Source organism: Lathyrus oleraceus, chromosome 2, assembly GCF_024323335.1.
Source record: "Lathyrus oleraceus cultivar Zhongwan6 chromosome 2, CAAS_Psat_ZW6_1.0, whole genome shotgun sequence".
NCBI lineage: Eukaryota > Viridiplantae > Streptophyta > Magnoliopsida > Fabales > Fabaceae > Lathyrus > Lathyrus oleraceus.
This window is the reverse complement of record NC_066580.1, coordinates 59,819,711-59,891,799: the sequence shown is the minus strand read 5'-3', so window position 1 is coordinate 59,891,799 and position 72,089 is coordinate 59,819,711.

Below are 72,089 nucleotides of genomic sequence, written 5' to 3'. Positions count from 1 at the left end.
TCTGTTGTTTTAATATGTTGGGTTGAAGAAGTTCAACATCTGGACCAACATGTCATGTAGGATGTCATAACATCGTGACTGTGACATCGCGCCTGTGTATAAAACTGAATTAGTTAATTCTGTTATGTGTTAACTGATTCAATATTCTGGGATTAGTTAGAATCCTATGTGGCGTTATTTGTGGAGGTCTTGAAGACTCAATCAGAATATTTGGTGAATATACAGTTCCTAAATATGGAGATATTTTAGGAACTAAAAGGTTGAAGACCTTGATTGTAGCAGAAGTTTTCTGCTGGCTTTGTAACAGCAAAGGAGAAGTTTGCTGCGATTTCTGAAGGCCCACATCCAGTTGGGTGTTTAGGTTATAAATAACAGATTGTAACCTAGGTTTCATAAGCCTCAAACCATGTAAAATTAGGGGTGTATGTGCGGTAAACCTCCTAACCTGTGGGAAGGTTACCATGTGTTTCTCAGTGCTCCAAGCATGAGATTATTTATAACTCAAAGCCTGTAGGTAAGAGTTGTTATGGTCTTGAACGAAGCTGTGAAGCAAGTTCAAGTTGTTTAGCATTACATTGTAATTGTAGTGATAGGAATGGAAACTGGTGGTTTCTATCTAGGAGTTCCTAGGTATAGATTGCATTGGGTAGGGATTAAGTGAAGAGTTGTAAACGGGGGAGTTTAACTCTGAATTAATACTACTGATAGTGGATCTTCTTCCTGGCTTGGTATACCCCCAGAGTAGGTAATGTTGTACCGAACTGGGTTAACAATTACTTGTGTTTTTACCTTCTGCACGTTATAATCCTGTCTGTTATAACTCAGTATGTTTTTCAGTCTGTTTATTAAGAGAATAACAGACCTGGTACATAGCCTACTGTCTGAATGTCAAACAGAATGTTATGACATTCATCATTAATAACATATACTGAATAATAGACTGGTTGGTCTTTTACAGTAAAGCATTTAGTACAGTCTGTTTTCAGGAGAATAACAGACCTAGCATATGGTCTATGATCTGGACGTCAAACTGAATATTGTGACAGCATATGCTAAATTGTAGGATGGTTAGTTTTTCTGTTTCAGCATTTTTCTCAGGCTATTCTTCAGGAATCCAACAGCTGAGCTAAAATCCAGGAAACTAGCAACTGAGATACAATTAATGAACCTAACAAATAGCCTACTTGTTAGCACCCTAATATGTGGAAATTAGGTTAACTTGCTTAACCTTAATTTTAGGAAATACAAGTACAAGGCCTAAGTGCTGCAATGTAAAAGTTCAGTATTTATTTCAGTCTGTTTTTCAGGAGGATAACAGACCTGGCATCTGGCCCATTATCTAAATGTCTAATTGGATGTTATGACAGTTATCTCTGTCAGCTGATACTGAAGTATAGCCTGGTTGATCTTCTACAGTACAGCAAACTGTAATGCTGTAACAGGTGATGTTCAAATCAATGTTGAGACATCATGCTGAGAACTGTGCAGACTCAATAGAAGTAAGTGCTATGCTTGATCTCTGCTGTGTCTTTGTACCAGATGGACAGAACTGGGTGTTCTTCCATTCTATGGTGATATAGTTGCAGATGTCGTGACATCGGTGAATATGTGCAGATTAGTACTGGGTTTTAATTTGTATAACTGTCTTGCTGTATTAGTAACAATGTTGGATCAGATGTCATGACTTGGAGTAGAACATCTGAACTCTGACTATGCCAGAATTTCATATATTCATCATCAAAGAGTTTACAAATGAAGATCATCCTATATACATACAAAGCTTATGATCATCTACATCTAACCTTGACAAAATGAAGGACTTAGCTACTCATTTTCATGGTAGCTTGGTCAACAAGTTTCGGTTGAAGGTTGATCAACATCCGAGTCGAAGAATCGAGATTGGATGGGAATCCAATCTATTTTTGTAGAATATTGTTAAGAGATGAAGAAATATGAGAAAAATGGGTTTCTAGGTTACCAAAATATGATCCCAAGAAATGTTGAAAAATATCTAAGTTCCAAAATGTTCTGTCCTTTCCAAAAAGTAGCCCCCTGCTACTTATAGTACTAGTTACTGAGCTGTCATGCTCGCTAGGCGAGCAGAATGGTTCGCCTAGCGAGCCCCAAAATAGGCCACCAGAAGTGCCTGCGTCCAGAGAATTCATCCAAGTCCTGTTTGCATGTGTTCGCTAGGCGAAGAATCCTTCGTTAGGCGAAGCCCACGCTTCCTCCTTCGCTCCAGCGAGTCTAGATTGTTTTGCTATTGGAATTGCTCGCTCGATGCTCACCTAGCGAATGTTGATGATTTTTCCACTGGAAGCGTTCGCTACTTCCCTCGCCACAGCGAGTTTGATCATTTTGCTACTGTAAAATTCTGGAAATGTTCGTTGGCAGCTCGCTGGGTGCTCGCCTAGCGAGCACCTCGCTACCTCACTCGCCTAGCGAGCTTGGTGATGTTTGCTTTCTTTCTTGGTTCCTTTGCCATCTTTCTTGTGCCTTAGTTTTCTACTCTTTCATGCCTAATTTCTGCACAATAACACACAAATTAAAGGTACCAAGATCATTTCACATTGTATTGCAAATCATCAAAAGCAAGGGCGATTTCGAACACTTTTTCTACAAAAAGGAGTGAAAGATGCCCACATTTGATAGCTCAAATAAACACACTTTGGCATCTAACAACTCTCCCCAACTAGATCCTTGCTTGCCCTCAAGCAAAGTATGCCTCTTGAAGGACAAGAGGATTTGTTTAAAGAAAAAGATTTCTCCGAAATCGGATTAAATGGCTCAAACACAAGAGAATCAACCAGACACAAGTTCCCAATGGTTAGAATAACATAATACGCAAGAACTAAAGCCTTATAGCAATGCAAAACATGTATCAATCCACAACAATGTTATCCTGAATGAATCACCCTATCTCTCCTCTTCGAATAAGGATTGAAGAAATTACGCGTTTGCAACCGCGGGGACAATTTCACTCTCCAACAAACAATGCAAAAGTCACTTCAATTCATACAATGTCTAACATTTATAAATGAAAATGAGGAAGCACAAAGATCACTAAGGTCTTTACCGGTTGTAGCTTGGTTAGGTTTGTAGGAGAATTGCCATCCAAGACGCAGCGGAATTTAAAATTTTCTCCATTTAGTGATCCTTACGAATAGGCATGATCAGTGATAGAATCGTTACCTCTTGTGGCGATTCAAACCTTTAGTGCAGATCTCTTGTAACGATCAAAACCTTGGATACAGATCCACGGGGCGATCACGAACGTTGAACGATGACAACGTCTCTACTCAGCCCACACGATAGGATTCCTTCAATTGCAGTGCTAGCTGTTATGAATGAAGTCTTTGAGTGAGAGAAAGAGAGATACAAAATTCCAACTCTTCAGTTGTGTTGTATTCCCATACAATGCTTCTGCACAAGAGTTCTATTTATAGAACCACTTGTGTGGGCTTCAAGCCAAAAAGCCCACTTAAGTGTATTTTGGCCCATATCTCATAATATGCCAAAATCACTTAAGTATTTGGTACCTTACCATACTTCGTATTCTACTTAAGTACACCGTACCTTACGATGTTCCTTAGTTACTCTATCTCTCATCAATCCGTCCTTTGTGTGTGACCCTGTAGGTTTTCGCGACGTTGGCAATTACATCAAATCACACATTTAACATAATAAATAGTGAGTGGTATCTAGCAACACATCACTGCTACCCAAGACACGAAAATGTCATATGATCTGACAAAACCTCCTGTGATAATAATTATGTGTATAATTACCCTTTTGCCCTTATGTTTATATTGAACATAAGGTATAGACCGTGTCATCCTTGTCCAGTTCAATATTGGGCCCATAGACATTTATTCTGTTACGCAGGATGGGAAAATTCCATCTAGGACACTCATGTCCCTCAGCATGCTTCGTGGAGTACCCATCAACTGTCTTTATGGTTATCCAGTTACGGACAATGTTGGATTAGCAACAAAGCACTCGACTCTACATCTAGGGTCCATAGTGGTTTCAGGTCGAAGAGTGGTATAAACTATTATCACCATGAGAATGACTTATGACACTTTGCATAACTTTCTATATAGTATTCTCATAGCGGGTCAATCCGGTATAAATATTACTCTTAATATTCATACCTATGTTTAAGACTTGGTAACTCTTTATCCATGATCCATGAGATGTGATCATCTGTCTACAAACATAATAGTCTCAATGCTTTAATGTTATCCCACTTCACAATAAAGCTCGACTACGGATACTTTAAGAATAATGTCCTTATGTTTAATGTGGTCTCATGATCAAGTCACACTTGATGCATTAAACGGACTAACTATTCTAGGGACTTTATTAAACAACCGTAATAAAGAAAAAGCCTTTTATTATTAATAAATAATTCGATACAAGTACCAAAAGTATTGGCCTCTAGGGCTTACACCAACAAGGTTTACAAACAAGGGTCATATCTAAGGCCATTGAAAACGAACTTGCCGATGCAAAAGAGACATTCACTGTACAAGCTATTTACACATCTCAACTTCGTTCCACTTGTTTCTCATTTGAAACCTTCACAACTCTTATTTCACAACTCAATTTTGTTTTTCATTATTTTTCTTCCAAGCAAGCATTCATTTTCATTTTCCTATTTTTTTTCTTTTCACATCGTATTCACAAAACAATGTTTCTCTTTTCTATTTTTTTTTCAATGCTTGCTCGGTTATTCAAGAGTTATGGCACTTACCGATTCTCATTTTCGTTCTCCCCAACTTATCTTTTACTCACCCTAAGTGAATGCTCTTGACTTTTTACGGCAAAAGAACAATTATCAAAAATTTCAGGTTTTCAAGAAAAAAGATCTTGACATCTCGCCTTATTTCAAGCTGAGATTCAACTGTTTAAGCTCAAAGGGGTTCACGAATACTCTCTGCTCACGAGTAAGTTGCATTTGGAACTGGTTGTGCTCGAAAGAAAACAAGCGCCTTGATCATTTCTAATTGCTTCCACAAATTCACAATAATAAAAGACAAAGCATGAATCAAATGAATCACACAGTTTATTAGAATCCAACATTTTAGTGTACAATGGAGGTTTCCTCACAATTTATGGTTTTAAGTCCTAAATGAATCACTCATTCAATTATATTGCAAAAAGAACAATATTCGATTACGAAAAGAGTAAAGTTCTTAATGCATTCTAAAATTCTAACCGGAGGTAACCATGTACCTTAGCATTATTCACTTGTTTATTTTTATCATTGCCATCCAAGCTCGGATGCACCTTCATTGGATACTTCTTTGAGGAGCAACCAATCTAGAAGGTTTGACCCTCAACAACCAAAAATTTATTAAACAAAGAAATTCAAACTAAACACAATAATTTAAAACATAAACACTAATTATAACTTCAAAATGTTAAAAATGTGCGTGGGGGACAAAACACCCCAAAAGTACATAACCAAAACCAACATACTACATATCTGAAAATACAATAAAATAAAACATAACATGAAAAATAAAACTTAGTCCTCATAGGACTCAGAACTCTCTTCACTACCGGCCTCAGAATCGGAACCATCCTCATCATCACCATCATCATCAGCACCACTAGAAGTATCAGCACCACTAGAAGTATCAGCACCAGAAGCACCAACACCCACCCCCTCTCCGAAAATAGGCCTGTCCATAGGCCAGCTAGCGTGCTGCAGGAACTGCTCACGCGTCATCATCGGATGCTCTCCGGAAGGGTCACGTACCTGCAACTGTAACAACTGCATAGAATCGTGAATATCAATCATGGCGCGCCGAGTTGAGAGTGAAAAGTGCGAGAGTAGTTGTGAGTTCGTGAGGTTCAGACTAAAACAATTTAAAATGGTTTTGGGCCCAAATGAGTGGCCTTCTGAAAATTAATTGGGTTTCTGCCACGCTCGCTACTGCATCGCCTAGCGAGCAGCTAGCAAATCAGCTCGCTACTGCTTCGCCTAGCGAGCTTGCTAGCGAACACGACAGTATTTTGTTTTTTCAAAACAGCATGCACAACACATTTCAGGAAGGTTCCATCAGTTTGAACACTAATACCACACAACAGAAAGCTGTAAATACTTACAATGTTGGGGTGCCTCCCAACAAGCGCTTGTTTAACGTCGGATAAGCTCGACGGTTTGACGGTCTTCACGACCCGCCTTTGTTGAGCAACTTCCTCAAGGGCTTTGTTGTCTTCAAGAGGTTCTTGATGAACCTTCGATAAAATATGATACCACCCTTTTTCGGAACTATTTGCACAACACTCACCCATTCACCATCGGAGATAGAACAATTCATCCCGGCCTCTACTAGTTTGACAACTTCCTTCTTTTTCAGCACTCGTATCAATTGATTCTCCTCTTTTATGGACAAAGTATTGCTAATGATTACCGGTTTAGTACAGTTATCACCAAGGAACACATACTTCAAATGTGGCTCTAGTTTTGGCTCATCCACTTTCTTTGTCATATCCAAGCCTTCGCTTGTCTCTTCATGATAAACAAGTTCTCCACAAGACTCTAATTCATGCAACAACGCTTCCATCTCTTTTCCTTTATTTTCGATCGAAACTTTGTAGACTCTGATAAGAGATCTTTCTGATGGATTAGAAACAAGAACCTGGTTTGCGACTTCCACTAGTTTCTCCTTGGTGGCATCAATTAGAAAAGAATCATGCTTCTCATTAGGATGCTTTTTGGCTTTAAAAAGATTGAAGGATACCTCTTCATTTTAGACCCTTACTTTCATCAAACCGTCGTCAACGTCAATCATCATGCGTGCAGTTTTCATGAATGGTCGGCCAAGAATAAGTGAAGCATCGTCGTCCTCTTCCATATCAATCACAATGAAATCATTCGGGAAGAAGAATTTGTCCACCTTTACTAACATGTCTTGAGCAACTCCATATGGTGAAGTGGTAGACTCATCAGCTAGTTGTAAAGTCATCCTTGTAGATTTGATCTCAACATTTCCCAATCTTCTAACAATCGATAGGGGAATTAAATTGATGCTAGATCCCAAGTCAATCAAGCCATTACCCATGTAGGTGTCTCCAATGGTTACCAGTAAAACGACTCGGCCCGGATCGGATTCCTTCCTTGGGAGAGTTTTTTGAATGATGGCACTACATTGTGCATCAAGCAAGATTGTCTCAGGTTCAGTGTACCTCCTCTTTTTAGTAAGTATGTCTTTCATGAATTTCGCACACTTAGGCATTTGCTCCAATGCTTCGGCAAATGGAATGTTCACTTGAAGTTGTTTGAACATATCCATGAACCGGGCGTAATGCCGTTCATTCTCCCTCTTAGATGGAGCATGAGGATACGAAAGGTTTTGGATTGGAGTAGCGCCCACTACCTCCTTTCCTTTAGAAACTCTAGAATTCCTCTCTCTTTTCTTTTTTACTCCCTCCACCATCACTTCATCACTCTTATTTTTTCGACTTCCACACTTTCTTTATTTTCTACTTCACCATTTTTTTCATTTTTTTCAACTTCTTCCTCACTCCACTCCCCAACTTCACCATCAATGTCATCCTCTATTTTTTCTCCTCGTCTTTTTCCTCATCCTCTCTTTTTTCACTCTCATCTCTTTTTTTACTCTGACTAATCAACTCCCTTCCACTTCTCGTTGTTATCGCTTTACAATGCTCTTTTGGATTCGTTTGCGTGTTCGCCGAAAAAGAAGGTCCGGGTTGTTGTTCTGCTAGTTGTTTAGCAAGTTTTTCGACTTGAGTTTCGAGATTTTTGATTGCCGCATCGTTGCTCTTTTGATTAGCCATCGACAATTGCATAAATTGTGTCAATGTCTCTTCTAACTTTGAAGTCACGACCGGCGGTTGTTGAGGTTGGTAGGGATTTTGACGGCTAGAAGTACCACCCCCATAACCTTGGTTATGGTGATAGTTAGCCCTTGGTTGGAACCCTTGATTCCCTTGAAAGTGTTGTTGTTGATTTTGAGGATGTTGTTGATACGGTTATTGTTGTTGTTTCCTCGGTTGGTAGTCTCGTTGGTTCGCCATGTAATTTACCTCTTCGAACCCGGGAGGTGGACAAAACCCGGTGTCATGATCACCCTTGCAAAGCTCACCACAAGCTATTTGTTTAGCTTTTGAAGGCTCTCTCAACTCTTTTATTTGTTGAGTTAAGAGTTCAACTTGTTGTGAAATGAGTTTATTTTGGGCAAGAATAGCATCGTTTGTCCCAAGTTCAAGCACTTCCGGTTTCTTCAAAGTGTTGCCTCTACTTTGACTTTGGAGGCCATTTAGAGCCATACGGTTAATGATATCAGTAGCTTCTTCGGCTCTTTTAGACAACAAGAACCACCCGAGGTAGCATCCAATAAAGTCTTGCAATTAGGTTGAAGGCCATTCTTGAAAATGTGGATTTGCGTCAATTCGTCAAAACCATGCCCTTTTCACTTTCGAAGTATGGATTTAAATCTTTCCCATGCCTCATTCAATGATTCGTTGGTTCCTTGCGAAAACACGGAGATAGCCGTTTTGGATTCCATGAACCGGTTGTGGGAGAAAAATCGTTCAATGAACTTCTCTTCCAACACGTTCCAATCCGTCATGACTGCAGGTGTTTGATCCAAGTACCAATCTTTGGCTTTGCCGAGCATAGCATGAGGAAATAGTCTTTTGAACAACGGTAGCTCTTGAGCTTTATCAACTCCGGCCGCCAATGCTATCTCGTAAAATTTGGTGAGAAAAGCAAAGGGGTCTTCATGGTCCATTCCGGTGAATGGACTTCCGTATAACAAGTTAAGAGTTCCCGTCTTCATCTCGGCTTGCCTTCCCGTGTGGTTGGCAAACTGAGCTGTATTCCTCGGACTGTTGACACATGGCGTGGAAACGGGCGGTGGTTGTGGTGGATCCATGATAGGTATGAAAGGTGGTGTGTGTGTTGTAGAAGAACCTTCTCATTGTTCTTGTTGTTGTCTAGCTTGTTGCCTCCTTCGTCTCGTTCTGCTATTCAGTCTCCTTGCGGTTCTTTCGATCTCGGAATCAAAAAGAAGTTGGTCATCAGGAACCTGCCCTCGCATAAAACGAAAGCTGCACACTAAACCAAACAAATTAACAAGCACAAGTCAAAAATTCGAGAGTTAAAAAAAATTAAGCAACTATTGCGATGCTCGCAATATCAATTCACAATCCCCGGCAACGGCGCCATTTTGTTGGTATAGGGGTTAGAGTATCGGGTTTTTGTTATCGTCTCCACAGGGATTGTGTGATATTGCCGCCGTTCGACAGTTGTTAAGTTCTTAACTTATCATAACAAGGGGGTTTTTGTTTTAGGTCACGGTAGCTTGCATAAAAAAGTAAGAAATTGCGGTAAAAGTTTTGGTTTTTCGATTTGAGAAAGATTGTCAAAGTTAGGGTTCGACGATCACTTTGCATGCATATGTTCGATCAACAAAACTCATAAACTCCATTAGATGTTAAACACATTCACAAAGTCCTCCCAATGTGTTTATCTCTAAGACACATTGTGGGTTTTCCCATTTTGATCCATTGTTGATCTCTCACACATTCTATCAAAATGACAACTTTTAGGTTTAACTTTTTTAGTGAACAAACTCATTCATTACTATCTCTAGCTAAAGAACAAGTATGGATGAAAACCTAGGTAAAGAGTTGGAAAACATCTCTCGATCATAAACCAACACAAAGAGTTATCAATAAAACAAGGTTTTCACCATATATTCATCATCAAAGAGTTTACAAATGAAGATCATCCCATATACATACAAATCTTATGATCATCTACATTTAACCTTGACAAAATGAAGGACTTAGCTACTCATTTTCATGGTAGCTTGGTCAACAAGTTTCGATTGAAGGTTGATCAACATCCGAGTCGAAGAATCGAGATTGGATGGGAATCCAATCTCTTTTTGTAGAATATTGTTAAGAGATGAAGAAATATGAGAAAAATGGGTTTCTAGGTTACCAAAATATGATCCCAAGAAATGCTGAAAAATATCTAAGTTCCAAAATGTTCTGTCCTTTCCAAAAAGTAGCCCCTGCTACTTATAGTACTGGTTACTGAGTTGTCATGCTCGCTAGGCGAGCAGAATGGTTCGCCTAGCGAGCCCCAAAATAGGCCACCAGAAGTGCCTGCACCCAGAGAAGTCATCCAAGTCCTGTTTGCATGTGTTCGCTAGGCGAAGCCCACGCTTCCTCCTTCGCTCTAGCGAGTCTAGATAGTTTTGCTACTGGAATTGCTCGCTGGAAGCTCGTTGGATGCTCGCCTAGCGAATGTTGATGATTTTTCCACTGGAAGCGTTCGCTACTTCCCTCGCCACAGCGAGTTCGATCATTTTGCTACTTTAAAATTCTGGGAATATTCGCTGGCAGCTCGCTGGGTGCTCGCCTAGCGAGCACCTCGCTACCTCACTCGCCTAGCGAGCTTGCTGATGTTTGCTTTCTTTCTTGGTTCCTTTTCCATCTTTCTTGTGCCTTAGTTTTTTACTCTTTCATGCCTAATTCCTGCACAATAACACACAAATTAAAGGTACCAAGATCATTTCACATTGTATTGCAAATCATCAAAAGCAAGGGTGGTTTCGAACACTTTTTCTACAAAAAGGAGTGAAAGATGCCCACATTTGATAGCTCAAATAAACACACTTTGGCATCTAACATATGTCTCATATCGAAGACTCAGAAATTTCTCGGACAACCATCTACCATATTAACAGACGAATTACCATGAGCGGGAAATGGGTTGGCTTTCACGTTCGGCGCACGGTCCTCATAGGACACCATCCCACTTTTCACTAGCTTTTGTACCTCATACTTCAATGGGTAACAATTCTCGATATCATGGGTGGGAGCTCCTTGATGAAAGGCACATCGGAGTTCAGGCTTATACCACCATGGAAGTGGTTCAGGAATTTGAGGTGGATCTCTTGGTTGAAGTAGGTTCTTGAGAACCAAAGATGGGTAGAGTTAGGTGTATGACATAGGAATAGGGTCAAAAGAGACCTTCTTCCTCTCGAAGTTTGGTTGTTGTTGATTATTATTGTTGTTGTAGTTGTTGGTTATTTGTGGCGGCTGTTGTTGACGTTGTTGTTGAATTGGCACTCATTGATTGTTTGAAAATACCAGAATAACTGATGAAACTTGATGTTGATGTTGACGCGGTTGTGGATTTCTTCTGACATGAGGCCTCATCTGCCTCCCTACAAATACTGCATTGGTTTCCCCTTCCTTCTTTCTGGAAAAACCATTCCCATACTTCTTACTAGATGATACCTCTTCTTTAGACAACCGTCTCTCTCAGACTCCTTCCTCTAATCTCATCCCCATGTTTACCATTTCGATAAAGTCACTAGGGGCACTGACAATCATGCGTTCGTAATAAAACGAACTCAGGGTCTTTAGGAAAATCTTCATCATCTCTCTCTTCCAACGGAGGATTAATATGAGCGACAAGCTCTCTCCACCTCTGGGCATACTCTTTGAATGTCTCATTGTCCTTCTGAGACATAGACCTCAGCTGGTCTCTATCAGGCGCCATGTCCACATTGTACTTATACTGCTTCATAAAAAGCTTCACCCAAATCGTTGAACGTGCGAATACTTGCACTGTCTAGTCCCATGTACCATCTCAAAGTGGCACCATCCAGACTATCTTGGAAGTAGTGAATCAATAACTGATCATTATCAGTTTGAGTTGACGTTCTCCTGGCATACTGATCGCGACTTTGGTAAGTCTATGTGAATCGTGACTGCGAGTGCATAGTCCTATCGCGTAGTTTTAAAGATTATCGAACCCACAAGGACTAATAATCGAACGTATCATGGTCTAATGTTACTATGTAAATCTAAGGCGACTGATTGTTCTATGATTGGAGGGATGGAGAGAAATAACTATAAGATAGAATAAAGATAAAGATATAAGATATAGGGGATATTGGTATGTAATACATCAAACCTCAGGGATTCGATGGATAGTTAGTGTAATCTTATTGGTTAAAATATTCTTTAGTAGAAATTATTTATAGAAAGGACTTAGCCTCACACTCTCGTTTTATTGACTCCGACCATACTCCTAAACCAGAATGCTTGGCTCTCGCGGTCTCATTTTGAATTTAAAAGTACTTTTTGAATATAGATAAAGTCTAATTAATCCTAAAGTGCTCTCGCTGTATTTAGGATCAATGCCTAGTTTCAGCTATCTGGTTAAAATCTCAAACTCTCGTTTTTATTGACCGTAACCTTGGTTTGTTTTGTACTCTCGTACGAAAAACAGTTTGATTAAAATAAGAAACTAAAACCGGAAAAATAAGTTTTATAAAAACTAACACCAATTATTTATTGAATCTCGTTGTTTCGACGGTCTTTACATACCGGTCCCTAAGGGTTTAGCCGGACATAGATCCAGTGACAAACATGGCAATTGGGGAATTAAATATACAGTAAGGCATAAATAAATAAAATAGTAAACAATAGTAAACCTAGATTGCAATTTAAGAACTGGAATTGAATCTTGAATCTTCGATTAAATAATTCCGGCAGGCTTTGGCAATGAATACCTCTTACAATTGAATCCCAAATGTGTAAAAATAATAAACCGTAATAGTCCCCGATGTGGAGAAACTATCACTTTTACAATGGTAAGAAACTGCCTAGAAACTAAAAGAAAAATAAAACAGAACAAAAATTAATCGTAAACTGAAAACTGGAAGAAGAGAGATGCCTCGTGCGAGTCTGAGAGGTCCTTTTTATATCCATTTCATATTCCTCATTTGTAGCAGAAGTTAGTGGAAACCGTGGCTAAAAGAGTGGAAGAAAAGTAGGAACACTAGGTTGTGGCGGTTGCTACAACCCTAATTCTATGATGAGTGGCGCGCGCCACTCTTGTAGTAACCGCCCACCACTTTTCAAGGGTAGGTGGTGGGCACCATCTCCCTCTTGGCCCAATGTGACGGGCGCCACATCCTTTGGGTAATGGGCGCCACAAGCCCATTTGCTTTGGTGGTCCATTATCCCATTGGAAACCTCATTTTCTTCTATTTTCTTGCCTTTTTCTTTCCTTTTTGCTATTTTCCATTTTTCTTGCGGTAAACCTTTTAATCGATAAATACCTGCAAATAAACATAAAATACTGTGTAATAAATAGTGTTAATCAAGTAAAAAGCAGTGTATATAGAGCCAAAAAAACGATACGTTTTTGCGTTATTAAACTCCCTCATACTTAAACCTTTGCTTGTCCTCAAGCGAACGCCGCGTACATGAATAAAAAGTTTTGTAAAATACTTGCAGCATACATTACCAAGACTCGTAGAAAACATAGTTGCATTCGGATACTCATTCTAGTCTATAAACTTTACTTTGGTTCAAATTTGTATTAACAGGTACTCACTTCCATACTAATGGTATCGTTAGAACACACAGTCGCAATGTTACAAATAGAAGTCCCCGTCCTATATAAACCAATTCGAATCATGTTGTCATGCCTAAGCCTACCTTACTAAACCTTCTTTTTATCCTTTTTCATTCTGGCGCAATCACATTAAGCCCGTTATCCTTTCACATTCATAGCAAGATAGTTTGTTAATGACTATGATCTCATCATTATTTATTTATTTCTTTTTCGGACTTTGGCTCAAATAACATTTGAAGATGGTTATACCGTTGGGCTAAATGACCGAGTGAGGGTCACCTAACTTAGAGGGAACAACGTGTTTCATATATTTTGTAATCTTTTCTTCTTTTAAGCCTAAAATCATACACTTATTTGCATCGACTTCTCGCGTAGTGTGTGCTTAGGATGGTGCTGACTTCTAGATAAACTACTTAAGGAAATATTAAAGGATAGAATTTAAGGTTATGGCATGACAAGTACTCAAATCGATCTAATACTTGGGAGATTTAAGGTGTTAAAGCGATACCGATCTTATAAAGCTTTTCCAAATCTCTACAATTCAACCTCAGTTTGATTTATAGTTCAAAAATTTCAAAAGATGCACTGTATTTCTAAGTCTAGATTTTTGCAAAATTTTTGTATGGCTCACGTAAACAGGAGAATCAGTAAATAACGAAAACCACACATAAAGACTTGATAACACATTGATATTTAACTCGACTGACACTTTAACAAAAATTAAAATAACCATAAAAATTATAAAATAACAAAAAGAAAGAACAATAATTTAAATCTAACTAGAAAGCGATAAATAAAAAGCGGTAAAGCTTCCTCCCCCATACTTAAATCTTGCATTGTCCCCAATGCAACGACATAAGATAGGAGATAAAGGTAGAACCTGGTTATGCTGCTATTGACGCCTTCTGCCACGTGTACGTGGACGTCCACCATTCCCTAGCTGGTGAGGTGGCGTATAGTTCTAGAGATCTTCCACACGCATTGTCAGTGTTGCCATTTCATCGATCAAGCCAGACATGTTATGTTCCGTCCTGAAGGCATAGTCATGGTGATCATGCTGCATTTGGCGAAGGATTTGCATCATTTCAGTTTTATGAGCTCCCATGGTTTGGATCTGTAGGTCTCTCTGAGCGTCTAATTCTCTACGCCGCAGCAGTTCAGCATAGATCTCATCAAGAGTGGTTGTTGCCACATTTCTTCTTGGTCTTTGACTGGAAGATGTACCTGCAACATTTTCAAATGAAGTGTGGGTCAGTAGCGGGAGAAGTTTGCTCCGGAATGTGATCCTCGTCGGTGTCCCCACCAGTAGCTACATTCTCAGGAATGTGCGTGGGGACTTGGTTAGGCACCAGATCATTTGTATCACAATAATTATCCGGGTCGCACACATCTGTGCGATTTGGATTTGGGAGGATAAATTCTTGTAACACATTATTAGAAATTATTAAATTAAATTTACTGTCACTCCTTCATTTTACTAGTTTCATGCTCCTTGCCATGTTAATGTCAATGGCATGATGCGGGAGCGGGGTTAGTTTGGAGAATTTTTCTTCGAGTCCTAGGACTCTGGCTATGGAGGTTATTAAACCTCCAAAAATAATCGGGCCTCGCTTCACATTGACAATGGCCTGCATGTGAGATAGCATAAACGGGACGGTATTCACCTTTTGTGACAAAAATGTGGCGAACAAATAAAAGAGTTCTTTTTCGTTCACCTTGTTAGAATTTGCTCGGTCAAAAATGGTGCACGCCAATATTTGGCGGAAATATCGAATAGCCGGATTTTGAATTAAAGTGGCTCTATTTCCCTCAAAACTATGGGTGACTGTACCGGTTATTTCCCTCCAAAATGGTTGGAAGGCACGTTGTCAACCCTCAGTATCTGGGACCTCACTTACTACACCATCCACATGGGGAAAATGTAGCAGGTCCGCTAATTGGAAAAATGTAAGGGCGTATTCGACATTAAATAAACGAAACTGGACAGTCCCACTGGAGCAGTTTGTGTTGGGTGTGGGACTAAAGATTAATGAGCTTAGGAATTCTAATGTTAGTTGAGCATAGACAATGTCTTTGAGAGATAGAAAATAATTCAAATTTAAAATGTCTAGCATATGGTTAACAACATCTTGAATTCCTAAGGCATATCAACAGTGTTCATCGGCATACCTTGTTGATTCGATCTTTCTAGCGCTTAGAGACGTGTACGTCTCCTCTTGTAATTCGCCTGGCTCGCAGTTTCTGAACACTATTTCGTATTCCCTCATCTGTGCCATAATGGATTTCACACTCCTTGTGTAATATAGTGAGAATAGAGCAAGAGAGGAGAGAAATATGTGAATGAGAGTTGTGAATTGTTGAGGTAATGTTGGTGGTTTATATAGAGGTGAAGGTGGTTGGAAAATTAATTGGTAAATAAATAGCATTTACCATAGTCAATGCCTTGGTCCAAGAGTTTTGAAATTGGTTGAATGACATTAAGACATTGTCTGCATGCAAGGAACATTACAATAAAGGTGAGTTGAATGGACCAAAGTACACAGCCTGCGCGTGCAGGCTTGTGTAGTGGCCTGCGCCACTTTTGGTGTAAGTGGCGGGCGCCACTAGAGCCCTGTGGAAGGCGCCACATCCCTCACATGGGCGCCACAACTGTGTGTGGCAGGAACCACATGAAGTGTGGTTTCCCATGCGTGTGCTTTTATTTTGCTTTGACCATGCAATTTTTAATTTACCAATAATATAGTGTATTGGAATAGTAAACATGATACATTGGAATGAAATTTAATCACAAAATTGACGAATGAAAGAATCGAGTAGACGGGAAAAGATGAAATAATTTGTCTACTGGAATAAAAGGTAATAAAGTAATTAAATAAATTACAATGTGTAAAAGTAAATAACAATAAAATCCCAACAAGAAAGTAAAATAAAATAAAAGTCAGTAAATCGGTAATACTATAATAAATTATCCATTACAGCGACTACTGGTAGGAGGAACGAACGAGTAGAAGTGTTGGTAAATGTGATTCAGGTTCTCTATAATTACATCCATAAAGCCGTGGAATTCCACGCGGAGGGTGCTAAGCTCGTCTCTCAGATTGGCGACATCTGTCTGAACAACTTCGATGGCAGCAACATGATCGGTAAGAGGTGCAACAGGTATAACTGGGGCATGTGATTCAACATCAGAGAGATAATTTTTATAGTGTTCATAGATTTGGGGTGTCTCTGATGGAGAGGGTAGTGCATCTGGTAAGCCATCCGAATCTTAGAGCCAATTGTTTATATCATGTACACTCGTCCTACGGCCTGGCAGGGTAAATAGGTGTACTACTTCACGGTTGATTAGAAACTCAAACACGTCTGGACCTAGGTTCCTAATGATACCGGTGTTGAAGCAAAAGTCAATATTCATTGGTCGTATTCCACCAAAAGGAGTGAGCCTAATAAGTGGTTGTCTCATTCCCATGGCATTTGCTATCATGGTCACTAAGCCTCCCACTAAAATTGGTCCAAAGTCCTCTTTTTCCGTACGGTACATATTAGCTATCATAAATGTAGCAACGCTAATAGGTCGGGCTTGTGATGCACATTTCATTGTGAAGAGTTCGTCTTTGGACACAAAGGTTTGTTCTGTTCCTTTCCAAACAAGGTGTGAGCTAGGATCTTATGGAAGTAACGAATCGTAGGGTTATGGATATTCTTCGAATGTATAAGGTCTAGCTCGAGATGGTCATTTCCTGTGATGCTACCCTAGAAGAGATCTAATTGATGGTCTACTAGCCTGTCTTCCTGGGTGATGGTAAAGGTATCAGGTCCATGAGGGCATCCTAGGAGTTCAGCCATTTCTCTGTGGGTGTAGCAGTAATCCATATCAAACAACCTAAAGGTGATTAGGCCTTTGTTAAGTCCAATACTATGGTTTGGCAGGTGCACTAGGGAGCTTAGGAATTCTAAGGTCAACCTACTGTAGGAACTAAATTTTCTCTTCATAGCAAAGGTGTCCCAGCCTAGTTGGTTAATTAGGAACGTAACACTGCCTCTTATACCTAACTTGGTCATGGAGCGTCCATCTGGGTACAAGGTTAGTGTCATTTCTCTCTGAGCTAGAGCCTCAAAACGTCTCCTTTGAGCTCTGCCTCTGAAGACTATATCCATGTAATATACTTGTTGCATTGTGATAGTCAGTAGCTAGATAAAATCAAGTAGTATAGAGCATTAAGTTAGTAATGGTCAATAATACAGAAATTTACCGATTAACTTTATGGGAAATAAATAAAGAAGATAACAAAGAAATGAAAATTAAGCAATAGTAATAATTATAGATTTGTGATGAAATTAAATAGTTAAAGACGGAGTGTAGGTTGTCTCCCACCAAGCGCTTTGTTTATTACCTTAACCTCGACAGAAATAGGATAGGTGCTATTCTTTCGAATAAGCGTGAGGTTCTGCAAGCTTAAGATTTGCAATGAAATCATTGTTATCACTGTTGTGCTAATGTTTCAAACGTTGGCCATTTACTATGAATGGTTCGCTCATTTTTCCTTTTATCTCTATTGCTCCATTCGGAAAGATATTGGTAATTTCGAAGGGACCGACCATCTAGAACGAAGTTTTCCGGGAAAGAGTCTGAGGCGGGAGTTAAATAAGAGTACTTTGTCGCCTTCCTTAAAACTCTTTCCTTAATATGCGATTGTCATGCCGTTTTTTTGTTCTTTCTTTATAGATTCGGGCATTCTCATATGCATCTAGTCTAAGTTCTTCTAGTTCGTGGATATCTATTATTCTTTTTTCGCCTGCGGCAGTATAATTGAGATTAAGGGTCTTAATGGCCCAATATGCTTTATTTTCTAATTCTACCGGCAGATTGTCGCAACCTGAAAAATACAGTGTGCGAAAAATGGAATGCGCAACCTGAAAAATGGAATGATAAAAAAAACAACCGGCGAAAAAAATGACAGAAGAGTCGCCATCGTGCGTTATTCATCCCAAAGGAGGGAAAGGAAACGCTCGAAGTAAACCTGAAAAAGGAAAGGACAAGACGGGGTCTCGCAACCAAATCTTGGGTTCGGGAGTCGGTTATGCGAAGGGAAGGTATTAGCACCCCTACGCATCCGTAGTACTCTACGGGATCCACTTTTGTAGTTCTTGTCTAAAGGGTGTGAGTTTATCTTGTGTTGTTTACCAAAAAAAAAGGGTTAAATGAAAATGACTTGCGCGGATGTCGCATCCACTGCATACGTATCTCATGTGAATATGAGAATCAGAGTCTTCGTAGCTCGGCTGACCTATGGGTTGGGGGGATGTGTGCTCGCTAAGACATCGCGTCTTATGCCTACGTATCTCATCTGGAATGAGAATCAGAGCAAGTCGTAGTTCGGCTAACTATGGGGTTATGGATTGGGTTTTGGACGAACGACGTTACTACGTAATCTACCGGATGCTCGACCTTTGGAGACTTACTCACCTGTAGTAGAAGGAGTAAACGTGTGTTTAGGAGAAGAAAAATCAATGAAGGGTTAGGGTTTGGTGAACTCATGCAAAAAGGCAGTCCTTGACGAAGGAACCTGTAAAAAAAAACACACAAAAACATTGCCTCCTATCGAGGTCTTCCAGCTAGGAAAGCAGTAAAATGCGGGAAAAATGTAAAAGTACCACGCGGATAAAGATCCGAAGTAACAATAGTTAGAGGAATGGGAAACCAAGGGATCCTTCCAAGCTAAACACCATCAAAGAAAGTGAGTCAGTATAGCTAATCGGAATGAAACCTCCAGGGGGTATCCCACAAATAAAGTGGAAAACCACGCAAGTTATCCCTGCAAAAGTCATGTGAGCCCTCACAAAAACTCAACAAACAGGTTAGAGACAAAAAAATAGGGTAATCATGGGTTGTCCCCAAATCAAAATGTAACCACATGAATCATGCCATTAAAATTCACAAAAAAGACATGCATCAAAAGGGTATCAAATTCACCCATAATACCTCATACATTTAGAGCATTCAAATTAAAGGCATAAAGATGATGGATATAGGGCAAACCTAATTGGAGAGCTTGATTGAAATTGAGTTGCACCCGTGAGGTTTACAAAACAATCTTTAGGATTTATGTGAGGCAAAGGTTATTCTGTGTAGTTGAGTTCCCTTCAGGGTTTGGAGGCTGCTCTGAACTCTGTTAGCTCTTCTCTCACTATCTTTTTCCTCAGGGTAATAGGAATAGAATAATATATCTCTGAAACTCTAGTATTTATAGCCTAATATTGGTAGCTTAGTGGGCTTTTGAGAGAGGTCCAAGTCTGAGATTTTTTATTTATTTTTATTTATTTATTTATTTATTTATTTATTATTATTTTTATTTATTTATTTTATTTTATTTATTTTATTATTTTTTTTCGTTTTTTTTTATTATTATTATTATTTTTTATTTTATTTTTAAATAAAACTTCTTGGATCTTATTCTGATTGACATGATGAAATGCAATGTATCTAATGTTAAATGACCTAAAAATGAATGCATGCATGAGGTGTAAAGCGTATGCTTCCAGGAAGAATGAAGGGTAAATTTTGGGGTATTACAGCTGCCCCTATTCAATCAACTGGATACCTGGAAAGAAGATAGCAGCGGCTTTCGTGCTTTCGAGGTATCAAGGGATTGAATACAATAAAAGCCCAAAAATTTGCACTGAAGTGAAGTAAAGTAACAATGCATGTCAGAATCAGCGAAGAGGTGGTCTTGAAGGAAGAATCCGTCTGGTACAGTGAGAGTCAGTCTGAATACCGAAAAAGAATGTTAACTTGGATACCAAAATAAATGGTAACACAGAAATAACCATGGCCTGAATGCCGCTCATCAGTCTGAATACTGGAAATGACTTCGATCTGAACATCGAGAGATATGAGATTATTAATATCGGTCTGAACACCGAGAGGCTGGCCTGAATGCCACAAGTTACGTCGACCTGAACGTCGGAAACTTCTTCGATCTGAACATCGGAAAATTGGCCTGAATGCCACAAGTTGCGTCGACCTGAACGTCGGAAACTTCTTCGATCTGAACATTGGAAAATTGGCCTGAATGCCACAAGTTGCGTCGACCTGAACGTCGGAAACTTCTTCGATTTGAACATCGGAAAATTGGCCTGAATGCCATAAGTTGCGTTGACCTGAACGTCGGAAACTTCTTCGATCTGAACATCGGAAAATTGGCCTGAATGCCACAAGTTGCGTCGACCTGAACGTCGGAAACTTCTTCGATATGAGCATCGGAAAACTGGCCTGAATGCCACAAGTTGCATCAACCTGAACGTCGGAAACTTCTTCGATCTGAACATCGGAAAACTGGCCTGAATGCCACAAGTTGCATCGACCTGAACGTCGGAAACTTCTTCGATCTGAACATCGGAAAACTGGCCTGAACGCCACTTCGGTCTGAATACCGGAAACTGACCTGAATGCCACTTCGGTTTGAATACCGGAAATTGGCCTGAATGCCACTTCGGTCTGAATACCGGAAACTTCATGCCTGTCAGCATCGGCAGAAATAGGGAATGATAATAGAGGCGGCGCATGGGCCAATGACACTTGCTGGGGATAACAAAGGTAAGTCATGAACAATCTTTAGTCTGAGTACTTGGAAACAACTTTTAGCTTATCACTTGGTATCACTTGGGATACCGAGAATGTTTTTCAATGGCGTAATGCTCCATGAAAATGAAAATGCTACGCGATTTGGAAGGATGCAATGAAATATGATTCTACATGCAGGGATGCGAAATGCTAGGTAGAATGCCAAGCTGAGGCAAGGGGATCTGCTGGGAAAATGATCACCATCTTCTGGACCCTGGCCAGGTTGCTGGAGATGCACAGCACAAAGAATTATGTGGGGAAATGACCCGTCACACGGTGTTCTAGCAATGACGAAATGTCGAGATTCAGACTGGGGAGAGAACGACACTGAAAACCTGTTGTTGGGGAAAGCGATAGTGGTTTTGGCAACCACGATCTGCGAGAGATGACTCAGCAGGGGAAGCAAACACTGATACGGTACCGAGGTTCTGCTTCAAGGAAAGGAACCATGGATCTGGCATTGGGATTATCGATCTGGCATCCAACTCTGAGGAGCAGCCGCTTCTGCTGGGAAGATACAGTCTGGCACTGTCAACTCCGCTGGGGATATATAGTTTGGCACTGTCAACTCTACTGGGGAGTGTATGTCCTGAAACAAACGCTTGGGGAAGTACAGTGGTGAGAACCTGCTGGGGATTGAAGAATCCAACACTCTGATCAGCTCTGCAGGGATAAGACACTGAATTCGTCTGTTGGCGACTTCACTAGGGAAGATATTCACGATCATCTGCAGGGGATTTTAAGGAAATGCCCCGGGGGTATCTGTTCTGAATAGACGATCCAAAGCACTTAAAATTTACAGTAATTTTAAATGTTTATTAAGCATGTACCTGTAAAGCCCTTATGTGTCATGATGCAATGTTTATCAAAAATTCGGACGTCATTTTTGCAAACAAAACAGTAAAATGAAAATGAAAACAGAGATATACTAAATAACATGATTTTATTGATTGAATGGCCTCTGAATAGGCATTTACATCAGGAAGCAATCCCTGGAAAGAGGTAATCGCACAAAAGATAAAAACAGAAATTAATCTAATGGCAATGTGAAATGGATTTCTATTGGGTTCCAATTCTGCTATGACTTGCTCGTCTTCAAGATCCTCCAGATGATCAGCTTTCTGAAAAGAGTGATTGGACTGTTTCCTATCCTTCAAAAGTTTCCAGTCATTGACACGAGATGAGATTCAGAACTAACTCAGAACGCAGTCATTCGCTTAATCCCTAACATTTGCCTGGATCGCCCTTTTTGGGTTTTCAATCCATCGGGATACCCATTTTTTGCCTAAGTTGCCTTTTCAGGTTTTCAACTTACCGGGTGTACGATCTTTTCATTTTTAAGCCCTAATTTTTGCCCGAACCTTTTCATTTTCTTGGTTCGTCGAGATGCCCATTTTTGCCTGAACTATTCTTTTTACTGTCCAGCGGGTCTATTTTATGCGAAGTATTTTTTAACTGCGTCTGAGTTCACCGGGGAAGTGAAGTTTTCACCATCCATCGTTGCAAGCATTAAGGCCCCACCATCAAAAACCTTGGTGACAATATACGGTCCATCATAGTTAGGAGTCCACTTGCCCCTGTGATCTGTCTGAGGAGGAAGGATCCTTTTCAACACTAAATCTCCGACTTGGAAACAACGAGGACGCACTTTCTGATCAAAGGCTCTCTTCATCCGACTCTGATACAACTGCCCATGACAAATGGCTGCCATTCGCTTCTCTTTGATAAGACTCAACTCATTGAACCTTGTCCGAATCCATTCGGCTTCGTCTAACTTGACATCCAACAGGACTCTTAGAGAAGGAATCTCCACTTCAACAGGTAGGACTGCTTCCATACCATACACCAGGGAGTAAGGGGTTGCCCCAATCGACGTACGTACTGAAGTACGGTACCCATGCAAGGCGAAGGGTAGCATCTCATGCCAATCTCTGTACGTGACGACCATCTTCTGCACAATCTTCTTTATGTTCTTATTTGCCGCCTCAACAGCGCCGTTCATCTTAGGGCGGTAAGGGGAAGAATTGTGATGTTGGATGTTGAAGTTCTGACACAACTCCTTCATCATTTTGTTATTGAGATTAGAACCATTATCAGTAATGATTCTTTCTGGAATCCCATAGCGACAAATGATTTCTTTCTTGATGAAACCGGCAACTACATGTCTGGTGACATTCGCGAACGACGCTGCTTCGACCCACTTGGTGAAATAGTCGATGGCAACAAGGATGAAGCGATGCCCATTAGAAGCAGTCGGCTCAATCTTTCCAATCATGTCAATACCCCACATAGCAAACGGCCACGCCGAAGACATCACATTCAGAGGATTCGGCGGTACATGCACCTTATCGGCATAAATCTGGCATTTATGACACTTCCGAGCATACTTGAAACAATCTGATTCCATGGTCATCCAATAATAACCCGCTCTAAACAATTTCTTAGCCATTGCATGTCCGCCGGCATGAGTACCGAAGGAACCTTCATGAACTTCCTGCATTAACATGTCCGCCTCGTGTCTGTCCACACATCTGAGCAAAACCATGTCGAAGTTCCTCTTATACAGCACATCATCTTTGTTCAAGAAGAAACTGCCTGCCAATCTTCTCAAAGTCTTTCTGTCATTGTTGGATGCCCCTTCAGGGTACTCTTGATTCTTCAGAAAGCACTTGATATCGTGATACCAGGGCTTGTCATCGACTACCAGTTCAGCAGCAAACACATACGCGGCCCTGTCAAGGCGCATCACATCGATCCTGGGAGCATGGTTCCAACGAATTACCTTGATCATGGAGGATAGAGTAGCAAGTGCGTCTGCCATCTGGTTCTCATCACGAGGTATATGATACAATTTTACTGTTGTGAAGAAAGTCAACAGCCTTCTCGTGTAATCTCTGTAGGGGACCAGAGTGGGCTGGAGAGTATTCCAATCACCATTCACTTGATTGATCACCAGAGCTGAATCTCCGAAGATGTCCAGAGTCTTGATTCTCAGATTAATGGCTTGCTCAATACCCAAAATACAGGCCTCGTACTCAGCTTCATTATTTGTGCACTCAAAAGTCAAACGAGCGGTGAAAGGCATGTGGGCACCTTTCGGAGTAGTAATGACAACGCCAATTCCACTTCCTCTAGCATTGACAGCCCCATCAAACAACAAAGTCCACTTTTCGTTTGGATCAGGTCCCTCCTCAACAACTGGCTCTTCACAGTCTTTCATCTTGAGGAACATGATGTCTTCATCTGGAAAATCAAACTTCATCGGCTCATAATCATCAATCGGCTGCTGAGCAAGATAGTCTGACAGAATACTCCCTTTGATGGCTTTTTGGGATGTATACTGGATATCGTACTCTGTCAGTACCATTTGCCAACGAGCCACCCTTTCGGTGAGAGTTGGCTTCTCGAATATGTATTTGACTGGATCCATCTTGGAGATTAGTAGGGTTGTGTGAGACAGCATGTATTGTCTCAATCGCTTAGCAGCCCATGCAAGTGCACAACATGTCTTCTCAAGCATTGAGTATCTCGACTCGCAATCTGTGAACTTCTTACTCAAGTAGTAGATGGCATGTTCTTTCCTACCTGTCTCGTCATGTTGACCAAGAACACAACCCATAGAATTGTTAAGTACTGTCAAGTACATAACCAACGGTCTCCCTGGGACTGGAGGCATAAGGATAGGAGGATTCTGCAAATACTCTTTTATCTTCTCGAAAGCCCTTTGACAATCTTCATTCCACCTGATAGCCTGATCTTTCCTTAGCAATTTGAAAATTGGCTCACACGTGGTTGTTAGGTGAGAGATGAACCTTGCAATGTAGTTCAACCTCCCTAAGAAACTACGGACTTGCTTCTCTGTTCTTGGCTCAGCCATTTCCTGTATTGCTTTCACTTTGTCAGGATCCACCTCAATCCCTTTTCCGCTAACAATAAAACCCAGCAATTTTCCCGATCTCACCCTAAAAGTACACTTGTTCGGATTAAGTCTCAGTTTGAATTTCCTTAACCGTTCAAACAATTTCTGCAGATTCACCAAATGTTCTTATCGTCCACATAAACTCGTTGATATGTTGCTCCGGCATTTTTCAGACCAAACGGCATCACCTTGTAGCAGAAGGTGCCCCATGGGGTTATGAAAGTTGTCTTTTCCATGTCCTCAGGTGCCATCTTGATTTGGTTATAGCCAGAAAAGCCATCCATGAAGGAGAATACCGAGAACTGAGCTGTATTATCCACCAAAACGTCGATGTGAGGTAATGGGAAATCATCTTTAGGACTAGCTCTGTTCAGATCCCGGTAGTCAACACACATCCGTACCTTTCCATCCTTCTTAGGTACTGGAACGATATTTGCAACCCATGGCGGATAATTTGTGACTGCTAGAAACCCTGCATCCAACTGTTTTTGCACTTCTTCCTTTATCTTGACACCCATCTCTGGTCTTGTTTTTCTGAGCTTCTGCTTGACCGGAGGACAACCTTCTTTGAGAGGCAAATGGTGTACCACAATATCTGTGTCAAGCCCTGGCATGTCCTGATAAGACCAAGTGAAGATGTCAACATATTCTTGCAGCAGTTCAATCAGCCCTTTCTTCACATTATCTTCCAAAGCAACCCCTATCTTGATTTCTCTCTTGGCGTCCTCAGTGCCGAGATTAATCACTTCAACAGACTCTTGATACGGTTAAATGACCCTTTCTTCCTGTTTTAAGAACCTGGCAAGTTCTTCAGGGAGTTCACAGTCTTCATCACCCTCTTTTTCGGCTTGAAAGATTGGATTTTCAAAGTCGAAGCGAGCCATAGCAGAACCGTTATCAATAGGATCCGGTGATGTGCATCTGCATGAGTGATGGTACGTGCTTATGAGTGTAAAAAAAAGTGGAAACTAAACAAAACATTGCCATTTTTTTTTTGAAAAACTGCAAAAATAGAAAGACAGGGAACGAAATATTTGAATGCAAAATACGTCCTTTATTTATGATAAAAAATGCAAGTGTCACATAGATGAGCCCTACAATGAGTCATTACGCCCTGGGAGGAACGTAAGACTTGAACATGCATGAATAAACAAAGAAAATTACTCCTTCAGAAAAGTGACTTGGACAATCTCCTCAAAAGACCAATTGTTGATGACTTCACCCGGGATCCTCGGACGCACCCAGTTATCGATGTCACAATCACTATCCCCATCTTCATTGTTGATTCCTTCGGGTACCATATCAGTGAATTCCTGAGTCATCTATCCCGCTAGAAACACCAAACAAACTAAGAACACTGCGGCGGTACCTGTTATGCAAGACATGCTGATGGATATGCAAATGCAATGACATGTTTATCAAATCCAAAAGGTATTCCACCCCCTTGATTCCAGTCTCACATCAGGTGAATAGTGCAAGAAGATTGAGTCATGGATAAACTTCTGAGATCAAGATACCATAAAGGGAAACCATCATACAAATGAGTTCCAGGAAAGGGGCCTTAGCCAAAAATACATCAAAAGAGGATCTCCACAACAAGCCTGTGGATCATAGCAACAAAGAAATAAGTAAAGAGAGTAACATAAATCAGGAATCAGCCTCCTGTATACAACCCATAAGGACTGCTCCTCACTTCATCCAGTAATGCCACCGTGTCGGGATGATCTGGAGATTCTGTCAAACGCCGGATAAGCAGATTCCTCTTGTGAATGATCCCATCTAGTTTGTTGATGTGCTCTCTGTAGTAATTCCCATCATCTTCTCCGAATACCTCTTCAAGTCTGGATTTCTTCAAACCTGCCAGCACCTTGAGTTCTTCAATCTGTCCTCGAGCCTCATTGAGTTGATTTATGATGTAACCATTAGTAGAACGGGCGCACAGAAGCTCATTGTTCTTCCCCTTCAGCAAAGTCTTCAATTTCTCCATCTGACCAGTCAGTTCGGCTACCGTCTCCTCCTCCTTTGTCTTCCGAGAAGTTGAAAATGCATCCCATTGCTCTTGCCACCCAACTAATTTACCATGAGCATCCATTAACTGCTGCTTGACTCGCCTCAACTCAGAACTGGATGATCTCAAGGCTTCGTCTGTCTTCCTGAAGAAGTCCACCTCCACAGCAAATTTCCTTTCTGCTTCCTTTTGTAATCTAACGGCTTCCCCCTTCTGATATTCTGCCTCATGGAATTGATGCATATAGTCTTGCAACTTCTCCCTTAACTCCGAGTTCTCGGTTTGAAGTCCCTCCATGGCGTTCTTCAACTTGTCATACTCCTCTCTACTCACCATTGTTGACTGCTCAGGAGTAGGTGGATACACAGGTTCTTCAATAGGAAACGGCAGACCAAACTCTTCGACTCTTCCTTGAAGCCACTCTCCATACTGAGGGTAAATTCTACAATCTCCTTTTCCAAGCACAGTTCTTCCTCTCTTGATCACCTTGAGCCAGGCCTCAGCTGCCTTACGGGATACAGTCAGATCAGGCGAAGAATGGAAAAATAGAGATTCTTCCACATCCTTTTCCAAAGGCGGAGTTCTTAAAGCATATCCAAACTGTCTAACTGCTAGAGAAGGATTGTAGTTGATTCCTCCTCTTCTTCCTACAAACGGTACATTTGGGAAATTCCCACAACTGTGAATAATATCCGCCCGAAGCAAGCTCCGGTCAGACCACCAAGAAATATCTTCAGCTCTCAACCCCATCAATCTCTTCGACCAACTCAACGAGTCCTCGACATCAATGAACGCTCCTGATTTGGGTAGGTGGGAACTGAACCACTTATAAAACAAAGGCGCGCAACAATTCAACAACCCTCCTTTTCTATTTTCATTCATGTGGTGCACTGAATGAAAGAAATCTCCTAGCAAGGTCGGCACTGGATTTCTCAACACGAAGAGGCGTATTGCATCCCTGTCCACAAATTTGGCAACATTAGGGAACAGGACAATTCCATACACACAAAGAGCCAACACAGCATTGAAACCCCTCTGGTCACCATCTTCAAGTTTCTTCTTTGCTTCTCCCAGTAAGAAACTCAAATGAAAACCACTGACTCCTCCCTTCTAACACATATTAGCCTTCAAGACTGATTCCCCCAATATGTGGTCGAAGCAACCAGGCTGAGATCGGGCAGAAACTCAGAACTGTAGAATAACAACTGTGACTTGATAGGAACTCTGAGAAAACTGGAAATCTCCTCCAAAGTAGGGACCAAGATATAATCCGGGAATGTGAAACACCTCAATAGAGGATCGTAGAACTGCAGTAGTGTGAATAGAGCATCATGTTAGTCCTTGGAAAGAATCGTGACGAAACTTAGAATTAAACCGTAATCCTTTCGGAATCCTTCTAGAGAATCAGGATCCATTAACTTCATTAACTGTTGAATGGGCTCCAGACAGACCACCGGAAACTTGTAGGCGACATGTCTCTTTCTGCATATATCCATCTTAAGAGAACCAGAAAAACCCCGACCAGAATCAAGAAGAAGATGTAAACCCCCTAGAAATGGATAAACATGTGTTAAATGATATGAATGCAGAATGATGTGATGCAATGATGTGAATGCAATGCAGTGGCATGGAAATCAAGATTGTTGTATCTGCTTGAACATCTGTCGGGTTGCACTATCTGAAGAGAAAACCCACTGAAGAATATAATATAAGATCAGATCTTTGCTCCAGAAAACCGGGTTGGTTGGAGGTTAAGGTTTCCTGAATTTAGCCCGCCCCTCACTGGTAGGTTCTAAGAACAGAAGTTCGTCAGCTTCAGCCCTTCAGTCGCGAATAATACGTTTACCACTGGAGGTTTGGCATTATTACGGGACAAAAGACCTCCATTGACTCCCCTCAACAGGACATCCAAAAGCAAGTTCCCAGTCTCGGGGTCCTCGGATTGAGCAGCGAGAATGCGTCCACCAGAGCTAACATAATCACATCTCGGAGGAGAGGCCTCGACTGGGTTCTCGGGAAATGGTCACCAGAGTCGACGATTTCTAGAGGAACATCCTGCCGTTACGGAACACCCGTAGGACATAATATATCCAAAAGAAACCTAGTCTGGGTGTGGTTCTTCACGAACGACTTAACGTAGCAACACGCCACGCAAGCCTCATGATTATCCATTCTAAAACCTGTGTGTACACTCAAGCCTAGGTAATGGGCTTATCTCTCATAGAACACCCCATCCCAACAAACAAACAAACAGATCCAACAAATACAGCAGATGAATGCAAGCAGGTAAGTAAATAAATGTACAAAAGCATGAACATCCAATAAACAAGAAATCACACAAGCTAGGAGGGACTCGCTTAGGGAAGATGGACCAGCAATAGGTCAACTTCTATATGTCCCCAGCAGAGTCGCCAGCTGTCGCAACCTGAAAAATACAGTGTGCGAAAAATGGAATGTGCAACCTGAAAAATGGAATGCGAAAAAAAACAACCGGCGAAAGAAAATGACAGAAGAGTCGCCACCGTGCGTTATTCATCCCAAAGAAGGGAAAGGAAACGCTCGAAGTAAACCTGAAAAAGCAAAGGACAATACAGGGTCTCGCAACCAAATCTTGGGTTCGGGAGTCGGTTATGCGAAGGGAAGGTATTAGCACCCCTACGCATCCGTAGTACTCTACGGGATCCACTTTTGTAGTTCTTGTCTAAAGGGTGTGAGTTTATCTTGTGCTGTTTACCCAAAAAAAAGGGTTAAATGAAAATGACTCGCGCGGATGTCGCATCCACTGCATACGTATCTCATATGAATATGAGAATCAGAGTCTTCGTAGCTCGGCTGACCTATGGGTTGGGGGGATGTGTGCTCGCTAAGACATCGCGTCTTATGCCTACGTATCTCATCTGGAATGAGAATCAGAGCAAGATGTAGTTCGGCTAACTACGGGGTTATGGATTGGGTTTTGGACGAACGACGTTACTACGCAATCTACCGGATGCTCGACCTTTGGAGACTTACTCACCTGTAGTAGAAGGAGTAAACGTGTGTTTAGGAGAAGAAAAATCAATGAAGGGTTAGGGTTTGGTGAACTCATGCAAAAAGGCAGTCCTTGACGAAGGAACCTGTAAAAAAAAACACACAAAAACATTGCCTCCTATCGAGGTCTTCCTGCTAGGAAAGCAGTAAAATGCGGGAAAAATGTAAAAGTACCACGCGGATAAAGATCCGATGTAACAACAGTTAGAGAAATGGGAAACCCAAGGATCCTTCCAAGCTAAACACCATCAAAGAAAGTGAGTCAGTATAGGTAATCGGAATGAAACCTCCAGGGGGTATCCCACAAATAAAGTGGAAAACCACGCAAGTTATCCCTGCAAAAGTCATGTGAGCCCTCACAAAAACTCAACAAACAGGTTAGAGACAAAAAAATAGGGTAATCAAGGGTTGTCCCCAAATCAAAATGTAACCACATGAATCATGCCATTAAAATTCACAAAAAAGACATGTATCAAAAGGGTATCAAATTCACCCATAATACCTCATACATTTAGAGCATTCAAATTAAAGGCATAAAGATGATGGATATAGGGAAAACCTAATTGGAGAGCTTGATTGAAATTGAGTTGCACCCGTGAGGCTTACAAAACAATCTTTAGGGTTTATGTGAGGCAAAGGTTATTCTGTGCAGTTGAGTTCCCTTCAGGGTTTGGAGGCTGCTCTGAACTCTGTTAGCTCTTCTCTCACTATCTTTTTCCTCAGGGTAATAGGAATAGAATAATATATCTCTGAAACTCTAGTATTTATAGCCTAATATTGGTAGCTTAGTGGGCTTTTGAGAGAGGTCCAAGTCTGAGATTTTTTATTTAATTTTTTTTTATTTATTTATTTATTATTATTTTTATTTATTTATTTTATTTTATTTTATTTTATTTTATTTTATTTTATTTTCGTTTTTTTTTCTTTTTAATTTTAAATAAAGCTTCTTGGATCTTATTCTGATTGACATGATGAAATGCAATGTATCTAATGTTAAATGACCTAAAAATGAATGCATGCATGAGGTGTAAAACGTATGCTTCCAAGAAGAATGAAGGGTAAATTTTGGGGTATTACACAGATGACATGATTTTCCATAAACTAGCTTAAAAGGTGTGGTTCCTATTGGGGTCTTATAAGCTGTCCTATATGCCCATAGGGCTTCTGGTAATTTTGAGGACCAATCTTTCCTAGAGGTGGCAACTGTCTTTTCTATGATTTGTTTAATTTCTCGGTTCGAGACTTCTACTTGCCCACTCATTTATGGGTGGTAGGGTGTTGCTACGTGGTGCCGGGCTCCATATTTCAGTAATAACTTTTCAAAGATCCTTGAAATAAAATGGGAACCACCATCACTGATGACAAGTCTCAGCACTCTGAATCTAGGGAAGATTATTAGCTTAAAGAGTCTAATTACCACTCATGTGTCATTCGTTGGAGAGGCTATGGCCTCAATCCATTTGGATATGTAATCGACTGCAACAAGGATATACTTGTTACCAAAAGAGGATGGGAAAGGTCCCATAAAATCGATTCTCCAAACATCGAAGACTTCTACTTCCAAAATGCCTTTAAGAGGCATTTCGTCGCGTCTAGATATGTTGCCAGTGCATTGACACCGGTCACAATTTGTGATCGCGATGTGGACATCTTTCCACAGAGTGGGCCAAAAGAGGCTGACTTGCAGGATCTTAGTGCAAGTCTTCGAGGTGCTTGCATGTCCTCCATAGGGAGTAGAATGATAGTGGGAAATTACGTTTTCTACCTCATCTTCTAGGACACATCGATGGAAAATGCCGTCGGAGCCTCTCTTGAAAAGCAGAGGCTCATCCCAATAGTAATGTTTAAGATCGTGGAAGAATTTTTTCTTTTGTTGGTAGGTCAAGTCTGGCGGAAGCACCCTAGCTGCTAAGTAGTTGACGAAGTCAGCGTACCATGGTAATATGGTTTGGGTGTAAATTGCTTCCACTACTTCGTTTATTTTAGTATCCTTATGGGTTAACGCATCTTTAGCTGTATTGCTTTCCAATTGGGCTATGAGTCTTTCGTATGGAAAATCATCGTTTATAGGCACTCGTTCAGGTTCAATACCTTCCATTCTTGACAAGTGATCGGCCACGACATTTTCCGTGCCTCTTTTATCCTTGATTTCTAGGTCAAACTCTTGTAATAGTAAGATCCACCTTAAGAGTCTTGGTTTGGCGTCTTTCTTGTTCAACAGGTACCTAATTGCAGCATGATCGATATAGATAATTATCTTTGCTCCTACTAGTTAGGAACATAATTTATCCAGAGCGAACACTACGGCTAAAAATTCATTTTCTGTGGTGGCATAGTTAATCTGTGCAGGGTCTAGGGTTCTACTTGTATAGTATATTGCATGAAGTTTCTTGTCCCTTCTTTGTCCTAAGACTACGCCTACAACATAGTCACTAGTGTCACACATGATTTCAAACGGTAGTCTCCAATCGGGTGGTTGCATGATAGGTGTGGTAATAAGAGTTGTTTTCAGTTGTTCAAACGCCGCTAGGCATTTGTCGTTGAAGATGAATTCAGCGTCTTTCATCAATAAAACAGTAAGTGGTTTTGTGATTTTTGAGAAATCATTAATGAATCGTTTGTAGAAACCGGCGTGTCCTAAAAAGCTTCGTATTTCTCTTACGGTTTTCGGAGGCTGGAGGTTTTCTATAACTTCTATTTTGGCCTTGTCGACTTCAATCCCCTTGTTGGATACTATGTGTCCGAGCACGATTCCTTGTCGGACCATGAAATGGCATTTTTCCCAATTTAGCACTAAGTTCACTTTTACGCATCTTTCGAGGATGAATCCTTGGTCAAACTTTTCACTTTTCCTTGATTTCCATGGCCACTTATCAATCCATCTCTCATATCCAACACCTTTTCTTCTTTTTCTTCTGCGAGGTAGTTTATCCTTCTGAACTTGTGGTGGTGGTTCTGGCTCTATCCTGAGAGCTACCTTTTCAGGTTAAGGTTCACTTTTTGCATCCTCCACCTCAAAGTCTGGTTTGCCCCTTTTAATACTAATGAGTTCCCTAGTTTCATGGTCTTCTAATTTTCTCTTCTTGTTCAGGGTCTCAAATAAAGGTGCATTGGTGTGGATATTTTCCGATAGCTCTTCATATCTTTCGGATTTGGGGTCTACCTTGACTTCCACATACCTTTGCGGGAAAGGAATTGGTGATTTATAGGGAGGAGGAACAACACATAGTTCTTCCTTCTCTACCTCTTTGACAACCTCCCTCTTGGGCGGTGTCGAGGGTTCTTTCTCAATCTCTACTCTTTTCTCACCTGAACCCTCCTCATTATCACTCTCCTTAGGATTTTCGGTAAATTTTTCACTGGTGATTGTTACAACATCCGCATGTTTCTCTGGGAATGGTCCTAGAGATGTCTGCACAAGCAGGGAGATTTGAGTCTCCAATGCCTTGTTGTGAGTGACGAGGGACTCAACCACAATGTTCAGTTGCGTAAGGGTTTCATTGGTATAGAGACTTTATTTTCTAAATTCTTCATTCTGAAGAGTTTGTGTAGCCACAAAGTGTTCCATCATAGATTCTATCCTAGATTGAGTTTGCGTCTCAATGAAATCCTCCATTAATATTTCCAGGTTGGATTTATAGGAATCTTGCGATTCTTCAAAATACTGGGAGTAATAATCGTAGAGAAAATTTGGGTGATACATAATAATAGAGAAAAGAGTTCCTTAGTCTATACTGGGCAACACTGGAGTTACGATATCGACTAAATTAGTCCCATACAACGGCGCCAAAAACTTAATCGCGACTTTGGTAAGTCTATGTGAATCGTGACTGCAAGTGCACAGTCCTATCGCGCAGTTTTAAAGATTATCGAACCCACAAGGACTAATAATCAAACGTATCGTGGTCTAATGTTACTATGTAAATCTAAGGTGAATGATTGTTCTAAGATTGGAGGGATGAAGAGAAATAACTATAAAATAGAATAAAGATAAAGATATAAGATATAGGGGATATCGGTATGTAATACATCAAACCTCGGGGATTCGATAGATAGTTGGTGTAATCTTATTGGTTAAAATATTCTTCAGTAGAAATTATTTATAGAAAGGACATAGCCTCACACTCTCGTTTTATTGACTCCGACCATACTTCTAAACCAGAATGCTTGGCTCTCGCGGTCTCATTTTGAATTTAAAAGTACTTTTTGAACATAGATAAAGTCTAATTAATCCTAAAGCGCTCTCGCTGTATTTAGGATCAATGCCTAGTTTCAAGTATCTGGTTAAAATCTCAAACTCTCGTTTTTATTGACCGTAACCTTGGTTTGTTTTGTACTCTCGTACGAAAAACAGTTTGATTAAAATAAGAAACTAAAACCGAAAAAATAAGTTTTATAAAAACTAACACCAATTATTTATTGAATCCCGTCGTTTCGACGGTCTTTACATACTGATCCCTAAGGGTTTAGCCAGACATAGATCCAGTGACAAACATGGCAATTGGGGAATTAAACATACAGTAAGGCATAAATAAATAAAACAATAAACAATAATAAACCTGGATTGCAATTTAAGAACTGGAATTGAATCTTGAATCTTCGATTAAATAATTCCGGCAGGCTTTGGCAATGAATACCTCTTACAATTGAATCCCAAATGCGTAAAAATAATAAACCGTAATAGTCCCCGATGTGGAGAAACTGTCACTTTTACAATGGTAAGAAACTTCCTAGAAACTAAAAGAAAAATAAAGCACAACAAAAATTAATCGTAAACTGAAAACTGGAAAAAGAGAGATGCCTCATGGGATTCTGAGAGGTCCTTTTTATATCCATTTTATATTCCTCATTTGTAGCAGAAGTTAGTGGAAACCGTGGCTAAAAGAGTGGAGGAAAAATAGGAAAAGTAGGAAGACTTGGTTGTGGCGGTTTCCACAACTCTAATTCCATGATGAGTGGTGCGCGCCACTCTTGTAGTAACCGCCCACAACTTTTCAAGGATTGGTGGCGGGCGACACCTCCCTCTTGGCCTAATGTGGCGGGTGCCACATCCTTTGGGTAATGGGCGCCACAAGCCCATTTGCTTTGGTGGCCCATTATCCCATTGGAAACCTCATTTTCTTCTCTTTTCTTGCCTTTTTCTTTCCTTTTTGCTATTTTCCATTTTTCTTGCGGTAAACCTTTTAATCGATAAATACCTGCAAATAAACATAAAATAATGTGTAATAAATAGTGTTAATCGAGTAAAAAGCAATGCGTATAGAGCCAAAAATACGATACGTTTTCGCGTTATCACATACATGATAAGGTGACTAAGCGGACAAGTATTTCCCTTATACTTTTCAAAGTCAGGGACTTTGAACTTCATCGGGATCTTAACGTTTGACACTAAGCAAAGTTTAGCAGCACTCTTACCCAACATGTCTTTTCCTCTCAATGTCTTCAATTCCTTATGTAGCTCAAGGAACTGATCCTTCATTTCATCCATTTTCTCATAAACATCAGGGCCCTCAGACGACTCAGAATGGTAGATGGTGTCCTCGATCCAAGGCAGGGTAAGAATAACTGGAGGAGGCACATACATAACCAGGTTAGATATCGGCATAGAAGCAAATGTAGGTGCAAACCCTTCAGGCATAAAATTCGGTGGCATTCCCCATGGGAATCCAGCAGGCATAGATGGACCAGATTGAGTAGCAGCAACAGGCACAATTGAGTTAGCAACCTCTGAGATAACGGTCCTCTGAGGAGGAGGAGTTACGGGAGTTGGAGAAGATTGATTATGAGCAGTTAGAACAGACTCCATCATAGTAGTTAGACGAGCAATCTCATCCTTCAGTTCTCGGTTCTCTTGCTCTAAGTGTTCCATGATTCTCGGTTGATTGACACGAGTGTTGTATCGGTGAGTCAGCTTGGCTGAAGCACAAAAGAATAACCAATAAGACATCTGGCAGAAGAAACCTGTTTATGCAAATGATGCATGAAATGCAATGCTTTTGTTTTATTATCAAGGAACATACTATTTTATTTGCAAATGTATAATAACAATGGTAATAACTTTACTGACCATAAAATCCCTTTTATTCATAAAGTTTGGAAGTATTACACTAAGTACAATTTCAGAAATCAAAATACAAATATAAGAGAAAAGGAAACTAATCATCCTAAGGATCCCTAGAAATGGTGTCAGACGATCTAGCTACAGGTGCGTACTACCTTCGGATGCGTCGGATCTGAGACTCAAAAGAAGTCTTCATCTGAGCCTTCTCGAGGACAAGCTGATCAACAATCTTCTTCCAAGCATTAGAAGGCTGAGGCATACTAGAGGAAGATGGACCCTCTGGCTCTTTATGTCTCTTCACTGCTCGATCTTCAAGAAGTTCAATAAGTGCATCCTTATCCTTTGACTCAAGCTGCAATTCTTCATGCTTTTGGCTCAAAGCACGGAACCATTCTTCCCACACATCTCTCTATTGCTTCATCTTGGCGAGTGTGTCTTCCAACTCCTCTACATCTTGGTTAGGGAGAGTTGATGGCTCAGCCACAACCAAAGACATAGGTCTCTCACAAGCATACGACATCTTCAATTCCAAAGCTCTCTTCTTCACCCAAGTAGTGTAAGCTTCCAAAGCTACACAGTTGCACATACCAAGCCCGGATCTTACTTTCCTATGCACATTATGCCAAGCATGTATCATCTTTTGCTTCAAATGTTGGGGATCTTTACCCTCTTTATAGAAAAGACCTTCTAACTGAGTGTTATTAGGTTTGTCTCTCAAGGGGAACCCAAGTTGACGACGAGCCAAAGCAGGGTTATAGTTGATTCCTCCTTGTGTACCAATGAGAGGTACATTAGAGAATTCACCACAACTATCAATAATATCCAAGCCACTCAATGTGGAGTCATACCAAACTATATCATCATTAATGAGGGACATACGTCTCTGAGACCACCGTAGACATTGTTTGTTCTCCATAAAAGCAGGCGCCTGAGGTAAGTGCAAAATAAACCACTTGTACAGAAGAGGAACATAGCATACAATAGTTCCACCACCTTTAGAATTCCTCAAATGAAAATAGAAGTACACATCACCCAACAGAGTAGGCACAAGATTCCTAATCAAGAAGATTCTAATGACGTTAACATCGACAAAACCGTCAATGTTAGGGAACAAAGCTAAATAATAGATGAGCAACATAAATATGGCTTCAAAAGCATCCACACTACCCGCTTGAGCAAAGGCAGTAACTTTCCGAATAAGGAACTCATAAGTCAACCTAAACATTCCTCCTTTCTTCACCCAATGAGCCTCAATCTCAGACTTCTTCAAATGAAGCGCTTCAGCTATAATATGAGATATGTGAATCTCCTCCAATCCACTAAAGGGCACTTTATCAGAAACAAGTATTCCTAGTAGATGGGCATACTCCTCTAACATAGGCATAAGCTGATAATCGGGAAAAGTGAAGCAACGGTAGAGAGGGTCATAGAACTGAACCAACACACTCAAGAGTCCTTCCACTACATCAGCAGATAACACAGGAAAAAGCTTCCCATGGCGTTGCTTGAATTCCAAGGGATCTAATACAAAGGATGATAGCTTCCTTAACTCTTTCAAATCAGGACATCTGAAATTGTACTTCTTAGTGTTCCTTCGTCCACAATCAATGGTCTGAAAATATTTGCAAATAAGACCTTAGTTCCTTGAAGTTATTTTTTGTGTGATGAATGTCATGATGCTCATGTATGCATGAATGCAACAATCACAAATAAGGGATCACACACAAGGTAAACAAAATAAAGCTCAAGGGATGAATCAAGTCATTGTCAAGATCAATCATCTGTTTTGATGGATTATGGTTTTCACCTTATCAACACCCAAGATCCATTGATATTGACAAGACTTGATTGGATCAACCAAGAATCAAGGGTTTATTGTGAGTCACGAGCATGGAGTCAGGTTAACAACCATCCCAAAGGAGTGTACTAAGGATAAAAACATGTAGATCATGTTCTAAAAAGTTCCCAGAGTCTTAATTCCATCTATCGAATATTACAAATTAGGATGACTGACTCATCAACCCATAATATTCTCAAGAGAAACTAGTCTGAGTGTAGTATCATGTAATAACTGTTATCAAGTCTACACCTGAACAGTCTCCGCACTACATCCTAAATAGGCCAAATTGGGTTAGATATTCTACGGTCCTCAGCTTCTCAGACCATAAATCAGAGAAAGTAACGTCTAACCATAAATAACTTGTGTAACATCAATAGCTCCAAAAGGGTCTCCACTGAGTAGATGGGTCTCAAGCCAACTTGTTAAGGACTACTCCACACAAGTCGAACATGACTATACCATCCTCATATCTTAATTGCACTCAAGTTCATGGTATCAATTTCAAAATGAGTGGATTGCTTTTAATCAAAATTTAAATCTAAATGAGGCACAAAGGGCCTAAAAGAGTTTGAATGAGTGTTAGTTCTTTTTGTCTTTTGAAATTTTAATTCAATATGGTTAGATTCATTTACAAGTTTGATATAAGAATAGAGTTTAAAAATGCAATGGCATAAGGCCAAAGTTTCTAATTTGCAATAAAGTCTAAGTTTAGAAATCACAAGCAAAGAAGATTATTGAAAAGGGGGAGAGATTTTGAAATTTAAGAAGATATGAGGAGATGAAGAGATTAATCCTAAGAAAAAATTAAAATTTGAGAGTTGAAAAGATCTGACCAATGGGATGCCATCCAATAGACAAGAATGTCATATTGAAACCCACTTTTCCTCTGGACTTTAAATCAATCAATATCAATAAGCAAGTAGCAATATGAAGAGCAAGGCATCAAATAAAGATAGCCATATACAAGCAAGCAACTTCACAGTCTTCTTCTTAATCTTCCAATGTATCATATTACATACTCCTTGATTGGCTCAGAATAAGGCATTAGACACAGGTTCAAAGTAACAATTGCATCAACACAAAGTAGCAGATGAATTCAAATAAATCCCAAGACTTGCATCAGATGAAGGCCCAGTTCACAATAACTTGGTCTCAGAAATGTTAGCATTGGCCAAGTCATTTTGCATAGGGAATGTTGCCTAATTCTAAGTCCGAAGCTCAGATCAACTCAACAGTCCACACAAACAATTTTTTAGGGTTTTTGTTGTTTATTAAGTATTTTAAGGTCCTAAGACCACAAACACAAACAAGATACATAAACAAATATATACAATCACAATATATGGCTTAAGTGAGCAAAGTGAAAATGGCATAAACATAAACACGTTAAATGATATGTAAATGGCAAATGAAATGGTAAATGACTTGAATTTAAATGACATAAGGTAAATGACTTGAAATTAAAAGCAATAATAATAGAAGTTAGTCAAATGTTAGTTGATTAGATGTTAGTGGTGTTTTGCTTTTCAATTGATTAAGTCATTCTTTGGAGAACACTCAACCCTCTATTCACAAGCATGGATCCTTGAAGCAAGACATCTTCCAAAGGAAGGAAAAAAGGGCCAATTTTCCTCATAATACCATGAAAGTGGGGAGACTTACAATCTGACTTACTAGAATGCTATGCCTTTAGGTCAAAATTTAGCGCTATGTTCAGCAATCGTAATTGGACTTATGTAGAAGTCACAACTATCTGAGGCCAGACAATAAATTTTTTGGTGTTAAATCATGTTAGAGATATGGTATAATGAACCATACTCCTAAAACATACCACACTCAAAAAGAAAATGATCAAAGGATGGACCTAATCTCATCCATACTTGTATTGGTTCATCTAACACAAAGTTATTGATGAACCAATTAGCCTTAGAATATTGAGACTTTATTGGTCAATGAAAGGGATGGGATAGAATGGGATTAAAGATGAATAGGGAGGGGAGATGAGAGAAACACAAATTGATCATGGGAGGAATTTTATCAAATTAAAATCATTCATTTATTTTGGGAGATGAAATTTACATTTCATTAATCCCCTAAATCCAATGATTTTAATCCAACAAAAGTCAAATCAACCTTGATCAAGGCCCAAACACATAGTCAAACTTCACAAGTTAATAAAAATGGCTCAACATAATTTATGCATAATTAATCAATTAAAAAATCAAATTAAAATGCATTTAAATTAAATTATGTTTGATCAAAAACCTAAAACCTCTTTAAAACACCAAATAAATGGCCAATAGACTTATCCTAGGTCAAACAAGGTCAAAGTACCTTAGATAGAATTTTTTCATAATTTTTGAAAAGTCAGAAGTATTTTTAGACAATTAAAAATATGGACAAAAACAATTAAATCATGAAAAATATTAAAATTAGTCCAAAAAGTAATTTTAATTCAGAAAATGAAAGAGGAAAATATTTGAATTTTTTTGGTGAAAGTCCCATATTTTTTGGATTAAAAATGAAATTAATATGAATTAATTAAAAATAAGGGATTAAATGAAATAAATAGAAAATCAAAAAAATAAGGGTGATCTGATCTCCCTCATTAATTAAGGTGGCAGATCAGATGGCCAAGAGCGCGTGTTCCACATGCACATGAGTCAAACACGCTGCAGGCATGGTAATTACAATGAACACATGAGATTAGAAGATGAGACTCAGATCAGATGGTCCTAGACAAGCCAACACACCACCGGAGCCCTAGCTCTGGTCATCTTCTTCGGTGAGAGCCACCGGTCTGGTTCAAGCTCAACTCAAAGGAAAATGAAAAGTGAATACACTAATTTGAAAAAAAAATGCCCAGGAGCATAAATATGGCCTCAATTTTCTCAAATTCCAAGTATATAAAAAGATACAGGGATTTGAATTTTGAGGATCATGAACTGAGTTGCTTCGATTTAACCTCAAAGCAACTCAATCTTCTTGCCTACATTGATAAGACTTCAGACAACCAAAAATCAACAAGAATGGTGAAGAATTGAGGGAGAATCGAAGAGATGAAAATTCTGAAAATTCACCTTCAATGGAACTTCAGATTGGCACGATCTTGCTTTCAATTATGCTTGGCCTTGCTTTAGATGCTTGTTGAAAGTGAAATGGATCAAGGAAATGTATGGACTCTTGGAGTTTCAATCTCAAAACAGATGGAGAATTGAAACTCGATTTTCAAAGAAAATCTTCAAGCTTAACCTTCAATGGTGAGGGTTTAGGGTTGCAGGTTCAAAGCTTGTCCATCAGGTCCCTAATTTTGAGCAATGAGGGTCTTATTTATAGGCCATGAGATTGATTTCCACACACTTCCAATTTTGGAAAATTTTGAGTAATTCCTTTGCATGCTTGCATGGGCGTGTGATAGGCCCATCAAGTGATGTAATCTTATCCAAAATTGAGTGAAAGTCATGCTGAATTCATGTTGGAGGGCCATGCAATTGTGTATGAAAAATGGAAGTGGAAAACATCCAAATGGTCCTTCAACTTACACCCATGCGCAAGTCCTTCATTCTTTAGCCAAATTAGGTGATCTTGGACTTTTTGGAAAGGTGAGATCAAGGGAAACAACATTAATGTTGAACACTTTTTCATTTTAAGCTTGGATCATGATGAATTTTGAGGTGGAAGTTTGGGAAATCAAACATATTTGAAAATTTTCTAAGTCCCAAGTCAAATGTTCACTTCTTCCACCTTGAATAACTTTTTCTATGTACTTCAAATGAGAAAGGTTCCTTCATCAAAGTTGTAGAGCTTTTAAAACTATTCAGTGTGGTCACAAACTTGACCTTATTTGGATTTGGCATGAATGAGTTATTCATTTTAAAAGTTGAGGAAAATCACTTGTTCAATGGTATTGGCCCAAAATGACCTATAATGTTTCCTCTTGGTTCCATATATGATTTTTAGAGCCAATGTGAACCATTTCCTTATTACACTCCTTGCACTTAGGGTCTTAAACCCTATACATGAGCTTCATGGAGCATAGGTGAGTATACACACTACCTACAAAAGCAACAAATTATACATTGACATATTTTTGGTATTTTGGTTAGTAAATAAAAAATGAAGTATGATACAATCAAATGTGCTTGGTGATCTCTCCCAATGCAAACCCAATGAATGAGGGGTAAGGAGGATGCCAAGGTGTGATCCTAATGCCAATTCATATGATGAGATAGCATGAGGGATCTTAGGGTCAAAATTGGGGTCTTACAGAGAGCATCAAAGCTAGCACGCTCGCGGTAACAGTCTTTGACCGTCATAGGCAAAATTTCAGCATTCAGGAAACAATGGACCACAATGAGGGGAGACCAAATTTAGCCTATGTTGTCAAACTAAACAGAAGTTGGTGCGACTGTGAAAAATTTCAGGCCTTCCACATTCCTTGCTCCCATGTCATTGCAGCATGCGCACATACTCGCCAGGACGCTTACAACCATCTATCTGATGTTTACAAGGCCATTACCGTCATGAATGTCTATAACAAAAGCTTCTCGGTGCTACCAATGGAGGAATACTGGCCTCCATATGAAGGTGACATAGTTTGGCACAACGACGAGATGCGTAGAGAGAAAAAAGGACGGCCAAGCAACACACGTATCAGAACAGAAATGGATACGAAAAATAAAATGATAAGATTATGAAGTATCTATCGTCAACTAGGACACAATAAGAACAATTGTCCCAATCAAGGAGCATCATATGAGTCATAATCTTTTTGTAACATTGGATTTTTGTAACCTTCAATTTTTATATATCATTAAGTTTTTGTTACAACAAGGTTCACAACAAACATCACTACAACATAAGAAACTGAAAACAGAATATTTCTAACTGATTACAACAATCAAAGTGATGTCATCTCATCCAAATATCATTTCCCTAGCATGCTTATCTATTTTCATTCGCACCCAACCAAATATACTGTCAATTCTCTCAATACTTCTAATTTTTCCCCTTTTGGTATTTTTCCATCTAACCAACGAACCAACTCCCTCTTCAGTTGATCGAAAGTAGTGATGTTCCAGAAGAGCATCAACATTTGAGGTTTGTCTCTCGAATAAATCACCTTTCCATAGCAGCGATGAACACCAAACATGTTTGCAAAATGATGAAATGAGATATGGAAAAATGATTCACACAACACCTCTATTTATAACAAAAAAATTATATTTTGCATTGAGGTGCCAGACCAATTGGCGCCTGCTCTCAAAAGTAACACATGGGCGCCAATTGAATTGGCTGCACCAGGTGCCCTAGCCAATCCAATTGGCGCCTCCTCTCTAATTTTAAGAGGAGGCGCCAATTGGATTGGCGTCTCCTTCTCCTAAAAGTGAGGTAGTTTGGGATTTTTTTTGAAATCAGGGTTATTTTGGGTTTTTTTTTTTGAAAATTAGGGGTATTTGGGTAAAATTTTCATGTAATTAGTATTAGGGACGGACAGGGAACCGAAGACCGGCCCAAACCGCATCAACCGAAACAAAAAACCTAAATTGGGTCAGTTTAACGGTTTTGCGGGTCCAAAAAACGGTTTCGTCTAGGCTCAAATGGGCGGGTGCAGTTCAAGAAATTGAAACCGCATGTAACCGTATCTGCCCATATAAGTTCATATGCAAACCTGTTTTTATCATTAGGTTACTTTCATTCACCTCAACACATAGAAAGAATATGTTCTCTCTCTTCATCCACCTTCACCTCCCTTCATCTAAAAACCCTAGCCACCGCTCCTCACCACCTCCACCACGATCAACACCAACACAACGACCAACACTCCAACCAAATTCATTGTCACCGGTCACTACCACTACTCATCATCTCATATTTTTTGGTCACTCACCCTCAACAAAACACAAATCCAACATATCTCTCACAAACCAAAAAAGAAATTATTCATCATCTTGACAATCTATCATTCCTGGATTATTTCTAGTTATTTGTAAGGTTAGCATCTATTTTTGTTTTGGAGTTATAAAATTCTAGCTTTTCTTATATAGGGTTTCAAACATGGTTATTGTGTTTTGATTTTTCTGATTTTAATTTTGTTTTCTGATTTGTTTCCTAATGTTGTTTCTTGATTTTTTTGAAATTTGTTGAATGTCTCCAACCAACTTCAAGATGCTGCATAGAGTATGCTTACTTGTAGGGTTTGATTCCTTATAATATTTAATTTATTTATACTAGATTTGGGTTTTTTATTGTTTAAATGCAAAAATAAATATGCCAGGGTTGCTGATTAGGTGGTGTTGAATTCAAATCCTATGTTAGTTTAGATGAGATCATGATACTGGTGTTTTTCTCTTTCAAGCAGAAACAAGAAGAATCGCGGGTCACGCCAACTTCTAGAAATGGCTCTGGTATGAATTTATTTATCTCAATTTATTTGCTCATTCTAGGAAACTGGTCCGTAGTTAAATTATGTGTTGGTTGTTAAATTGTACTGGTTCAATATCTAACAAGAGATTTAAGTTATGTGGGTAAGAATTTTTCAAATATTCTATATACTACGTGATGTAAAACTATGTAGTATGTTTTCCACACATGCACTTATTTTATTGAATTGAAATGTATGACAAGAAAGATGTTATGTATCAAGCTTAAGTAAACAACCTCCTGAAAAAACAAGACCATTTTGTGAAGACTATGATTTGCTTAGTTATGAGGCATGTCAAACTGCTATGAAGTGTGTATCATGGAAATCACCTTGTCTTTTTGTCTACATAACTGTGAATATTATAAGATTGATGTAGAATATTCACATATGAGTAACTTTTAATGAGATTTTAAGCATTATCTCTAGAAACTAATTTTTGGACAAATTGAATTGATTATTCTCTATTAACATTTTTGCATTATTTTATTTTTCAGATTGATCTAGAAAAGCCATTAATGAAAAGTTGATGAAGATCAACTGTTATATAAAATTGATCTAGGTGGAATGAGAAACACTTATAATTCAAGGACCAAAACTTGACAACGGGTATTCCGAGTCCTATCATCCAAACACTAACAATTTGCAACTGTTTGATGCCATACTTTCAAAATTTCTCTTGTTACTTATGTATTTTGAGTTTTTGTAAATGATACAGTGATTGTAATTTATTCATTACTTTTTACAGTCTGTGTGGAATTAGCATAGCATCATAGATTGTTATTTTGGATGGAAGATCTTGATAATTTTGATTTATTTTGAATCCAAGTTATAGTAATTTGTAGCTCAAAATATGTATTATCAAAATGTAGTATTGGGCTCAAAATAATATCAGCCCGATAAACCGATTGCATTAACCCGCAACCCGTCCTAACCCAACCCGTCCAAATCGATTATGAAATTGGGCGAAAATGGGCTTATATAACTCAACCGCGGGTTGGGATGGGTAAGGCTTTTGGGCCCGAAACCTCCCAATCCGGCCCTAAGTAGTATAGTTCCATTATTTTACAAAAGTGTTTTGAGTTCAACTGTGTGTGATTAGGGACCACGATCCTCTACAGTTAAAAAGTTGGTCAAATTACTGCAGTCATGGTTCAATCACCATTGAAAGTGTATTGTCTCTAGTTAATTCAGCATCCAGTGAAATCTACACCATATAATAAAATATTAAAATCTAAAAAACATGAAAAATTGGAATTTGAAGGGGGAGTCTTTTACTGCTCCCTCTCTAGTGAAATGTCCACGGGATGGAATCTTTTCCATCACCATTGAATCTGTTTTGCATGCTTTGTTCACTCTTGGATGATTTTATTCTAAAAAATAATAAAATAAAGTTTATAGAGAGATAATTTTATTCTAAAAATAATTAGTGACACATCAATTATAAATGAGTAAAAAAGTTGAATATTGTTAATCAAGAAAATTCATTTTTGTGGAAGAGGACTCTATAAGTTAATAAAAATTCAAGATTCCTAAACAAAATTTGTAATAATCTTATGACATTAGTAAAATTGGAGCATTTAACTTTTCACACTCTAGTTGTACCTGACACCCCATCAAACTTAATAAATTGACTATTTAACCTTATAAATTTTTCAACCATTTTCAAAATCCACTCAAAATTTGTGCAAATTTAAAAAAAGCCACAGCGATAGAAATTTCAAAATCTCTACCGAAAGTTCTGAAAACAGTAAGTTTTTTTCTGGAAATTTCAAAATTTTCAGGAAAATCCTTTGAATTGGTACTGAGGATTTCAGAAATTCCGATATTTTTAAATGCCTTTTTACTAGAAATTTCAGAATTCCCGATATTTTCATATGCGTGTTTTCCATAAATTTCTGAATTTCCGGTTGTTCAAAAAAATAGATTTTTCCCAAAAATTTCTGAATTTCCAGTGAAATGTGAGAAATTTCAAATTTCCTGGAATTTTATTGATATTTTGGTTTTTTTTCTTCGTTTATGCAGTGAAATGCAGGAGAAAGGATGAAACGGTTGCAGGTAAGCCCACACATAGAGCGACAACCCATGCTAGGGCTGCTGAGGCCGAGTCTTCCCGCCTATGGGATGGACGAGTAAGGAAGTTCCACCGAAAATAGTTGGCTAAGGAAGGGAAGTTCCACGCACCCAGTAGTACCTGACGTCAAGCGATGAAACCAGACGAGCATGCGAAAGATAATATTGAGATTGTTCATGCTCTGGAGGCGCATGTTCAAGATGTTCATGACCCAGTAATTGAGACATATGTGATACATGTGGCTACTGAGGTGGCTGATGAGGTGGTACAACCAGATGCCCTTGTTGCAGATGAGGTTGTCCAGCTAGATGTCCCTGTTGCTGATGAGGTGGCTGCCATAAATATGGTACCTTTTATTACTACTGATATATAGGTTATGACTCCTTCTTTGAAGGAGCCGTCTGTGCACACTCATAGAGAGTTCCCGAGAAGAACCATTGACCGATCGGTGTTTACTAAGTATGTTGACCATGTGGCATGCCGTTTATGAAAGGAAGAGGTATATATGTTTCATGCTTAACTTTAATTTATTTATTAGTGTTCCATGATGTGTTGAAATCTAACTTATTATTTTTAAAATTTGGTTGTTATTAGACCATCCCCCACTGAAGGTGACATCCGACGGGTCGAATATGAAGAACTTCCATAAGACTCTGATGCCTTAGCAGGTCATGCGAATTGTACATGATTTTGGCCTCCTCTCATTTGTCGACTTCTCCCTCACCATCACTACTATAGAAAACATAAATAATATCCGTTGTGAAACACATATAATAGTGGTTTCACGTCCTTTGTTAGGTAGCGTGTGATTGTATGTATGTTGGTTTCCACAATGGACAAATGACCGTGGTGTTATGCTAGGTAGCACATTACTTATAACAATGATTAAAGAAACCAACCGTTGTGAAATAACTTAAAGGTCCTGGGTTTGAATCCCAACAACTCATTCTTTAAATAACTTTTCACAATTGTTGTTTGTTCCAACTGTGATGGTATGTGTAATACTTTATTATGAAATACAGGATTACTTATTTTTTCCTGCCCCTTATTAACCATATATAACCATTCAAATAGATTTTTGAGATACCAATAAGAAAAATTAAATTATTCTTGAAAAACAACTCAAACGGTCCAATGTTTTTTTTTTAATTTCATGCATCTTCTAATTCATGATTTCTTCATTAACCCATATAATTTGATTCAATCCCAAATTCTTCAAAGTGATGATAATGAATGGATGTCATCTATGTCTTTCACACAAAATTTGATTTCCTCTTTTTTTCTAGTTTATTTTGAAAACATATAATTTTGTGTGAAAGACTCAGACTAACATCCATTTATCATTATTGTTTTGAAGAATTTGTGTCATTGAATCAAATTCTATGGGCTAAAGAGGAAATCATGAATTACAAGATGCATGCAATTCGAAAAACATTCAATCGTCTAAGTTGTTTTTCAAAAATAATTTAATGTTTTTGATTATTATCTCAAAAATATATTTAAATGAATGTAAGTTCAATGAGGGGTTAGTGAAACAGGCAATCCCATATGATATAACAAACTCACTAACAACATTTATCAACAAAAACATCAATTAATTAACATATATTGGTAGAACTTGATAACTAACCGTTCCTGGATAATTAAGACAAACTTGTAAAATGAAAGGAGAATAAAACTGAGGAGAAAGCTGCAAACTTGTGTGATAAATTTGAATGAATGTCATTGTAGGTCTATCACACAAGCTTTCATCTTTCACTTCAACTTCATCCTCTCTTGTATTTTTTTCTTCAAAGCAACACAAGTCAATTATAATCCTACAAAAACTATGAAAAAAGTAGCATGTTAAACAAAAGTTTATCAACATACACAACAACATTAACAGAACAACAACAGCCAAAAACAAATCATGTGAAACATAACAAAGTCTTCAGTCTGCATGCCTAGTTGAATTTGTGCAGTTCTCATGGTCTTCATTCTCAAGTTCATCATAGTTCTCAAGGTCTTTATCTGATTCAGAATCAGTTGCATCCAAACTCATTAGATACTAGACAATAGCTTTTACCTTCTTTATCTTTTCAGGATTAAGATTCTTGAAAAGAATCTTCTTATAGCTTGTTCCACCAGACGGTTCAACAACACTAATGTGATCCCAAACAGCTTCAGCCTCCTTGGCTTTGTTCAACCATAACTCCACCATATTAATAACCTCCTTTGAAGCCCCATTCTCGTGGATAAGTTTGTTCCCACTATTCATGTTGAGAGAAGGATATGAAATCTGAACAAGAAGAGAAACCCTATTTCAAAATAACATACAACAACAACATACAACAAAAATACCCATAAACACAAGAACAAGAAAAAAACCATGTGAAAATCATGTGAAGCATTACAACAACATACACGAAAACGAGAGAATAAGGACGAAGAAGAACACATTTATGTATGAAAAACAATATTAAGGATATACTGTAGAATATGAAAGATAATGACGAAGAAGAAGGGAGAAAATGTGTGTTAGTGTTTTGGTGTGAGTGTTACAACGATACTGTCAAGAAGCGAGAGTTAATTCACTTATATATGGGTAAAAAATTTTACCACAATCGTATTCAAAAATCATGATGAAATGTAACTCCTTTCACAACGGTTGACATAAATAACCATGGTGATATGTATTTTAACGAAAAAAATAGAAAATTGTTGGAGCTAGGATTCGAACCCTGTCACTTCATGAGTGTATAATCTGTTGGTGTAAGCCCTAGATGCCAATACTTTTGGTACTTATATCGAATTATTTATTAATAATAAAAGGTTTTTTCTTTATTATGTTTATTTAATAAAGTTCCTAGAATAGCTAGTCCGTTTAATATATCAAGTGTGACTTAATCATGAGATCACATTAAACATAAGGACAATATTCTTAAAGTATCCGTAGTCGAGCTTCATTGTGAAATGGGATAACATTAAAGCATTAAGACTCTTATGTATATAGACTGATGATCACATATCATGAATCATGGATAATGAGTTATCAAGTCTTAAACATAGGTATGAATATTAAGAGTAATATTTATACTGGATTGACCCGCTACGAGAATACTATATAGAATGTTATGCAAAATATCATAAGTTATTCTCATGGTGATAATGGTGTATACCACCCTTCGACCTGAAACTACTATGGACCCTAGATGTAGAGTCGAGTGCCTTATTGCTGATCAAACATTGTCCATAACTGGATGACCATAAAGATAGTTGATGGGTAATCCATGAAGCATGCTAAGGGACATGAGTGACCTAGATGACATTTTCCCATCCCGCGTAACAGGATAAATGTCTATGGGCCGAATATTGAACTGTACAAGGATGACACGGTCTATGCCTTGTGTTCAATATAGACATAAGGGCAAAAGGGTAATTGTACACATAAGTATTATCACAAAAGGATTTGTCAGATCACATGACATTTTCGTGTCTTGGGTAGCAGTGATGTGTTGCTAGATATCGCTCACTGATTATTATGTTAAATATGTGATTTAATATAATTGTCAATGCCGCGAAAACCTATAGGGTCACACACAAAAGGACGAATTGATGAGAGATAGAGTAACTAAGGAACACCGTAAGGTACGGTGCACTTAAGTGAATTGTAGAACATCATAAGGTACGATGTACTTAAGTAGAATACAAAATATGGTAAGGTACCACGCGCTTAAGTGATTTTGGCATATTATAAGATATGGGTCACATACACTTAAGTGGGCTTTTTAGCTTTCAGCCCACACAAGTGGTTATATAAATAGAACCCTTGTGCAGAAGCATTTGTGCAGTTGCAATTTCATTTCTCTCTTTCTCTCTCTCTCACTCAAAGCCTTCATTCGTAGCAACTAGCACTGAGATTGAAGGAATTCGTTCGTATGGACTGAGTAGAGGCGTTGCCATCGCTTCGTAGATCTGCATCAAAGGTTTCAATCATCACAAGAGGTAACGATTCTATCACTGATCATGCCCATTCGTAAAGATCACTAAATGAGAAATTTTTTAAATTCCGCTACGTTTTGGATCGCTCTTCTCCTTCATAATCACGGTTAAATACTTTGACTATAATGCAATGTTTTTTTCATAAATATAAAAAACAAAGTGCGTACAAGAATGAGGTATTACCATGGTTAACATTAAGAGCGTTGTAATTTAGTGTTACAAAAGGTCTATTTTGTAGTAGCGCATGCTCGACGTTCTACTTCTTACTGCTTTTCTTGAGAGATGGCACAAGGAGACATCTTCCTTTCATCTTCCGTTTGGGGAGGTGACTATCACTCTAGATGATGTCTCATCCTTGTTGCATTTCCCCATCACCGGTAAATTAGTCACGGCTCTTGTTATTAGTCAGTCACTTGCATGTATGGTGGTTATATGAGATTTGGGAGTTATTGATGAGGCAGTGCTAGAGGAGTTTGAGTTTAATACGGGAGTTCACCTTCATATGTCTTGGCTTCAGGATAGATACGACGAGCTTGTTGGGACACATATGTATGAGGCTTCTGCTAGGGTGTACATGCTACATCTAGTAGTATGAATCCTCTTTGCAGATAAGTCTCATGTTTATATTGAAGCTCGGTACATGTGGTTATTCAGTAGCCTTGACGGTATCAGTTGAGCTTGGGGTGCATTGTGTTGACCATCCTATATACAACACTTAGAGTTATGACTGCCTTCGAGACCAGACAACTTGCTGGTTATTTGAGTTTATTCCAGATATACTTGAAATTATTATTTGTAGTTTAACTCTTATTTAATTGTTACAAATAACATTTCTTAATTATTATTAGTTGTGTTTGTTTTCTTTTATCAGTGCTGGATATATGAGCATTTCCCCATCATCTGTGACAAGAGGGTGCAGCATTCCCCTGTGGGCGCCCTACGAGCGATGAAATGGAAGGCCAGACAGTCACATCTCGGTGGTGTTGCGGAGTACAAGAGGAGGCTTGATGTACTGACTATAAATGATGTCATCTAGACACCATACACATGTCACAGAGTCCACCGTGAGTTTGATGATTATATGTGGTGGGAGACCTTATCCACTAGACACGTTCATGAGAGGTATTTGCGAAGATTATGTCTAGGGCATCCCACGACCAGTTCCGGATGTTCCATCTATGGGAATTTGATAAGTGGTTTCAGGGTAACATCATCAACTCTAGTCATGCCATTAGAGAGAGCGTAATAATGGTTCAACACGACTCATAGTGTGAGGAGGGTTACCTGGAGTGGTACATCACCGTATCACACCCTCACATCATCTCACACGTGGAACATACAGATGATGTTGGGCCTTTCAATGTTGGGGTACTTGCCAATGACGTGCCGCCACCACCTCCAACTGACGCCGATGACCAGCAACGCCTGTAGATGATTGTAATTATTATGGATAACCTCATGGGTTTGGTAAACCTAGATGGTGAGATTTTTACTGGATTATCACGTGCAACACATATCGCCTGTGGGGGAACCTATTTAGACATTATTATTAAGTATTATTTGTATATTATTTGTATACTATGTGTAACATTACTCAGACATCTGCATAACACTTTTTATTAGATAACGTTTTGGATCTTCCTTTGATGAATGATGAACATAATTTAACATTTGATCAATGGTTACATAACTTAGACAGACGATTACATAACTTAAGAAAACAATAATAAATAAGAAAACTTAAATACTACCAGATGATTCTGGAAGTTTCAGTATCTTAATTATGTCGTCGATAGATATTGAAATCTTCACATCTAACTCAGTCGACCTATTAGTTATCCTACGGCAAAAAGATCTCCACATAACCATCAAATCTTCATTGGTCTTCAACTCAATAAGGTTGTATTTCACCCTTCCATTAGTGTCAATCCAATCTTCACGAAATTCGATCTTTCTCACCTTTCTGTTATCGGTATCAAGCAACAATTCATTCAACTTGGATGTCAAGACGGCGAGAGATGTGGTGTCAACCAGAAGCCGCTACTGTATGGGAGGTGCAGCTCGGTTGAAGTACACTTCTGCCTTAATTAAAAATTGAGGAAGAGACATTTTGAGATATTTTTCTCAATAATAGGTGACCCCTATTTATAAAACTTTCAATTCATTATGGGTCATACAAAACGATTAGTGCAATCACAGACATCCAAAACTATCGATAAAATCCTAACGTTTGAAATCTTATAAAATTGAACTATCGGAAATTTTCACTTTTGTTGAAATTTCTGATAAAACATGGTAATTTTTAAAATACCAATAAAATTTGCACATGTTCCGGATTTTTTAAAAAAATCGATATACTAAAAATTCCGAATACACTACCGAAAATTTTGGTTGTATTGAAATTTTTGAATTGTCTATCAAAAATTTTCTATGCAAAATTCGATTCAAATTTTTAACAGAGACACTTTTAAAATTATGAAATTATATGGAGGTATTAGATATAAAAGAGGAGTGACAAGTTAAATAGTCATAAAATTGACGGAGGGATGACTTGCTAGGCCCAATATTATATGAAACAACAAATGTCAGCATGCATCCAAGTAGTATTGTTAGTGGGAAAAGTGAGTCTTTCTAACAAATACTACATTTTGATCAATATTCCATAAACTATCAACCAACAGCATAAATTCAACTAGATATCAAAAAATAAACAGTAGTTTTATAGCACGTGTCAATCTTCAATCGATGATCTGTTGAGACTACCTCAACGAAATAACTACCACAATCGTATTATGTCAATGAAGTATAATTTACCTAATTTCCTTTCTCTATAACTAAATGTTCTCACGAATAATAACACAATCAAATACTTAAACTTAAGCTATCCACAACCTTAATTATGTCTTTCAAAACCTTTAAATTCATATTTTCCAACAAAATCATTTTTCAAATCATTCTTATAATTTCCTTTGCTTTACACTCTCTTCAAATTTCAAGTCATTCAGGCTTCCCAATCATTTACAATTATAAGCGATTCACATGCATATGAATAAAGGTTCCAAGAAATGGTGCACCTCGGGAAGAAATTTTCATTTTTTGGGTCCAATAATCGTCAAAATGCAACAAGGCCTAACTACGTAATGTCGTTCAGTTATATTAATCCATTGAGATGTCTACGTAACGTCTTGGATGTTAGAATTTACAGGACGTCTACAACATTGACAATTACTTACGCGGTTACGCCTATATTAGCATGAATATGTAATCAAAACATGAATATTATATTATATCTATTTTATTACATTTTGTTCTAAAAGTTAATACATAAATCAATGTGAACGAAAAATATGCAAAACTTCAAATAAATCAGTAAACTGCGGATCTTCCTCTTCGATATTAACCTGTCTCAGATAACGATGAATCAATGTAGATAGACGAGCCCAATTAGGATCAGATGGTCCTGCGTCGTAAACAAGAACTGTCACCTCTCTTGGTTCGTCACGATGGGGCGAGACCAAATGTGGATGCGAAACACAATAATACCACTCCAGATATCCATCTTCTATATCAGATGGAGTGGTGGCCAAGGTCGTTGGACGAGTCACAACAAGAACGCTCTGATGGTAACCAGTCCAATCAATATCAATATCATTAGCCATCACACAATCAAGAGGTGGGAATGGAACATACTGCTTGTACCCGAATTGATGTAAACATCTGTCAGACAAGTATGGAACAACTGTGTCACCCCACTTCAAACACCCCCTGTACAGACATAACTCATCAAACTGATGTCATCCTCTATGATCCTCAAATGGACGCCATATGACGTCGGCAGGTCTCAGCTCGTCCAAAATAGGTCGCAAATCATCCACCTCCAGGACTCCTTTCCTATAAGATCATCTCATCGCTCGATGAATACCACAATTATCAGTTGATTTCCAATTCTCTCCTCTTTTTCCAACAGTTGGAAAGTACTCGTGAATCCAACAGTGTTACAATATAAAAACATAATAAACAAAATAAATTAACATATTTTATAAAATGAATCCAACACTTAATAAACAAAATTAAATTATATACCTGTCAAAGAGTAGGATATCCACCGAGCTGCTTGCAACTGAACATGGACGCATCTCCAAGGTATCTGTATAGGGTAACCAATGCAGCTGCTCCCTAACTATATCCCGAATATCTATCTAAGTCCGTAAACAGTAAGAGATATCGTGCCTCGACAAGTGTATAGGTCTTGTCGGCAAAAATTATGGAACCCGCTGTCGCATCACGCGAAAAACCGGCGGGAAAACAAGAACAACAGAGCCGCCACCGTGCGTTATTTATCCCAAAAGAGGGAAAGGAAACGCTCAGAGTAAACCTGGGAAAGAACATGGTCTCGCGACCAAAGAGAATGGGTTCGGGAGTCGGTTATGTGAAGGGAAGGTATTAGCACCCCTACGCATCCGTAGTACTCTACGGGATCCACGCACAAAAGGAAGGAAAATTGGTTGCTAAAACGCTGCTCACACTCACACACACTGGCTGAGAGAGACACAAGAAAACAGACAGGAAACTGACTCGGCAGGATGTCGCATCCTGGGCCTACTTAGTCTATCAGGCAAAGACATCAGAGTCGAAGTAGTTCGGACTGGGGAAACGACACATGCTCGCTAGGATATCGCATCCTATGCATACGTATCTTCTCGGACGAGAGAAGAATCAGAGCATTCGTAGCTCGGCAGACACGCACACAAACAAACACAACAAAGGCAAACGTGGAGCCTGAATGCCAATCACTGGGCTTACATCAGCATCCGAACCAAACACACGCACACTGGAACCTAACTGCCACTCGATGGACTTACATCAGCTTCCAAGCACACAACAAGACAAAACAAAGACACAAGCGCCCGGAGAGATCAGCTCATCTCCTGCCTACGTACCTCATCTGGTATGAGGATCAGGGCGACGTAGTTCCCCTACGGAGGGATAAAGGACTAGCCTAACCAGATAACAGAGGGAGACACAACACTAGGGAGACTTCGACTCGAGCCTAGATGTTATCATGTAAAATCATCCCTAAGTTAAGGTTTCTAGCTAACTGGCACAGGGAGCCAGCCTATCCTAATCATGACTTGCACAGGAAGCAAGCCACACACACACTTAACTTGCACAGGAAGCAAGCCAAGCAAAATCTAACTTGCACAGGAAGCAAGTCTAAACTAACCCCAACTTGCACAGGAAGCAAGTCAAACAAACATACAAGCACAGATATCACACACTATACACGAGCAAGTGGCTCAAACAAGGTTAGGTTTTAGTCGAGGGGTCATATCAACCTCAACAAACAAACCTCTGGAACTGGGTGAATGTGCTCTTAACCTTGACATTGAGAGCCAAGGTGAAGCAGATGATAGGTGAGTGAAGATAAGACTTCACAGCTCTTATCCCTGGCCTGGGAGAGCTCAAGACAAGAATGTGTGGGTTCAGAAAGTGGGAACCCTTCTACACATTTGATACTGACTCAACTGTACAATTGTACAAGATCTTGGGTTTGTATCTGCAATGCATCAACACAGTGGTGTGAGCAGAGCAGATGACACACAGAATAGCGGGGGATAGGTTGCTTATCCCTTGGGTTCTGCCAATTGCCTCTTCACTTAGGAGGTCTTTGACTCTACGCAAGGACAAAAGTAAACAGTCACAAACATTGCCTCTTAAGGAGGGCTTCAGACAGTTGCCTGGCCAAGTAACAGGCCAGGTCTTCCAGACTACATGAAGATTAGAAATATACCTCAATGCAAATTGCTTATCAAGCAAAGCAAAGCAAAGTTCACAAGGAACTAAAAGCAACTAAAGTACCTGAAATCAGTCAAGCACAATTAGTACACAAGTCAAAGTTAAATCAGAATGAAACAAAGGTTAACAGTCAGCACAAGCAGATAAATGTGCAAGGCACAAGGTTCAGGGCATGTGAGCCAAGCAACCTACAAAACAAGCATGTTAGTCATGATAAACAAGCACACTCAATCAATTTGTATTGGTCTCATTGAAGCATTTGTGGCTTAACCTGAAAACATGAGCTCAAAGGTGAGTAACAGGACCACTAGGGCAAGCCTAGGGTCAAAAGAGAATGAAAAAGTCAAAACAGCAAATGACAAGTGTCTAAAATCATGTTCAAACAATCAAGAAACACAACCAATTGGGTTCACATTCATATCAATCATCATCATCATTTCATGAACAAAAGAAGTCAAAGCATGGCAAATGAGAGCTCATAGAAGTCAACAGCAAGACTTGCATCAAAAGTCAACTCAAATATTTCCAAAAATCACCAAATAAATCATGATCAATCCTAACACCTAGCATGGTAAGCATGTAAAATTTCATCCCATTTGGACAAGTGGAAGGCAGTCAATGAAAATCAGAAAGTCAAAACAATTTTGAACATGCTCAAAGAAGTCAACCAATCATGCATCAACTTGAAAAATTCATAAATCAGTGATAGCATATGAGAAATGAATGGGATCAAAACCATGGCAAAGCTTAGGGTGTCTAGTTATCTCATGTAAAATTTCAAGTCCATCTAATAAAGTATGAGAATTTCACAAATGAAATGGGAACATGTGTCACAAAAAGTCAACATATGACTAAACAGGGGAGAAAATCTCAAACAATTAGGAAATGCCACAAATAATTCCAAGCAAATTCACATGTAAACTAGACATACAAGAGTAGGTTCATGCAAAAAATCAGATCAATTGGAGGTCAAGAAGCATGGTATCAAAAATCAACAAGTTGCACATCAATGGTGTGACACAAATTGTCACACCCTAATTCAAAAAATCATATCTCACAAACCGGCAATGATAAATTCACAAACTCTACACCAAAATCACCATGAGTGTGTCTAGTTTGAGCACAAAAAATTTGGGAGCCATTGGATAAAGTATCACCATTTCACAAATGTTTTGGCAAAGTGTACAAAATGTGCATACATGTCACAAACCCTAATACCAATTAAAATCCATTGATCACAAAATTCTGGAAAAATTATGATAAAAAACTAGAGATCATGATGAAGACAACACAAAAAATCTCATTAAATTTGGATTAAAAATGAACAAGTTACGGATTTTACAAGATTGGTGATCAAATGAAATAAAAAATTGCAAAACAACATGGATTAATGGGTCATGGGGTCCGGGAATGGCAAACTTGTAATTTCCCGGACCTTTTAATGAAACGCGGCGCTTAAGGTTACAGGCGTGGCAAGCTGCTATTGGCTGTATGGCCCAGAAACGTGGAAAAAACATGCAGGGCACGGTTGGGAAGATCAAACACGATCTTGGTATGGAAAAATTAGGGTTTTGGCCATGTTCTTCATTATTTTTTCCAGATTTTTCCAGCAAGAACGAAGTGTAACCAAAATCCACAAACAAGGTATCATCGTGTCCATCTAACTGAGTACATCAACATGACAACATCCATTTTCATTAATTTATGCTAACAAGAGAGAACCAAGCAAAGACACATTCATATGCCAAACTTTAAAACCTCATAACTTCACAAATACTCAACCAAATCAAGTGACTCAAAGCTCAAAATACTCATGGCAAGGAGATCTATTTAATGTATATCATGGTTTTGGAAAATGAGAGATTCGATGCCTGGCCAAATTTGGAGGAACAGTCGTGATTCTGCTGCTTTTTCGTGTGTTTGGCTTGAAACAGTTACTCTAAAACCCTCCTAATGATGAATGGTGAAGATGCTTTAGCTTGCCACAGCTTGGAATGGCCTCAAACAACTTCTGCCATGGATGATGTCTCTTGTAGCAGCATGCTTTTGCTTGGTTACAGCTGAGGAATGGAGTTTTAAAACAGTTCACAATGTTGCTTGAATGAAGAAACAACAATGGCCAGGCTCAGTTCTTTGGAAGTTTTTAACTGAAAGATGCAAGAATGTGAAAATGCCAAATGAGAGAATGAGAGTTTTTTCTGCTGTGTATGGCTGCTACTAGTGTTTCCAAATGACAGAAAATCATGGTAATCTCTGCTGTTTGATGTTGCAAATCTCAGTCCATGAAAATATGGGATAGAGTGGTTGAAAGTGTACTTTCTTTCCAAGTTTCAAGCAAGTTGGCATGGGCTATGTGTACTGCATAAATTTGACTTTGTAACATGACCAAAACCATATTTCTGAACATATTTGATTGGCCAAATGGTTAAAAGATGATTATTTTGAAAAGTCAAAATTCAACTCACTTGAAATTAATTAAGGCAAGTCCCAAAAATGCCATTTTGATTGGTGAAGTTTTGGTACATGAAAGTTACATTTTTGGAAAGAGGGGATCAAATGTGACTTGTAGGAAAAAACCCCACCCAAATTGGCCAAATGGTTTGAGAGATATGGCCTTTTGAAGTTCAAAAATTTCTGAAAACGATTCGATCATAACTTGCCAACCACACATGGGAATTGAGAGTTCTTGGACTTTTTGGAAATGGGAGAACAAGATCTTCAACTTTCATGTTGGGCAAAAATTCATTTGAAGCTTGTATCATGATGTAAGTTTGAGGATCAAGACTTTCCATTTATGGCAGGTTTCAGTTACAGGTCCAGTTTCCATTTTTGGAAATTTCTGATCTGGCTTCAAATTCTTCCATGATGGTGTTTGACATGATATATGAGGACTATATGGACATGAATGAGACCTCTCAAACCAATTTCCATCATCAAATCACTGATTAAATGGACAGTTGACCAACAGTTGACTTTTAGGGTTTCTGACTGACTGTGCATTGACTGATGACTTCTGAACATCCAATCCTTGACCAAAACACTTCAAATGGATCCTTAAGTCATGTGAACATGCTGGACCAACCCTAAGGCCTTGGATCAATGGAATTTGTGCTTGCTTGCTTGACTGACCGATCTCCTGACCAGTTTGACCTAATTTCTTGATTGGCTTGCACTTGAGGCAAAAGAGGCAATGCAATGCTATGCAATGGACCATGATATGCTATGACCTAATATGAAAATGTATGTACAATGATAGGTGCAAATTTGAGGTGCTACAGCTGCCCCTATTCAATCAACTGGGAACCCGAATGGATGAGAGCAACGGCTGTCAGACTTTCAGGGTAAACAGGGATTGAATACCAAGAACCGTAGAATTTGCACAATACAGGGATCCACCAATGGAAACGTCCACTGGGATTTGATATTTATTGCTGGGTATATTTTTTGTTTTTGTTTTCAAGGGGTACAACCACATCCAGACATCACAACGATGGTGAACGGGAACAACAATCACAACTAGATGCCAACGGACAACTAGGAAAAACTCAACGTTTATCGGGACCAACGGAGAGGTAACCAGACGTTATTGAATGACTGGAAGGGATACAACCATACGTCAACGGACGAAATGGGAAAAACTCAACGTTTACCAAGACCAACGGAGAGCTAAATCCACATGGGGACAGGTACAACTAGACGTCACAGGACGAATAGGAAAAACTCGACGTTTATCGACACCAACGGAGAGGAGGAAACTCTACTGGGGAGAGTGAACACAACCAAATCATCAACGGATGATTGGGAAAAACTCGACATTTATCGACACCAACGGAGAGGAGGAATACTTCTTCGATCTGAGAATCGGAAATTGGCCTGAACGCCACTTCGGTCTGAATACCGGAAAATTGGCCTGAGTGCCATGAGTACATCGACCTGATCGTCGGAAACTCCTTCGGTCTGAATACCGGAAAATTGGCCTGAGTGCCATGAGTACATCGACCTGATCGTCGGAAACTCCTTCGGTCTGAATACCGGAAAAACATAAGTACATCGACCTGATCGTCGGAAACTTCTTCGGTCTGAATACCGGAAAAATTATGAGACATATTATCTATAGCCGTCAAAACGTAGATAATACACTCGCACGGAAGATTATCCATAACCGGTTTGTAGGTTGTTAGATGGATAAACGACCGAAAAGAAAGGCATCTGGGTACCAGACTAGGTATGCAAAGATGACCAATCAAAAGAGGATAAAATTGCTAACTCGGAGCAAATACCCAAAAGGAAAGGGAAGACCCACTGGGGACAATACTGCTTGATCAGGGCAAGTATCCAAAGGGGAAAAGAATATCAATACCGCAAACTGGATACTGATAACTGCAAAGAGGGGATTACATCTACCGGTTAGTAGGCAGAAAACCACGGAAAAGTAACCAGTCATTGATAAGATGAGCACACAGGGTTAACTCCACCAAGGGGATGAGAAGTGGGATTTTACAACTACCAGCTAGTGGGTAGAAAACCACAAAGATAGGACTTACAACTACCGGTTTGGTGGTAGAGGCCCAAAAAAAACTGCTGAGGATAAGATGAATGAGTGTCGGTTAGTGAGCGACTATTCATTTATGCCCCAGGGCAGCACAAGAGATAGTCAACAAGAAACCAATTTAGGATCGATCCAAAAAGGCAGGCTGAAATCAAGACTCATCCTAATGAGGAAAGAACTCAATAGGGAAAACCCATCCCATTAGGGAGGGAACGGAAGCAACCGTCATCCACGAGGATGTATCTCAGTGGGGAAATGGCAGGAAAAGATTGACACTTTCTGCTTAAGGGGTAGACTCTACATGGAGAGATCAGACACACCCATATCTGCTTAAGGAAAAAGACCCAAGCTGGCAAGACGCTAACAATTGGGGAGTAACACTGCTGGGGATACCCACTCGACTGAGGAATCACTTGTTGGGAAAACACCAACCTCTCAACCATGCTGATGAACCCAATTCTGAAACCGATCCAATGGCGCGATGCTAAACTCTTTCCAACAACCCAACCTCGGCTGGTCGCCACGGCCTAGGGCTAATGGATATGCTTGCAATGTTGATGCATGAGTTTTTTTCTTGCTTTACACAATGCCCCATGATTATGGAAATGCTATGCACTAATGATGTAATACGCTATGCTTATCTAAATGATGAATGCATAAACACACGTCTCCTTTAGGGACAACACCGGTGAACTCCAGGAACTGTGCTGGGGATCCTATAACCATGTCAACTCCCATCCTGCTGGGGAAAGACAAAACTTTGCTGGGGAAAAACCATCAACACAACCTCTGCTGGGAGGACAGCTTCAGACTTGGAAAACAATCACAAATCCTGCTGGGGATACGACAACCTTTAGGCTTGCTGAGGAGACACTGATCTCGAATCTGTTATGGAGGTAACACCCTCACACCTACTGGGGAAATACAGCTTATTAGACACGGAACACCTGTTGAGTCGCCGAACAGCGGCATCCAACGTCCACCCATAGTGTCGGCTTTCCTCTTTTACGAACTCCCAGACGCTTCTGGACTTTTCTGCTCCATCATCTTGTATTCCCAATCTCGCCCGTACTCCACGGGGATCGAACTCCTGGTATTCATACAAACTTTCCAATCATCAGACTTTGAAGAGTCTTCTTGATTAACTTTCCAGGATCGTTGTCGTAATCACTCACTGTCTGTTCACCGTTCAACTATCCCTTGCCCCTGATCAGGCTCTGCCGAGATTTTTGTCAACAGGGGTTCACAGTACCACCGATAAGTGAATGAGGATATCTAACAGTACCTGCACAAGAGATCGTTAGATAAAAACGTGCCCCAGGCGTGCCCCAGGCGTTTCAATGTCTTAACACTTAGGTCACTCAAAACCTCCGAGCAGGATTTCCAGATTTCAATCTTATAAGCATGCCTCGGAATGGACCTCTATGTTTCAGAATGCAAATATTCTTTATCAAAGTAAACGGATGTTTTCGTAATCAAAGCGGTAATGAAAATAAAAACAAAATTATTTGACTGAACACGCATTTTATTGACTGAAACAAAAAGGTGGCTCAGAACTGAGCAAAACACAGGAAGCAAACCCTGGAAAGAGGTGATTGCGCACAAAGGAAAAAATCTATCCTATTGACAATGCGGAACCGTGATCTCATCGGGTTCCAACTCGGTTACACCCCATATGTCCTCAAGACTTTCCGCACTTTCTGTCTTCTGAACAAGACGCTTTCAATCGATCTCTGTCGGAGACTATCCAAGTCATCATGAGCACAAATGATCATGCTAGACGCAGTTGTTCGTTTCATTCCCTCTTTTGCCTGGACCGCCCTTTCGGGTTTCAGTCCACCGGGATACCCTTTTTTGCCCAAGTCGCCCTTGCGGGTTTTCAACTTGCCGGGTGTACAGTTCTTTTCTTTTATTACCCCTAACTTTTGCCCGAACCTTTCTCTTTTTCTTGGTTCGCCGGGATACCCCTTTTTTGCCTGGACTCTTTATTCTTTTTTGTCCAGCGGGTTTCTTTCACGAAGTATTTTCTAACTGCGTCCGCATTCACAGGGAATGGAAAATCGTCGTCATCCGTGGTCATTAACAACAAGGTTCTGTCAGATGGGACCCTTTTGACCACGAACGGACATTCATAACTGTTTGTCCATTTGCCCCACAATCGTCTTGAGGAGTAAGGATCCTTTTCAACCAACTCTTCCACGTGGTACGCGCGAGGTCACACTTCTTAGTTAACAACATGCTTCGTTTACTAGGTACAACTGCCCCATGCCAGGTAACTGTCAGCCCTTTCCCTCAGTTGGGCTCAACGTGTCATTCCGAGTCCTTATCCATTCAGTCTTCTCTGATTTCTCATGTTTCTATGAGGAAGACACTGCCCTAGGTAGATACACATCCCTAGGTTCAATATCCAGGATACAGACTTTATGTTCAGCCACCATTGTTGGTGCAACCAACTGTGATCTGGGAAGCACTAACTTATTTACCTCATCTCCTTTCCCCTCAGACATCGGAATTCGTTCGGATTCGGGGTCAGACCCCTCCTCCGGGATCAGTCACTCTCAATCTTTCGATTTGAGTACCTCGAGACGTCCTCATCAGGGACCTCAAACTTCCTTGGTTGATAACCTTTCCATGGGTTGCTACTAGCTTCTTAAACACATATCTGATCAGATCCATTTTGGACATCCACAAAGTGGTATGAATCAGCATACACTGTCTCAGTCGGCGAGCAGCCTATGCCAAAGTACATCAAGTTTTTCGAACAGTGAGTGTATTGTTTCACAGTCGATAAACTTTTTGCTTAGGTAAATTGCATACTCTTTTCGACCAAACTAGTCATGCTGACCCAATACGCACCTCATAGACCCCTCGAGGGTTATCAAGTACCGGATTAACAGTTATTTCTTTCACTGAAGTATCGGAATCAGAAGTTCCTGCAACTTACCCTCTTTTTTTTTTTTTTTTTTTTTTTTTTTTTTTTTAGCAGGATCGACCTCGATTCCTCTGATTCGCTCACAACAAGCCTCGGTAGCTTGATGGACAACACTCCATAAGTGCACTGACTCGGGCTCAACAGTGTGAGTTATCTCAACCAATCAACCAACTTGCCCCAAGTCCACCGGATGCCCCTGTTCTGCTTGGGACTTTGCCATCATGTCATCAACATGGCATTTGCCTTCACGATGAATCATATCATGAAACAAAGTCACCGTAGACCTCTGATACGTGGCACCGGCCTCATGTGACAGAACGACGTCAACTTAGAACAAGAAGGTGCCCCTTGTGTGATGGACCTGGTTTACTTCATATCATATGGCAACAATTCAATCTGGTTTTGGCCAAGAAGCCATCCATGAAGATAAACACTGAGACCTGAGCCATATAATCAACCAATACCTCATTGTGAAGTACCGGGAATTCATCCTTCAGATTAGCTCTGTTCACATCTTGATAGTCTATTCACACCCTCTCTCTTTCTCATCCTTTGTCGGCCTCAGCTTTTGCACAGTCTCCTCCTGATGGTAGTTTATGCCCCAAAACATTGGTATCCCACCTTGGTGTATCTAGATACAACCAGGCACATGTATCAACCTTCTCTTTCAAAAGGGCTACCATTCTGCTCTTGACTTGCCTCTGAAGCGGCCTCAACTTTCACTTTCCCTTTTGACCTCGGCGGTACCTGGGATGACAAACTTGGCTCGCTTCTCGTGCGGTTGAATCACCTTCTCCTCTTGTTTCAACAACCTGGCTAATTCCAGCTGATCACAATCTTCTGCGCCTTCTTCTTCGGCATGATAGCTTGGATTGTCGAAGTCATATAGAGGTGTAACCAAATTGTTATCGATGAGCTCAGGAGAATCACTTTTAAGGTCGGAACCAAATGAATCAAAAGGAAAGAGAATAAAAACATTGCCATTTTTATTTTTATTTTTATTTTTAAAACCGCAAAATAAGTGAAAGACAGGGAACACTGCTTTTAATTACAAAAACATCCATTTATTAATGATGCAGAAATATTGCAAAATGAAACATGAGGTGGCCCTTACAATGGACCAGTACGCTTCGGGCAAAACGTATGGCTTTCATGCAAACAAGATTAAAACACAGAAAAACTACACTCCTGGATGAGTGACAGTGATGCTTTGGGAGGCCTTCCAGTTGCCTGGTACGCACGACTTTATCCACACCTCAAGCTCGCGGTTGCTGTCAACATCTTCACCCACTGAACGGGCATGACCAGGATCCAACATCCCTGCGCTGACGAAGGTGTATGGTGGGTGACATCCTCTATTTGGTCTAGACGGCTCTTGACCCGGATGATAACCGACCCCAAACATGTCTGCTTTTATCACGATGTCAATGATCCTTCCCCAGCCTTGCGCCTCTTTGTTTTTCACCACTTCCAGAGCTTGCTTATAAGAAGAAATGGACAACTTCTTCTCTTTCTCAGCAACAAGGGCCTTCTCTACCTGGACGGTTTCAACTGCCAGACGGGGTGCTCCACACCTTACATCGTCCATTTCTACTTCCTTCATCTTCTGGGTCGTGTCTTTCATCAATACACTTCCCTCTATGGTGACGATCGCACAAGAATTATCACTAACAGGGAAAACTCCATCCTGCTCCAGAGGTTTTGGGACCACAGTCATTGGAACCTTTAGCTGATCCTCCTCAGTCATCTCCAACCCTTTCTTGGCCTTCTTCACCATCTTGACTTTTACAGGACCCCTTCTGGGCGCAGGGTTGACATCCCCCTTCATAATCCGGGCCAAGTTAATGGTCTCGGAGTCCACCATGTCCTGGACGACATGCTTAAAAGCTCTACAGCCCTCAATGTTGTGTCCGGGTGCCCCAGAGTGAAACTCGCACTTGGCATTCTCATCATAGTTTGGTGGCCTCTTCTGCCGTTCTATGGGAATCAATATCCTTGGCCGTACTAAAGCAAGATCCATCAACCTTTGGAACAGAAGGGCGTAAGTCACGGGTGGTTCCTCAAACTGACGATCCTCTTTCTTCTTCTTCACCTGGCTTTCAGCTCTCGGTGTCTTCTGTTGAGGTGGCAGTTGTTGCTGTTGAACAGGTGATTTGCTGACAGGAGTGGATACAGTGGTAGCGTAAGGGTGATAACGATCTTTACCACGTTCTTTCTTTGCGGGCACACCAACTGGCTCAACCTTCTTCTTGAATGGACCACTGTCGGAGGGTTTCCTTGCTACAGTACCGGAAGGTTTGTTCACTTCGGAGGACGGAGCCTTCTCCTGAACTTTCTCCACTATCAGCCATTTCTCAATCCTTTCCAATCTTTCAGACATGGCTTTCTGCCCCAAGGCAAGTCCTTGCACAACACTGAACAACTCCCTCATCATCTCTTTCAGTTCAAGGATGTCGGCGTTGGGAAGATCCATCGGCTTGAATTTGTTGACCCCCAGCAGGTTATCCGAACAGGCGAGTTATGCGCACCGGTTGAATACTAAAACCTACAAAACAGCAAATGGGTTAGTATGACTCACACATGCAATGTCTGTCCATACTAGGAACATTCGGTCCTCTTTTTTTTTTTTTGGTTTCATTGAGACAGATAAAATTAAATCAACAACATTTTGACATCTGGATGTCTCTCAACCGGGGTTTTTAATTTAAAAATAACGGGCCCTGAGTACGGACAGACATGAGTTGAATGCAGATGAATGCGAGATGATATGATGCAAATGCATGAATGCAGGCCCTTGTGCCACCAAGTCATCTGAAAGCCCAACACTTCTCTGAACCAGTCATATCTGTGGGATCAAGTCACCATAAATCCAACTTGGGGGGTTCCGAAATAAACGGAACCGAAGATTATATCACTATCTTCACAGGAACAACCGTTGAACGGGTGACAAACGGATCCTCTGAACAAGTACTCTCAACTCAGCCCGGGGATCCAAAATAAACGGAACCCGCTGATAAACCACGGACCGAACTCTGGCGTCCCAGAAATAAATGCCCATAATCCATAATCACCGTCAGTACCAAGAGTCACCAACAGGTCACCAACCAATCAGCAACTGTACCTGTAATGATCAAACCCTCCCCACTCACGGGTGTTATCTAGGCCAGGGTAAAGTCGAAGAGAAACACAGCATAAATAACCTTTCGCAGAATACCATCATATACACACCTGAAGTATGTAGCGACAATATCCCACCAGGGTCTGAACTGCTCGTGATATCAATGTTCCGCTAAGTGGCGCAATACCACCCGCTTCCCATGAATCACTCTATTCCTAGGTTCCCTAGATTTCACTCATAGCCTGGGTATTGGGCCTTTTACCTCAAGTAACTCCCACCCCAACAGAGAGACACAGCACAGCCAGCAGATGAATATGAATAAATGCAAACATTAATGCAAACAATAAATGCAAACAGTAAACGCAAATATATACAAACGAATGCAATAAATAAACACAGCACACAGCAACCAAAACCCTAACCTAGAGATCGCTAGGAGAGACTCGCTCAGGGAAGATGGACCAGCAGAGGTCAACTTCTCTTTTCCCCAGCAGAGTCGCCAGCTGTCGCATCACGCGAAAAACCGGCGGGAAAACAAGAACAACAGAGCCGCCACCGTGCGTTATTTATCCCAAAAGAGGGAAAGGAAACGCTCAGAGTAAACCTGGGAAAGAACATGGTCTCGCGACCAAAGAGAATGGGCTCGGGAGTCGGTTATGTGAAGGGAAGGTATTAGCACCCCTACGCATCCGTAGTACTCTACGGGATCCATGCACAAAAGGAAGGAAAATTGGTTGCTAAAACGCTGCTCACACTCACACACACTGGCTGAGAGAGACACAAGAAAACAGACAGGAAACTGACTCGGCAGGATGTCGCATCCTGGGCCTACTTAGTCTATCAGGCAAAGACATCAGAGTCGAAGTAGTTCGGACTGGGGAAACGACACATGCTCGCTAGGATATCGCATCCTATGCATACGTATCTTCTCGGACGAGAGAAGAATCAGAGCATTCGTAGCTCGGCAGACACGCACACAAACAAACACAACAAAGGCAAACGTGGAGCCTGAATGCCAATCACTGGGCTTACATCAGCATCCGAACCAAACACACGCACACTGGAACCTAACTGCCACTCGATGGACTTACATCAGCTTCCAAGCACACAACAAGACAAAACAAAGACACAAGCGCCCGGAGAGATCAGCTCATCTCCTGCCTACGTACCTCATCTGGTATGAGGATCAGGGCGACGTAGTTCCCCTACGGAGGGATAAAGGACTAGCCTAACCAGATAACAGAGGGAGACACAACACTAGGGAGACTTCGACTCGAGCCTAGATGTTATCATGCAAAATCATCCCTAAGTTAAGGTTTCTAGCTAACTGGCACAGGGAGCCAGCCTATCCTAATCATGACTTGCACAGGAAGCAAGCCACACACACACTTAACTTGCACAGGAAGCAAGCCAAGCAAAATCTAACTTGCACAGGAAGCAAGTCTAAACTAACCCCAACTTGCACAGGAAGCAAGTCAAACAAACATACAAGCACAGATATCACACACTATACACGAGCAAGTGGCTCAAACAAGGTTAGGTTTTAGTCGAGGGGTCATATCAACCTCAACAAACAAACCTCTGGAACTGGGTGAATGTGCTCTTAACCTTGACATTGAGAGCCAAGGTGAAGCAGATGATAGGTGAGTGAAGATAAGACTTCACAGCTCTTATCCCTGGCCTGGGAGAGCTCAAGACAAGAATGTGTGGGTTCAGAAAGTGGGAACCCTTCTACACATTTGATACTGACTCAACTGTACAATTGTACAAGATCTTGGGTTTGTATCTGCAATGCATCAACACAGTGGTGTGAGCAGAGCAGATGACACACAGAATAGCGGGGGATAGGTTGCTTATCCCTTGGGTTCTGCCAATTGCCTCTTCACTTAGGAGGTCTTTGACTCTATGCAAGGACAAAAGTAAACAGTCACAAACATTGCCTCTTAAGGAGGGCTTCAGACAGTTGCCTGGCCAAGTAACAGGCCAGGTCTTCCAGACTACATGAAGATTAGAAATATACCTCAATGCAAATTGCTTATCAAGCAAAGCAAAGCAAAGTTCACAAGGAACTAAAAGCAACTAAAGTACCTGAAATCAGTCAAGCACAATTAGTACACAAGTCAAAGTTAAATCAGAATGAAACAAAGGTTAACAGTCAGCACAAGCAGATAAATGTGCAAGGCACAAGGTTCAGGGCATGTGAGCCAAGCAACCTACAAAACAAGCATGTTAGTCATGATAAACAAGCACACTCAATCAATTTGTATTGGTCTCATTGAAGCATTTGTGGCTTAACCTGAAAACATGAGCTCAAAGGTGAGTAACAGGACCACTAGGGCAAGCCTAGGGTCAAAAGAGAATGAAAAAGTCAAAACAGCAAATGACAAGTGTCTAAAATCATGTTCAAACAATCAAGAAACACAACCAATTGGGTTCACATTCATATCAATCATCATCATCATTTCATGAACAAAAGAAGTCAAAGCATGGCAAATGAGAGCTCATAGAAGTCAACAGCAAGACTTGCATCAAAAGTCAACTCAAATATTTCCAAAAATCACCAAATAAATCATGATCAATCCTAACACCTATCATGGTAAGCATGTAAAATTTCATCCCATTTGGACAAGTGGAAGGCAGTCAATGAAAATCAGAAAGTCAAAACAATTTTGAACATGCTCAAAGAAGTCAACCAATCATGCATCAACTTGAAAAATTCATAAATCAGTGATAGCATATGAGAAATGAATGGGATCAAAACCATGGCAAAGCTTAGGGTGTCTAGTTATCTCATGTAAAATTTCAAGTCCATCTAATAAAGTATGAGAATTTCACAAATGAAATGGGAACATGTGTCACAAAAAGTCAACATATGACTAAACAGGGGAGAAAATCTCAAACAATTAGGAAATGCCACAAATAATTCCAAGCAAATTCACATGTAAACTAGACATACAAGAGTAGGTTCATGCAAAAAATCAGATCAATTGGAGGTCAAGAAGCATGGTATCAAAAATCAACAAGTTGCACATCAATGGTGTGACACAAATTGTCACACCCTAATTCAAAAAATCATATCTCACAAACCGGCAATGATAAATTCACAAACTCTACACCAAAATCACCATGAGTGTGTCTAGTTTGAGCACAAAAAATTTGGGAGCCATTGGATAAAGTATCACCATTTCACAAATGTTTTGGCAAAGTGTACAAAATGTGCATACATGTCACAAACCCTAATACCAATTAAAATCCATTGATCACAAAATTCTGGAAAAATTATGATAAAAAACTAGAGATCATGATGAAGACAACACAAAAAATCTCATTAAATTTGGATTAAAAATGAACAAGTTACGGATTTTACAAGATTGGTGATCAAATGAAATAAAAAATTGCAAAACAACATGGATTAATGGGTCATGGGGTCCGGGAATGGCAAACTTGTAATTTCCCGGACCTTTTAATGAAACGCGGCGCTTAAGGTTACAGGCGTGGCAAGCTGCTATTGGCTGTATGGCCCAGAAACGTGGAAAAAACATGCAGGGCACGGTTGGGAAGATCAAACACGATCTTGGTATGGAAAAATTAGGGTTTTGGCCATGTTCTTCATTATTTTTTCCAGATTTTTCCAGCAAGAACGAAGTGTAACCAAAATCCACAAACAAGGTATCATCGTGTTCATCTAACTGAGTACATCAACATGACAACATCCATTTTCATTAATTTATGCTAACAAGAGAGAACCAAGCAAAGACACATTCATATGCCAAACTTTAAAACCTCATAACTTCACAAATACTCAACCAAATCAAGTGACTCAAAGCTCAAAATACTCATGGCAAGGAGATCTATTTAATGTATATCATGGTTTTGGAAAATGAGAGATTCGATACCTGGCCAAATTTGGAGGAACAGTCGTGATTCTGTTGCTTTTTCGTGTGTTTGGCTTGAAACAGTTACTCTAAAACCCTCCTAATGATGAATGGTGAAGATGCTTTAGCTTGCCACAGCTTGGAATGGCCTCAAACAACTTCTGCCATGGATGATGTCTCTTGTAGCAGCATGCTTTTGCTTGGTTACAACTGAGGAATGGAGTTTTAAAACAGTTCACAATGTTGCTTGAATGAAGAAACAACAATGGCCAGGCTCAGTTCTTTGGAAGTTTTTAACTGAAAGATGCAAGAATGTGAAAATGCCAAATGAGAGAATGAGAGTTTTTTCTGCTGTGTATGGCTGCTACTAGTGTTTCCAAATGACAGAAAATCATGGTAATCTCTGCTGTTTGATGTTGCAAATCTTAGTCCATGAAAATATGGGATAGAGTGGTTGAAAGTGTACTTTCTTTCCAAGTTTCAAGCAAGTTGGCATGGGCTATGTGTACTGCATAAATTTGACTTTGTAACATGACCAAAACCACATTTCTGAACATATTTGATTGGCCAAATGGTTAAAAGATGATTATTTTGAAAAGTCAAAATTCAACTCACTTGAAATTAATTAAGGCAAGTCCCAAGAATGCCATTTTGATTGGTGAAGTTTTGGTACATGAAAGTTACATTTTTGGAAAGAGGGGATCAAATGTGACTTGTAGGAAAAAACCCCACCCAAATTGGCCAAATGGTTTGAGAGATATGGCCTTTTGAAGTTCAAAAATTTCTGAAAACGATTCGATCATAACTTGCCAACCACACATGGGAATTGAGAGTTCTTGGACTTTTTGGAAATGGGAGAACAAGATCTTCAACTTTCATGTTGGGCAAAAATTCATTTGAAGCTTGTATCATGATGTAAGTTTGAGGATCAAGACTTTCCATTTATGGCAGGTTTCAGTTACAGGTCCAGTTTCCATTTTTGGAAATTTCTGATCTGGCTTCAAATTCTTCCATGATGGTGTTTGACATGATATATGAGGACTATATGGACATGAATGAGACCTCTCAAACCAATTTCCATCATCAAATCACTGATTAAATGGACAGTTGACCAACAGTTGACTTTTAGGGTTTCTGACTGACTGTGCATTGACTGATGACTTCTGAACATCCAATCCTTGACCAAAACACTTCAAATGGATCCTCAAGTCATGTGAACATGCTGGACCAACCCTAAGGCCTTGGCTCAATGGAATTTGTGCTTGCTTGCTTGACTGACCGATCTCCTGACCAGTTTGACCTAATTTCTTGATTGGCTTGCACTTGAGGCAAAAGAGGCAATGCAATGCTATGCAATGGACCATGATATGCTATGACCTAATATGAAAATGTATGTACAATGATAGGTGCAAATTTGAGGTGCTACACCCAC